Source organism: Aristolochia californica, unplaced genomic scaffold, assembly GCF_029961685.1.
Source record: "Aristolochia californica isolate CCGP_79_NKW_82.1479 unplaced genomic scaffold, dmAriCali1.0.hap1 SCAF_8, whole genome shotgun sequence".
Taxonomy (NCBI): domain Eukaryota; kingdom Viridiplantae; phylum Streptophyta; class Magnoliopsida; order Piperales; family Aristolochiaceae; genus Aristolochia; species Aristolochia californica.
The window spans coordinates 28,201,237-28,273,325 of NW_027182279.1; the positions used below are offsets into that span (position 1 = coordinate 28,201,237).

General features: G+C 36.0%; 1 protein-coding gene across 2 annotated transcripts; it reads left to right on the plus strand.

Moving 5' to 3' along the window:
• The first annotated feature begins 1,826 nt into the window (after positions 1–1,826).
• On the plus strand, positions 1,827–49,342 carry LOC137939527 (protein transport protein SEC23 D-like). Of its 2 annotated transcripts, XM_068784810.1 has the most exons (6): positions 1,827–2,405; positions 3,468–3,613; positions 3,714–3,868; positions 45,887–45,982; positions 48,481–48,540; positions 49,305–49,342. In XM_068784810.1, the coding sequence occupies exons 1-5, from the start codon at positions 2,033–2,035 to the stop codon at positions 48,485–48,487; spliced, it is 777 nt and encodes a 258-aa protein (XP_068640911.1). In that variant the 5' UTR covers positions 1,827–2,032; the 3' UTR covers positions 48,488–48,540; positions 49,305–49,342. The 2 variants fall into 2 exon arrangements, with proteins under 2 accessions (XP_068640911.1, XP_068640910.1); XM_068784809.1 differs by lacking the exons at positions 48,481–48,540; positions 49,305–49,342 and having other exon boundaries at positions 45,887–46,204.
• The last annotated feature ends 22,747 nt before the right edge of the window (positions 49,343–72,089 follow it).

The following is a 72,089-nucleotide window of genomic DNA, read 5'->3' on the forward strand; positions in this document are numbered from 1 at the left end:
TGTTTGATTTCTAAACCGTTCGGGTTTCCGAGTTGGGGTTCGGGTTCTCAAAACCCGAACCATGCTTTCCCCTCTGAATTAACCCGCTTTTTCTTTGGCCGGACCGGCTCAAACGGCGCTGGTTTAGACGAATCGAGGCGAGCAGGGTAAGAAGTCTGGGTAAGAAGTCTTGTGTGTTTTTTTTCTCCCTCATTATTTGGGTTTTTATCGACCTCGCGACTCTGCAACTCTGCTGCTGTCTTCTCGTCGATGGCGGTTAGGGCGACAGTATCTCGTTTCCCGACCGATCCCGATGCACAGGAAGCCTCCGGCCTTCCTTGGGGAGTCACCGTTTCCCCATTTTCTCCAGTTGACGAGCTTGGTAACCCCCCTGTTTCCGGGTCCAACGGTAACCTTGTTCCTCGCTGCGATTAGGGCGACAGTATCTCGTTTCCCGACCGATCCCGATGCACAGGAAGCCTCTGGCCTTCCTTGGGGAGTCACCGTTTCCCCATTTTCTCCGGTTGACGAGCTTGGTAACCCCCCTGTTTCTGGGTCCAACGGTAACTTGTTCCTCGCTGCGATAATTGCTGGGCTTATTTCAATTCCTACTGCGAGCTTGAACAATGGGCTGGGACTTGTTCTCTCTATGGCACTCTTAATGGGTTAACGTCAGAAACAATCGCTCGTTACTCTCAACCGGAGTTATGTGCAGAGATGTGCTCTTCCTTCATAGATCTCGAGCTACCTGGTAGAGTTCCGTTTTATTATAATTGAACCCGAGTTTTACTAGATCATTTAGCTGTGAGAATTTAAGTCTAATAGCGTTTGATCTTACCAGATGACGACGAGGAAGCTGTGAAGGCTCGGCCGGTTTATGTTGCAGCAGTGGATCTTGCATGTAAGATCCGATAGTCTTTGTGATGATACCCTTCATTTCATATGCGAACTTTGCTACATTTTATCTTTATCGATGTTACTACTGCATTTTGTTTTTTTTTTGAAAGTGTTTATTAGTACCTTATATAGAGTTTGTATTTCGTAGATCGAGGTGTAAGTGTTGTAGGGGTGTCTTCTTTTGTTACTGTTAAATGTTTAACCATGGTTTACTGATAAGATGGCTCATGTATTGAGGTGATTATGTTGCTATGTTTGTATGTTTACGTTACCTGTTAGGAGCCAAATGTTGCCTGAAGATTTATTGGGAGAAAAGATAATTGGCATTCTTCTTTTTTCATTTTTGGTGTCATCAAGCATTAACAAATGGCTACTTCATTAAAGATACTGTTCATGTTTCAGGAACATTGTATAGTTCAATCACTTGAATGCTCATCCACTAAATATTTATGACCCTACATCCATTATGGTATTGCATTACAGTTCTTCTAGCCTTTTTTATTTTTTCTAAATGGATCATAGTAAGCAAAACTTTCTCAAAGATGTCTCAAAAGCCCATCTAAAAGTTGTTTGCGGCTGTGATGCAAAAGCAAGATGATGAGGGTAATCTTGTGTTCATGGTTATCATTCATGGATATTACATGGAGGCGGAATTATAATCATAAATCTTGTCTTCTACAAGTTCAACATGATGAGTTGGCATGAGGCTCAAAACTGTATTAATTATTTTGCACATTTATTAGTGATATAAAAATTTCTCAACATGCTCTATCCCTTACATTGTGCTAGAATTCACTTACTAGTTTTTTGTTGTACTTCTGAACATAAATGCAGCATCTGAGGAGTTTTTGGAGTTGATCAAAAGTTGCGCTACTGGCTGCTTTAGAAGGTGGGCAATTGTTTATCTCAGTATTGGCCTTCATAAGGTGATCAATATTTTAGAAGATCACCCTCAGCTTTTCACACATTTGTGGTTGCATTGGTAATTATTTTTCTTGTTTATGATAATGTTTTAATACCAATTACCTTTTACATTTGCAGCACTTGGGCCGGGTTCTCTGTTTGGGCTTGTTACATTCAGTCATAAGATAGGCTTATACGATGTGCAAGGACCCATACCAGTTGTCAAAAATGTCTTTATTCCCCCCAGATACAGATGCTTCATTGCCCTTTGAGCTTGAAGATGCCATGCCATTGTTTTCTTTCTTGGCTCCTGTATGTTTATGATGGACAATGTCATCATACCCTTGACTTCAAATTGTTAAAAAAAAAAGAATCTCTACCAACACTACAATCAATTGGAAAATGGATTTTAGTGAAGGTTTGGTTCATTCTCCAAGGACTGAAGCCTTGGAAAGACCGAATAGCTGCAGCCTTGGAAACACTGAAACCTACAACTTCATGGGAAAAAACTATAGCTGCTGGACAAGGACTTGATGGTATATTATTAGGTGGCAGAGGTTTTGGTGCTGCAATGGAGGCTCTAATTAACTACCTTGGATCAGAATACGGAAATACATTTGCACTGGGTATGGTAAAGTCCAATTCTTACTTCCCTGTGCTTCTTTTACATTATCATGGACCAAAATAAATTAACATATGTTTCTTTTATAGTCATCTTTGTTCTAACTATTTAGTGATGTTTGTTGAAAATCAAGTAAATGCATATTACCTGTAAATGGATTTACAGAATGACATTTTGTTTCTTAGGAAGTGGTCTTGAATTGCAAAGCCTCCATCCTTGGATGAGAAAAGGCTATGAGGAAATTTCTGTTAATCTTTCAACTTATTGACATCTGGTGGCACCAGATTTAGATCATCAAACATTCTTGCAGTTACTGCCACCAAAGTGTGTCATCCATGTTTGATGTCTTCCTCTTTTCCATGCACAAGATATATCTGGTTCTATTTTCCTTATGGGTAGACTTATTCTTTCAACTAAAATCTATCATTAATTTTTTTCTAATAAAATCTTTTTCATTATTGAAAAAATGGCCTGTACCCCTTATTGCTGGATGCTCTCTCTTTAAAAAAGTTGAGTGTTTTCATTGTTCTTTTCCCATTGATGTTCATTAGTCATATGCATGCAACTTATTGTGAGGGATAAATCTGGAGAGTCATTCCTTGTTTTTCTATTCGTATTTTTGAAGATTTCTGCTTTGAATCTAGGATTGTCTTTATCCCTCACTATGAAAAGTATATGTTCATTCTATTAATTATGTCTTGTGAAACCATAATGGCTGGAAATGAGCTAAATGTTGCCAATTGAAAGAATTGGTTTTTCAATGGTTGATTATCGGTTTCCTGGAAAAGCACTGGTCACAATTTTTTTGGATACTTCCTCTTACCAGGTAATAACATGTTCTTTTCCTTGGGTGAAGTGTTTCCTCTCAAGGGCGACAATAGGGACCTGGAAGAATATCTTGTCTCAATTTACCTTTCTGAATTTTGTTTTCTTAAAATTGATTGTACTAATTGTATTAGTATTTATAAACATTCGTTTATTGGTTATGTGGCTCCAAAATCGACTGCATTAGTGACTATCAGCATTTGTTTATTAGATATTTATGTGGGTCAAAAATTGATTGCAGCTAGGGTTTTTACATTTTTGTCTGGTCCTCCTGATTATGGAGCTAGTCAATTAGATACAAGGCGTTATGGTGAGCAATATGCCAGTAAAGGAGAGGATGCAGACTGTACACTGCTTCCTGAGCAGACACCCTTCTACAAAGAACTGGTAAATTGCCTTATGCCTATATACACCCAAGTGCTGAAATGGTTGAGTTTTGTAGAATCTACAGATCTTTTGAAAAATAACCCATGATGACTTTGCACAGGCAGCTGTTGCTGTTCAATCGGGGGTTTGTGTGGACATATTTGCTGTTACCAATGAATATACAGACTTAGCTTCATTAAAATTCCTTAGCATCGAGAGTGGCGGTTCACTGTTTCTGTACTCTAATACTGATGACTCTACACTTCCTCAGGACATGTAAGTTGATTTGCTTATATCCATCATTTTGAGAAATCATACTTTTTTTTTTTTTTTTGTGAATGAACGTGGAATCACTTTTTTTGAATGATTAAAGAATAATTTTTTTTTGAAATGATGTAGAATGACATTAACTGTTCATCTGCATTCAAGAGTAAAATTCACTCTTAATTACTCAGAAAATATTTTTTTCATAGGGATCATTTTTTTTTAAATCGATTTTGGTGAGACGATTTGGCTTGCTCATTCATTCATGGGGTGCCATACTGTGAAAAGATCATGCTTGTAATGTTAGAGCTTAGGTGTTCCATGGGTTCAGTTATGCAGTGGAAAGTTGAATTTACTTTTACCTGTGTCAGCCTAGTTGCGTCCTTGGGATAACCCACACTAGTCAGCCTCCCTTGTATACAAATAGTTGGCACACAATAAACCTTTTCTCATATACACAAATCTGTCTACATACAAGATATTCGAGCGCTCCTTTAAGTCTCTATGTCAATGTCTGATTGATTGGTACTCATCCAGCCCCCCTAAATATAATTGGGGAAATTGCTGGACACATGCCCCTTCGAATGGTCATGTGCTTCTTGGCCCATGCCTCCTCATGTACAACCGCCCCAGCTAACACCCCATGGCCCACGTGACTAGAAACCGTTTAGGAACCATTATAAGCTGAATTTTGATGGTAGCGCCTTTGGGAACCCGGGTTTGGATGATTTTGGAGGGGTGATTTTTTATCCGGGCGGCATTGCCATACTCTCTTACTGTGGCCCTCTCGGAATTGCTGACTCGACCATTGCTGAGCTCTCTGGTCTCCTTCACGGCTTGTGTATTTTTAATGATAGCTTTAGTGGTCTCCTTATCATGGAGGGAGACTCCAAGGTCGTCATCGGATGGTGCTCCACCTCATCCTTCCCCCCGTGGCGTCACTGGCAGATTTTTCTTGATATTTTGGATATTGTATCCACCATTTCTTGTACTTCGTCTCATATACATAGATCAGCCATTTTGGTTGCTGATTTGTGTGCCTAGGTCCCCCCTTCAATCTCTTATTGTTAGGGGAGGTCTCCCTTGATGTATCTTCCCTTTCTTTGAAATAAGTTTATCATCATTAAAAAAAAAGTTGGCTGCCACTAATCTGACTTGCCTCCATGCCTTGGTGTTCAGGCACTAGCCTGTATGTGCCCAGCCTATACGTGCAGTGCCTAGGGGTGGCATCAAGTCGAGTCGAGCTGAGTTTGAATCTGCATATGTTCAAGCTGGGCTAGCGGAACTCCAACTCTCGTGATGGCCTACCTTCAATTTGTCAAAGGGAGTACAGCCTCTCACCCCTTAGATCAACGTTGCAAACTCCTTCCTCTCAAATGAAGCACTAGGAATGAAAAGATAGAAAGACAATGGAATAGGAAGAGAAAGTAACCTTGTATTAATACTAGAGAAGATTACAAGGAGTGGCCGTCCAAGGTGGAAGGCCAGCACTCTACAAAAACTGTCTTTCTCGTCTATGCTGAATGAATCTACAAGGGTTGAATGCCTTGGTATTTATAGGCTTCAACCCCTCCCTTCTCTCATGCTTCCGTCCAGTGAGAGCAGAGATCCTCCCTTATCAAATCTCCTTAATTTGATCCTCCATTCAAATCCCTTGATTTGCTCCTTTTTCTTAAAATTCGTTTTACCATTGTTATTTTCCTTAGACACTTTGTTAGCCGAATCATTCTTTCTCTCATATTCGGTTAACTTTTTAATAGTAGATAAAGCTGAAGCTAATGTCTTTACATCCCGTCTTCTCAATTCTTGCTCAGCCCACGGGAAGTAAAGACATTAGCTTCAGCTTTATCTACTTCTGAAAAGTTAACCCAATATGAGAGAAAGAATTATTCGGTTAACAAAGTGCCTAAGAAAAATAACAATGGTATAACGAAGTTTAAGAAGAAGGAGAAAGGGGAAAAGAAGTCACGGGCAAAGGATGCCAAGGCTAGGCCGGAAGAGAAGAAACGAGGGGACAAACAGAAAAAGAAGTCCATTGTTTCGTATGCGAGGGATTGTCTTAGAAAGAGGTATAGAATACTAAATTGGAAATTATGGCCAGAAAAATAAAAAACTGTCAGGCAGAAATAACTCTTCTCAAACATAGATTAGATACAATAGAAAGAGATTCTTATGATGGTATCACTGTAGGATTAGAAGAACCAGAAACTTCCTACGTATGTAACCAAGATAAATCTTTTTCAAGTATCCTTGTTAGAACAAAGATTATTTTCCCTAACAAACAATCCCTCGTGTTAGATGCTTTAGTAGATTTCGGTTGTACCAAATGTATTATCCATAGAAGATTAGTTCCTCCTCAGTTCCTTAAGAAAACCAATAAATAAGTGTTTAGCCAACAGGTAGATGGTACCTATAACCCATATACAACCTATTTTGATGAAGGCAAAATCCAGTTCTTTACCAACTGCTCAACTTTTTCTGGATCTTATCCTTTACCCTTAACATGGGTTAGAGATCTCAAACTAAAAGTAGACTTTATTTTAGGTCTTAATTTTATTCTTCATAACAATGGTTCTCTTTACTCCTTTTTTGCAATGTCCTTTTTACAACTATCTTTAGAATTAATGTTCTGTCTTTTAGGGCAAGTGTTGGCTAAGTGTTCTGTCTGACAGAACATTAAAAGATAGAAGTGTTTTAGGAACTACCTTCTGGAAGTTTTTACAACTATATTTTCCTTCTCTTACGATTGCTTTCATGCTTATACTTTTCATAATATTAGGCATCGTTCTTGTTACCTTAATACTTACTGCTTTTATTGTGTGTTGAGTATTTTCGTTTTTGTTCATATTTACTACTTTATTTTAAGACGTTATTACAGAAAGGTATATAAGGCTGGAAACTACTGGGTGAGGGCTAAGCCCTGACAAACGCCTTTGCCTCAGTTGAGCCAAGCATTGCTCTCGGTTTTCACAACGCCGTTGTACCTTTTTATGTATATTTGGTTAATTAATAAGATAATAAAACAGTTTTTGAGATTTGTTTTGCGAATATTACCTATATATTACTTATACTTAGGATTATTATATAATACCTTAAGAGATTATTGTGCAATATCATAGGAACTTATAGCTACATATTGTTCTTGGTAATAATTGCATTAGAATTATTTGGATATTTTATATTTCTCCCAGAACAAGTAGATAATCTTTTAGCCTCTGATATATTTTTATTCCTTAATATTTTAGCCAGAATCATAGATAGATCCTTAGATACATGATTTTTATCTTTATTGCTTTAATTTAGTTATATTTAGTTTTGTCTGTTTTACCTTATCTTTATATTTATACAGAAGATTTGTAGGTACTCCAAGGCTAATATTTATACCTAGAAGACAAGTAATTAGAAGAACCCCAAATAATTCACCTCTACATACTCCAGATTAAAGTAGTACCCCTTGGGAGGGAGGGAGGGAGGCTAAGTGTTCTGTCTGACAGAACATTTAAAGACAGAAGTGTTTTAGGAACTACCTTCTGGAAGTTTTTACAACTATCTTTTCCTTCTCTTACGATTGCTTTCATGCTTATACTTTTGATAATATTAGGCATTGTTTTTGTTACCTTAATAGTTACTGCTTTTATTGTGTATTGAGTATTTTCGTTTTTGTTCATATTTACTACTATATTTTAAGACACAGACAGGTATATAAGGCTGGAAATTACTGGGTGAGGGCTAAGCCCTGACAAACGCCTCTGCCTCAGTTGAGCCAAGCATTGCTCTCGGTTGTCACAACGCCGCTGTACCTTTTTATGTATATTTGGTTAATTAATAAGATAATAAAATAGTTTTTGAGATTTGTTTTGCGAATATTACCTATATATTACTTTTACTTAGGATTATTATGTAATACCTTAAGAGATTATTGTGCAATATCATAGGAACTTATAGCTACAAATTGTTCTTGGTAATAATAGCATTAGAATTATTTGGATATTTTATATTTCTCCCAGAACAAGTAGATAATCTTTTAGCCTCTGATATATTCTTATTCCTTAATATTTTAGCCAGAATCATAGATAGATCCTTAGATACATGATTTTTATCTTTATAGCTTGAACAATAGTCTTCTGTAATTTAGTTATCTTTAGTTTTGTCTGTTTTACCTTATCTTGATATTCATACAGAAGATTTGTAGAGACTGCTAAGCAAATATTTATACCTAGAAGACAAGTAGTTAGAAGAACCCCAAATAATTCACCTCTAAATACTCCATATTAAAGCAGATTAAAGTAGTACCCCTCCGAATTGGTATCTAGAGGGAGGGAGGGAGGGAGGCTAAGTGTTCTGACAGAACATTAAAAGACAGAAGCGTTTTAGGAACTTCCTTCTGGCTAAGTGTTATGACAGAACAATAAAAGACATAAACGTTTTAGGAACTACCTTCTGGAAGTTTTTACAACTATCTTTTCCTTCTCTTACGATTGCTTTCATGCTTGTACTTTTCATAATATTAGGCATCGTTCTTGTTACCTTAATACTTACTGCTTTTATTGTGTGTTGAGAATTTTTCGTTTTTGTTCATATTTACTACTTTATTTTAAGACGTTATTACAGAAAAAGGATTAGATACAAGGTGAAGGATTTACCTCGGAAATAGGAAGTTCTTCTAAAAACCTTAATATAATAGACAGAATAACAGGAAGGAGAAGTGTAGACCAAAGAGATATACAATTAGACGAAATAATAGATATAGATCAAGACATTACAAATTTGGCAATAACCAATTAAACCTTCTTAACCCCAGACAATTATATAGAACAGGACCATTAAACTTTAATACCGGATTATTTAGATATTACCGAGAAATCCAGATTAGTTGTGTAGGACAAGATTCTGTTAACATTAACTTAATAGCAGATCAAGCCTTTAAAGAAATAGGGGTAAAAGGATTCATTTAGGTCTGATTGTAATAGGGGTAAAAGGATTAGGACGAAAACATCTAGGAACTAAAACCTTACTTAGTATCTACGATGATAGATGGGCAGACCCTAAAAAGGCAATGTTAGGAATCACTGAGGTAGATATGAATCAAAATGGAGGAATATTTTATTGCTCCCCAGACTTCCTTATTGGACTACAAGATTTTAGAAAATATATCAAAATAGGTATTCAGACAAAAGGATATGAATCCTTTGTAGGAAACAATCTTTTATTGTGTATTGAATTCTTAGGAAGGTGTACTTGTTCTAGCACTACTAGGTTCAAAGTTAAAATAGATGACGTAGTTAGCTTAATAGGAAACAATGGAATAAAATTAATTAAGCCTATTAAATATTCTCCAGACATTTTAGCAGGATTAGAATGGAACCTTAAATTTAGAGAATAAAAAATAATCAGTCATGAAGAAAGTATCATGTACACAGATACTAAAGGTAACATAAATATTAGATTTAATAGCTATGAACAAAAGAATATAGAAGATACGGAATCAATCTCTAGTGAAAATTATCACCTAGTCAATATAGAATTAGAAACAGATGAGATAATATACCCTTAAGAATTATATATATATAAGTATATATATATATATATATATATATATAGAGAGAGAGAGAGAGAGAGAGTCTGGTCTGCAGCTTCTATACCTAGGGCTTTTCGACAAGGGATGCAAGCTTCTAGGGAACACTGATTGCATTTTAGCTCTTTGTTTTTTGCTAGGATACCGAGCACATTAAAAAGAGGATTACTATCTAACCCTGTATTCCATGACCACGCATGTACACATTCTGAAGTAGTGTCCACTCTTAAGGTTCTTAATTACTCAGAAAATATTTTTTTAATAGGGATCATTTTGTTTTAAATCGATTTTGGTGAGACGATTTGGCCTGCTCATTCATTCATGGGGTGCCATACTGTGAAAAGATCATGCTTGTAATGTTAGAGCTTAGGTGTTGCATGGGTTCAGTTATGCAGTGGAAAGTTGAATTTACTTTTACCTGTGTCGGCCTAGTTGCGTCCTTGGGATAACCCACACTAGTCAGCCTCCCTTGCATACAAATAGTTGGCACACAATAAACCTTTTCTCATATACACAAATCTGTCTACATACAAGATATTCGAGCGCTCCTTTGAGTCTCTATGTCAATGTCTGATTGATTGGCACTCATCCAGCCCCCCTATATATAGTTGGGGAAATTGCTGGCCACATGCCCCTTCGAATGGTCATGTGCTTCTTGGCGCATGCCTCCTCATGTACAACCGCCCCAGCTAACACCCCATGGCCCACGTGACTAGAAACCGTTTAGGAACCATTATAAGCTGAATTTTGATGGTAGCGCCTTTGGGAACCCGGGTTTGGATGATTTTGGCGGGGTGATTTTTGATCTGGGCGGCATTGCCATACTCTCTTACTATGGCCCCCTCGGAATTGCTGACTCGACCATTGCTGAGCTCTCTGGTCTCCTTCACGGCTTGTGTATTTTTAAGGATCGCTTTAGTGGTCTCTTTATCATGGAGGGAGACTCCAAAGTCGTCATCGGATGGTGCTCCACCTCATCCTTCCCCCCGTGGCGTCACTGGCAGATTTTTCTTGATATTTTGGATATTGTATCCACCATTTCTTATACTTCGTCTCATATACTTAGATCAGCCATTTCGGTTGCTGATTTGTGTGCCTAGGTCCCCCCCTTCAATCTCTTATTATTAGGGGAGGTCTCCCTTGATGTATCTTCCCTTTCTTTGAAATAAGTTTATCATCATTAAAAAAAAGTTGACTGCCACTAACTCCATGCCTTGGTGTTCAGGCACTAGTCCGTATGTGCCCAGCCTATACGTGCAGTGCGTAGGGGTGGCATCGAGTCGAGCCGAGTTTGAATCTGCATATGTTCAAGCTGGGCTTGATTTCAATACTTCGAACTCAAGCTAGAGCCGAGCCCAGCCTTAAGCTTAAAATTTGAATTGAGCTTGAGCAGGGTTCAAGCTCCAACCTACATTTAAAACTTTGTATAAAATACAAGTCAAATAAATTGTGCATAAAATTTTGCATAAATTTTACTTAAAATTGGGCATGACCTTTGTACATAAACTCTGCATAAAATTGTCTATAAACTCTGCATAAAATTGTTTATAAACACTGCATAATATTATGCCAATGTGACTTATATAAAAACATGACCTATATACAAAATGTGACTTTTATATACATTTCCCACTCTCTTGAGCCTAGCCAAACTCGAACTTGTATATGTTCGAGCTTTGCTTGATTTGAATACTTTGAACTTGAGTTCGAGCTCAAGCTTAGCTTTGAGACTAAAATTGGAATCGAGCTCTAGCCCAAGAATTTTAACCAAATTTGAGCTCAAGCTCGAGTCGGGTTTGAACTTTAACCTACATTTAAAACTTTCCATAAAATACATGTTTAATATTAAGTTCAAAGAATCCTAAAAGTATGGAAAACAAATAGAGATAATCTTGCATATCAGAGTTATTAAGAAACGACTAGATCTATAACTCATAAAGGATCTCAAAATAATTTGTATTGCATAAATTCTGTACTACATTGCATGGAGAGAATAAGGATGAAGGAGATCAAATGGGAGAAATGAGCTTACCTGTGGCCGACATATATTCTGTGACTTTCGTCTGCAATGCCCAGGTCAGCAATGTCTAAATGCGGTTGTGCGATGAAGAGATTTAAAGCGCTGAAGATGGAACATGGCGGAAATAGGTTGAGGAAGGACTGAAATAAGAAACTTCCGTAAAATTCTGAGCATGCATATTACTAGTGGTTGGTAATATGCATGCTCTCTTTTCTTTTCTTTTCCATTTTCCTTGTGCATCCAAACAAGAGAAACCACATTTCTCTTTTTTTTCTCTCTTATTTTTCATGGGCATCGAAACAAGAGAATCGATCTTTTAGTCCCATTCCTCTTCTTGGATAAATCTTCCTCTTCCTCAACGTCCGTCATTTTTGAATAACTGGTGCGCCCAACACTGTCAATAATACCATACGGTTTGACATTGTGCACAGCCCCTTTAGGGAAAAACTTCGCGGAAGGGAGCCAGTCTTGGTTATGAAAAAGCTGAGTCTCATCCCGCTCCGACCACAGATCGTAGCCTCCAGAAAATTGAGACCTGTTAGCCAAAGCCTTCAACTGCTCGTCGGCTTTGATGGAAAAGAGAGTTGGGGCTCACTCAACAACCTCCCACGGTCGCTCAAGCTCAGAAACTGCGGCTCTAAGTTCCGCCCTCTGCCTCATTTCGTAAATCTGGCACTCACGGCAAAGACAGGCCTTTAGGAGCTGTTTGGCTTTTTTGGCCTGCATCCGTTTCCACTGCCATTTCGAGACTCCGTCGAGGTTGGTACAAGGCCCCCCACCCAGTTTGTCACGAGGTCAGATGAGCCTAAACTCACTTGGGCTAGCGGAACTCCAACTCCTGTGATGGCCTACCTTCAATTCGTCAAAGGTAGTACAGCCTCTCACCCCTTAGATCAACGTTGCAAACTCCTTCCTCTCAAATGAAGCACGAGCAATGAAAGATAGAAAGACAATGGAATAGGAAGAGAAAGTAACCTTGTATTAATACTAGAGAAGATTACAAGGAGTGACCATCCATGGTGGAAGCCCAGCACTCTACAAAAACTCTCCCTCTCGTCTATGCTGAATGAATCTACAAGGGTTGAATGCCTTGGTATTTATAGGCTTCAACCTCTCCCTTCTCTCATGCTTCCGTCCAATGAGAGCAGAGATCCTCCCTTATAAAATCTCCTTGATTTGATCCTCCATTCAAATCCCTTGATTTGCTCATTTTTTTCAAAATTCGTTTTACCATTGTTATTTTCCTTATACACTTTGTTAGCCGAATCATTCTTTCTCTCATATTCGGTTAATTTTTCAGTAGTAAATAAAGATGAAGCTAATGTTTTTACTTCCCGTGGGCTTAGCAAGAATTGAGAAGACGGGAAGTAAAGACATTAGCTTCAGCTTTATCTACTACTGAAAAGTTAATCGAATATGAGAGAGAATTATTCGGCTAATAAAGTGCCTAAGGAAAATAACAATGGTATAACGAATTTTAAGAAGAAGGAGAAAGGGGAGTACGGATATGGCCTAACCAATGCACCTACAACATTTTTCACTCTCATGAGCGAGGTATTTCCCGAAAACTTGGACAAGTTTGTCGTTGTTTATTTGCATGACATTGTGGTGTACAACAAGAGTTTGGACGAGCACAAGAAACACCTTCGAAACGTTGAGAAATAATCAGCTGTATGTCAAGGAGGAGAAGTGCTCCTTTGGGTTGCAAGAGGTGTCCTTTCTTGGACATTGGATAGGGGGAGGACGGATATGGATGGACAGCAAGAAGGTGGAGGTTGTGCATGACTAGTCGATCCCTTCCAAGGTGATTGAGCTTAGGAGTTACCATGGTCTTGCAAATTATTACAGGAGGTTTATCAAGGGCTTCTCAGCTATAGCAGCCCCCTTGACCGACCTTCTCAAGAAAGACCAAAAGTGGCAATGGACGGACTCATGCCAAAGAGCATTCCAACGGCTAAAGGACACCATGGTGGCTGAACCAGTGCTGCACCTTGCTGATTTCAGCAAGCCGTTTGAGGTAAATACAGATGCCTCCAAACAAAAGGATATGAATCCTTTGTAGGAAATAATCTATTATTATGTATTGGATTCTTAGGAAGATGGACTAGTTCTAGTACCACCAGGTTTAAAGTTAAGGTAGATGATGTAGTAAATGTAATAGGTAATAAAGGAATCAAATTACTTAAACCTATTAAATATTCTCCAAATATTTTGGTAGGACTAGAATGGAATCTTAAATTTAGAGAAAAAAAAATAATTAGTCCCGAAGAAAGTATCATGTATACAGACACAAAGGGTAACATAAACATTAGATTTAATAGCTACGAACAAAAAAATACAGAGGACACTGATTTAGTTTATATTGAATTAGAAACAGATGAAATAATATATCCTAAGGAACTAGAATTAAAATTGGTAGAAAGAGAACTTCTTCACCTGGAAGAAGATCTGATAAAAAACAAGAGGATAAAAGAAGAAGAATACTTGTATTACGACAGTGAAATGAAGATTAGAATAGGAAAAATGCCTTTAGAACCAAAAGAAGATGAAACCGTTAGTATCAAAGAATATATGGATGAAGAAAGTTCTACTAATATTCCTGGAAGTAGTTACACTACGTATCCAAGACCTCCACCTAGAGAAGTATATTATTCAGGAAACATACCTAGGATTCCTTATAGTGAACCCATAAGTTTGGATAGAAAAATACATTCAAAGGGAAAACAGAAAAGAAATAGAAAGACCTATAACTTTTCAGGAAAAGGGCAAAGGAAAAATTCTTAATCTTTCAGCCCATGATCCTCAAGAATGGACAACTGTATTAGACCTTTGGAAAAACCAAGTAGTATCAGATTATATCCAGAACATTTCATCCCAAGATGTAGAAGAAATTTATAGGTACTTAGAAACACTACTAGGAGAAAGCGTTAAAGCTTTATGGGAAAGCTACAAAAGAAGTAATCCAGAAGAATTTGGTCATTTAATGGGCCTAGGATCCAACCCTTATAATTTTGTTAACAAAGTTTACCAGTTAGTAACAGGAGATGACCCTAATTTAGGTTCTATAACACTACAGAAAGATGTTGTAGTTTACTTGGAACAACTTAGTTTACATAATTATAAATATGTTAAAAAATTCCTACAAGACTACTTTTATTATACCTGCATTTCAGGTAATGCCTTTAACAAAGACTTAGGAATCAAATTATTTAGAAAACTACTTGGAGCTTTAGGAAACGAAATTTATAACAATGGCAAAACATAGAATCAACAAACCCTACATCGGTATACTCTATCGGACAGAGAACAAAATTCATTATGACAATTCTCCAAGAAAAATGTACAGATATCTAGATACAAAGACAGCTTAAGGGAAATGACTTTGGCTTCTGCAAACAGATATATACTACTCAAGCTTATGGTCTAAAAGATTAAAGACAAAAACCTAGAAATAAAAGATATTTTAAGAAAGGATATTTTATCCGAAGATCTAAGAGTAGAAAGCCTTACCTGAACAAAGATAGACATGTCAGAAGATACAACCCAAAAAGAACTTATAAAAATAAATTATCATGTTATATTTGTGGTCAGACAGAACACTTAGCCAACACTTGCCCTAAAAGACAGAACATTAATTCTAGAAGATCCACCCTTGTAGAAAACGTACAACAAGATCTTATAGAAGTAGATGAATATATGTCAGACACAGAATCCATCTATAGTATTGTAAGCATACCCAATGCTCCTTTAGATACATCAAACTCTGATGAAGATCTTGTCCTAGACCTTAATATTGAAGAAAACCTTGACCTTATGGATACAGTAATAGAATGTACCCATACCTGGTCCTGGAATACTGGTTTAGACAGTAACCCCTGCTTTAAATGCTCCTGGTATCCTAGTAAGAAACAAAGAGCAATATGCACTCAATGTTTCCTAAAAGCTTGTATTCCTTGCTTAAAACTCTTAGGTATTGAACATATAGAATCCCCTAATCATAATAAGGTATACAATACTAAATTGGAAATTATGGCCAGAAAAATAGAAAATTGTGAGGCAGAAATAACTCTTCTCAAACATAGATTAGATACAGTAGAAAAATATTCTTATGATGGTATCACTGTAGGATTAGAAGAACCAGAAACTTCCTACGTATGTAACCAAGATAAATCTTTTTCCAGTATCCTTGTTAGAGCAAAGATTATTTTCCCCAACAAACAATCCCTCGTGTTAGATGCTTTAGTAAATTCCGGCTGTACCAAATGTATTATCCATAGAAGATTAGTTCCTCCTCAGTTCCTTAAGAAAACCAATAAACAAGTGTTTAGCTAACAGGTAGATGGTACCTATAACCCATATACAACCTCTTATGATGAAGGGCAAATCCAGTTCTTTATAACCTGTTCAACTTTTTCTGGATCTTATCCTTTACCTTTAACATGGGTTAGAGATCTCAAACTCAAAGTAGACTTTATTTTAGGTCTTAATTTTATTCTTCATAACAAAGGTTCTCTTTACTCCTTGTTTGCAATGTCCTTTTTACAACTATCTTAAGAATTAATGTTCTGTCTTTTAGGGCAAGTGTTGGCTAAGTGTTCTGTCTGACAGAACATTAAAAGACAGAAGTGTTTTAGGAACTACCTTCTGGAAGTTTTTACCACTATCTTTTCCTTCTCTTACGATTGCTTTCATGCTTATACTTTTCATAATATTAGGCATCGTTCTTGTTACCTTAATACTTACTGTTTTTATTGTGTTTTGAGTATTTTCGTTTTCGTTCATATTTACTACTTTATTTTAAGACGTTATTACAGAAAGGTATATAAGGTTGGAAACTACTGGGTGAGGGCTAAGCCCTGACAAACGCCTCTGCCTCAGTTGAGCCAAGCGTTGCTCTCAGTTGTCACAACGCCGCTGTACCTTTTTATGTATATTTGGTTAATTAATAAGATAATAAAACAGTTTTTGAGATTTGTTTTACGAATATTACCTATATATTACTTTTACTTAGGATTATTATGTAATACCTTAAGAGATTATTGTGCAATATGATAGGAACTTATAGCTACATATTGTTCTTGGTAATAATAGCATTAGAATTATTAGGATATTTTATATTTCTCCTAGAACAAGTAAATAATCTTTTACCCTCTGATATATTCTTATTCCTTAATATTTTAGCCAGAATCATAGATAGAACCTTAGATACATGATTTTTATGTTTATTGCTTTAACAATAGTCTTCTGTAATTTAGTTTTCTTTAGTTTTGTCTGTTTTACCTTATCTTATATTCATACAAAACATTTGTAGAGACTCCTAGGCAAATATTTATACCTAGAAGACAAGTAATTAGAAGAACCCCAAATAATTCACCTCTAAATACTCCAGATTAAAGCAGATTAAAGTAGTACCCCTTCAAATTAGTATCTAGAGGGAGAGAGGGAGGCTAAGTGTTCTGACAGAACATTAAAAACAGGAGCGTTTTAGGAACTACCTTCTGGCTAAGTGTTATGACAGAACATTAAAAGACAAAAACGTTTTAGGATCTACCTTCTGGAAGTTTTTACAATTATCTTTTCCTTCTCTTACAATTGCTTTCATGCTTATACTTTTCATAATATTAGGCATCGTTCTTGTTACCTTAATACTTACTGCTTTTATTGTGTGTTGAGTATTTTCGTTTTTGTTCATATTTACTACTTTATTTTAAGACGTTATTACAGAAAGGTATATAAGGCTGGAAACTACTGGGTAAGGGCTAAGCCCTGACAAACGCCTCTGCCTCAGTTGAGCCAAGCGTTGCTCTCGGTTGTCACAACACCGCTGTACCTTTTATGTATATTTGGTTAATTAATAAGATAATAAAACAGTTGTTGAGATTTGTTTTGCGAATATTACCTATATATTACTTATACTTAGGATTATTATATAATACCTTAAAGAGATTATTGTGCAATATCATAGGAACTTATAGCTACATATTGTTCTTTGTAATAATAGCATTAGAATTATTTGGATATTGTATATTTCTCCCAGAACAAGTAGATAATCTTTTAGCCTCTGATATATTCTTATTCCTTAATATTTTAGCCAGAATCATAGATAGAACCTTAGATACATGATTTTTATCTTTAATGCTTTAACAATAGTCTTCTGTAATTTATTTATTTTTAGTTTTGTCTGTTTTACCTTATATTTATATTCATTTAGAAGATTTGTAGGGACTCCTAGGCCAATATTTATACCTAGAAGACAAGTAATTAGAAGAACCCCAAACAATTCACCTCTAAATACTCTAGATTAAAGCAGATTAAAGTAGTACCCCTCCGAATTGGTATCTAGAGGGAGGGAGGGAGGGAGCTAAATGTTCTGACTGAACATGAAAAGACAGAAGCGTTTTAGGAACTACCTTCTGGCTAACTGTTCTGACAGAACATTAAAAGACAGAAGCGTTTTAGGAACTACCTTCTGGAAGTTTTTACAACTATCTTTTCCTTCTCTTACGATTGCTTTCATGCTTATACTTTTCATAGTATTAGGCATCGTTTTTGTTACCTTAATACTTATTGCTTTTATTGCGTGTTGAGTATTTTCGTTTTTGTTCAAATTTACTACTTTATTTTGAGACTTTATTACAGAAAGGTATATAAGGCTTGAAACTACTGGGTGAGGGTTAAGCCCTGACAAACGCCTCTGCCTCAGTTGAGCCAAGCGTTGCTCTCGGTTATCACAACGCCGCTGTACCTTTTTATGTATATTTGGTTAATTAATAAGATAATAAAACAGTTTTTGAGATTTGTTTTGCGAATATTACTTATACTTAGGATTATTATATAATACCTTAAGAGATTATTGTGCAATATCATAGGAACTTATAGCTACATATTGTTCTTGGTAATAATAGCATTAGAATTATTTGGATATTTTATAATTCTCCCAGAACAAATAGATAATCTTTTAGCCTCTGATATATTCTTATTCCTTAATATTTTAGCTTGAATCATAGATAGAACCTTAGATACATGATTTTCATGTTTATAGCTTTAACAATAGTCTTCTGTAATTTAGTTATCTTTAGTTTTGTCTGTTTGACTTTATCTTTTTATTCATATAGATGATTTGTAGAGACTCCTAGTCAAATATTTATACCTAGAAGACTAGTATTTAGAAGAACCCCAAATAATTCACCTCTAAATACTCCAGATTAAAGCAGATTAAAGTAGTAGCCCTCCGAATTGGTATCGAGAGGGAGGGTGAGCGGGCGGGAGGGAGGCGAGGGAGGGAGGGAGGGAAGCTAAGTGTTCTGACAGAACATTAAAAGACAGAAGCGTTTTAGGAACTACCTTCTGGCTAAATGTTTTGACAGAACATTAAAAGACAGAAGCGGTTTAGGAACTACCTTCTGGAAGTTTTTACAACTATCTTTTCCTTCTCTTATGATTGCTTTCATGCTTATACTTTTCATAGTATTAGGCATCGTTTTTGTTACCTTAATACTTACTACTTTTATTGTGTGTTGAGTATTTTCGTTTTAGTTCAAATTTACTACTTTATTTTGAGACGTTATTACAGAAAGGTATATAAGGCTGGAAACTACTGGGAGACGGCTAAGCCCTGACAAACGCCTCTGCCTCAGTTGAGCCAAGCGTTGCTCTCGGTTATCACAACGCCGCTGTACCTTTTTATGTATATTTGGTTAATTAATAAGATAATCAAACAGTTTTTGAGATTTGTTTTGCGAATATTACTTATACTTAGGATTATTATATAATACCTTAAGCGATTATTGTGCAATATCATAGGAACTTATAGCTACATATTGTTTTTGGTAATAATAGCATTAGAATTATTTGGATATTTTATATTTCTCCCAGAACAAGTAGATAATCTTTTAGCCTCTGATATATTTTTATTCCTTAATATTTTAGCTAGAATCATAGATAGATCCTTAGATACATGATTTTTATCTTTATAGCTTTAACAATAGACTTCTGTAATTTACTTATCTTTAGTTTTGTCTATTTTACCTTATCTTTATATTCATACGGAAGATTTGTAGAGACTCCTAGGCAAATATTTATACCTAGAAGACAAGTAATTAGAAGTACCCCAAATAATTCACCTCTAAATACTCATTAAAGCAGATTAACGTAGTACCCCTCCGAATTGGTATCTAGAGGGAGGGAGGGAGGGAGGCTAAGTGTTCTGACAGAACATTAAAAGACAGAGGCGTTTTAGGAACTACCTTTTGGCTAAGTGTTCTGACAGAACATTAAAAGACAGAAGCGTTTTAGGTACTACCTTCTGGAAGTTTTTACAACCATCTTTTCCTTCTCTTCCGATTGCTTTCATGCTTATACTTTTCATAATATTAGGCATCGTTCTTGTTACCTTAATAACTACTGCTCTTATTGTGTGTTGAGTATTTTCGTTTTTGTTCATATTTACTAGTTTATTTTAAGATGTTATTACAGAAAGGTATATAAGGCTGGAAACTACTGGGTGAGGGCTAATCCCTGACAAACGCCTCTGCCTCAGTTGAGCCAAGCGTTTCTCTGGGTTGTCACAACGCCGCTGTACCTTTTTATGTATAGTTTGTTAATTAATAAGATAATAAAACAGTTTTTGAGATTTGTTTTGCGAATATTTCCTATATATTACTTTTACTTAGGATTATTATATAATTCCTTAAGAGATTATTGTGGAATATCATAGGAACTTATAGCTACATATTGTTCTAGGTAATAATAGCATTAGAATTATTTGGATATTTTATATTTCTCCCAGAACAAGTAGATAATCTTTTAGCCTCTGATATATTCTTATTCCTTAATATTTTAGCCAGAATCATAGATAGATCCTTAGATACATGATTTTTATCTTTATAGCTTTAACAACAGTCTTCTGTAATTTAGTTATCTTTAGTTTTGTCTGTTTTACCTTATCTTTATATTCATACAGAAGATTTGTAGAGACTCCTAGGCAAATATTTATACCTAGAAGACAAGTAATTAGAAGAACCCCAAATAATTCACCTCTAAATACTCCATATTAAAGCAGATTAAAGTAGTACCCCTCCGAATTGGTATCTACAGGGAGGGAGGGAGGGAGGGAGGCTATGTGTTCTGACAGAACATTAAAAGACAGAGGCGTTTTAGGAACTACCTTCTGGCTAAGTGTTCTGACAGAACATTAAAAGACAGAAGCGTTTTAGGAACTACCTTCTGGAAGTTTTTACAACCATCTTTTCCTTCTCTTCCGATTGCTTTAATGCTTATACTTTTCATAACATTAGGCATCGTTCTTGTTACCTTAATACTTACTGCTTTTATTGTGTGTTGAGTATTTTCGTTTTTTTTCATATTTACTATTTTTTTAAGACGTTATTACAAAAAGGTATATAAGTCTGGAAACTACTAGGTGAGGGCTAAACCCTGACCAACGCTTCTACCTCAGTTGAGCCAAGCGTTGCTCTAGGTTGTCACAACGCCGCTGTACCTTTTTATGTATATATGGTTAATTAATAAGATAATAAAACAGTTTTTGAGATTTGCTTTGCGAATATGACCTATATATTACTTATACATAGGATTATTATATAATACCTTAAGAGATTATTGTGCAATATCATAGGAACTTATAGCTACATATTGTTTTTAGTAATAATAGCATTAGAATTATTTGGATATTTTATATTTCTCCCAGAACAAGTAGATAATCTTTTAGCCTCTGATATATTCTTATTCCTTAATATTTTAGCCAGAATCATAGATAGATCCTTAGATACATGATTTTTATATTTATAGCTTTAATTTAGTTATATTTAGTTTTGTCTGTTTTACTTTATCTTTATTTTCATACAGAAGATTTGTAGAGACTCCAAGGCAAATATTTATACGTAGAAGACAAGTAATTAGAAGAACCCCAAATAATTCACCTCTACATACTCCAGATTAAAGTAGTACCCCTCGGGAGGGAGGGAGGGAGGGAGGGAGGGAGGGAGGCTAAGTGTTCTGTTCCCAGAACAAGTAGATAATCTTTTAGCCTCTGATATATTCTTATTCCTTAATATTTTAGCCAGAATCATAGATAGATCCATAGATACATGATTTTTATATTTATAGCTTTAATTTAGTTATATTTAGTTTTGTCTGTTTTACCTTAACAGAAGATTTGTAGAGACTCCAAGGCAAATATTTATACCTAGAAGACAAGTAATTAGAAGAACCCCAAATAATTCACCTCTATATACTCCAGATTAAAGTAGTACCCCTTGGGAGGGAGGGAGGGAGGCTAAGTGTTCTGTCTGACAGAACATTTAGAGACAGAAGCGTTTTAGGAACTACCTTCTGGAAGTTTTTACAACTATCTTTTCCTTCTCTTACGATTGCTTTCATGCTTATACTTTTGATAATATTAGGCATCGTTCTTGTTACCTTAATACTTACTGCTTTTATTGTGTATTGAGTATTTTCGTTTTTGTTCATATTTACTACTTTATTTTAAGACGTCATTACAGAAAGGTATATCAGGCTGGAAACTACTGGGTGAGGGCTAAGCCCTGACAAACGCCTCTGCCTCAGTTGAGCCAAGCGTTGCTCTCCGTTGTCACAACGCCGCTGTACCTTTTTATGTATATTTGGTTAATTATTAAGATAATAAAATAGTTTTTGAGTTTTGTTTTGCGAATATTACCTATATATTACTTTTACTTAGGATTATTATGTAATACCTTAAGAGATTATTGTGCAATATCATAGGAACTTATAACTACATATTGTTCTTGGTAATAATAGCATTAGAATTATTTGGATATTTTATATTTCTCCCAGAACAAGTATATAATCTTTTAGCCTCTGATAAATTCTTATTCCTTAATATTTTAGCCAGAATCATAGATAGATCCTTAGATACATGATTTTTATCTTTATAGCTTGAACAATAGTCTTCTGTAATTTAGTTATCTTTAGTTTTGTCTGTTTTACCTTATCTTTATATTCATACAGAAGATTTGTAGAGACTGTTAAGCAAATATTTATACCTAGAAGACAAGTAGTTAGAAGAACCCCAAATAATTCACCTCTAAGTACTCCATATTAAAGCAGATTAAAGTAGTACCCCTCCGAATTGGTATCTAGAGGGAGGGAGGGAGGGAGGCTAAGTGTTCTGACAGAACATTAAAAGACAGAATCGTTTTAGGAACTTCCTTCTGGCTAAGTGTTATGACAGAACATTAAAAGACATAAGCGTTTTAAGGACTACCTTCTGGAAGTTTTTACAACTATCTTTTCCTTCTCTTACTATTGCTTTCCTGCTTATACTTTTCATAATATTAGGCATCGTTCTTGTTACCTTAATACTTACTGCTTTTATTGTGTGTTGAGAATTTTTCGTTTTTGTTCATATTTACTACTTTATTTTAAGAAGTTATTATAGAAATAGGATTAGATACAAGGTGAAGGATTTACCTCGGAAATAGGAAGTTCTTCTAAAAACCTTAATATAATAGATAGAATAACAGGAAGGAGAAGTGTAGACCAAAGAGAAATACAATTAGACGAAATAATAGATATAGATCAAGACATTACAAATTTGGCAATAACCAATTAAACCTTCTTAACCCCAGACAATTATATAGAACAGGACCATTAAACTTTAATACCAGATTATTTAGATATTACCGAGAAATCCAGATAAGTTGTGTAGGACAAGATTCTGTTAACATTAACTTAATAGCAGAACAAGCCTTTAAAGAAATAGGGGTAAAAGGATTCATTTAGGTCTGATTGTAATAGGGGTAAAAGGATTAGGACGAAAACATCTAGGAACTAAAACCTTACTTAGTATCTACGATGATAGATGGGCAGACCCTAAAAAGGCAATGTTAGGAATCACTGAGGTAGATATGAATCAAAATGGAGGAATATTTTATTGCTCCCCAGACTTCCTTATTGGAATACAAGATTTTAGAAAATATATCAAAATAGGTATTCAGACAAAAGGATATGAATCCTTTGTAGGAAACAATCTTTTATTGTGTATTGAATTCTTAGGAAGGTGTACTTGTTCTAGCACTACTAGGTTCAAAGTTAAAATAGATGATGTAGTTAGTTTAATAGGAAACAATGGAATAAAATTAATTAAGCCTATTAAATATTCTCCAGACATTTTAGCAGGATTAGAATGGAACCTTAAATTTAGAGAAGAAAAAATAATCAGTCCTGAAGAAAGTATCATGTACACAGATACTAAAGGTAACATAAATATAAGATTTAATAGCTATGAACAAAAGAATATAGAAGATACATAATCAATCTCTAGTGAAAATTATCACCTAGTCAATATAGAATTAGAAACAGATGAGATAATATACCCTAAAGAATTATATATATATAATTATATATATATATATATAAATATATATATATATATAGAGAGAGAGAGAGAGAGAGAGTCTGGTCTGCTATACCTAGGGCTTTTAGACAAGGGATGCAAGCTTCTAGGGAACACTGATTGCATTTTAGCTCTTTGTTTTTTGCTAGGATACCAAGCACATTAAAAAGAGGATTACTATCTAACCCTGTATTCCATGACCACGCATGTACACATTCTGAAGTAGTGTCCACTCTTAAGGTTCTTAATTACTCAGAAAATATTTTTTTAATAGGGATCATTTTGTTTTAAATCGATTTTGGTGAGACGATTTGGCCTGCTCATTCATTCATGGGGTGCCATACTGTGAAAAGATCATGCTTGTAATGTTAGAGCTTAGGTGTTGCATGGGTTCAGTTATGCAGTGGAAAGTTGAATTTACTTTTACCTGTGTCGGCCTAGTTGCGTCCTTGGGATAACCCACACTAGTCAGCCTCCCTTTCATACAAATAGTTGGCACACAATAAACCTTTTTCTCATATACACAAATCTGTCTACATACAAGATATTCGAGCGCTCCTTTGAGTCTCTATGTCAATGTCTGATTGATTGGCACTCATCCAGCCCCCCTATATATAGTTGGGGAAATTGCTGGCCACATGCCCCTTCGAATGGTCATGTGCTTCTTGGCGCATGCCTCCTCATGTACAACCGCCCCAGCTAACACCCCATGGCCCACGTGACTAGAAACCGTTTAGGAACCATTATAAGCTGAATTTTGATGGTAGCGCCTTTGGGAACCCGGGTTTGGATGATTTTGGCGGGGTGATTTTTTATCCGGGCGGCACTGCCATACTCTCTTACTATGGCCCCCTCGGAATTGCTGACTCGACCATTGCTGAGCTCTCTGGTCTCCTTCACGGCTTGTGTATTTTTAAGGATCGCTTTAGTGGTCTCTTTATCATGGAGGGAGACTCCGAGGTCGTCATCGGATGGTGCTCCACCTCATCCTTCCCCCCGTGGCGTCACTGGCAGATTTTTCTTGATATTTTGGATATTGTATCCACCATTTCTTGTACTTCGTCTCATATACTTACATCAGCCATTTCGATTGCTGATTTGTGTGCCTAGGTCCCCCCTTCAATCTCTTATTGTTAGGGGAGGTCTCCCTTGATGTATCTTCCCTTTCTTTGAAATAAGTTTATCATCATTAAAAAAAAAGTTGGCTGCCACTAATCTGACTTGCCTCCATGCCTTGGTGTTCAGGCACTAGTCCGTATGTGCCCAGCCTATACGTGCGGTGCCTAGGGGTGGCATCGAGTCGAGCCGAGTTTGAATCTACATATGTTCAAGCTGGGCTTGATTTAAATACTTCGAACTCAAGCTAGAGCCGAGCCCAGCCTTAAGCTTAAAATTGGAATTGAGCTTGACCAGGGTTCAAGCTCCAACCTACATTTAAAACTTTGTATAAAATACAAGTCAAATAAACTATGCATAAAATTTTGCATAAATTTTACTTAAAATTGGGCATGACCTTTGTACATAAACTCTGCATAAAATTGTCTATAAACTCTGCATAAAATTGTTTATAAACACTACATAATATTATGCCAATGTCACTTATATAAAAACATGACCTATATACAAAATGTGACTTTTATATACATTTCCCACTCTCTTGAGCCTAGCCAAACTCGAACTTGTATATGTTCGAGCTTCGCTTGATTTGAATACTTTGAACTTGAGTTCGAGCTCAAGCTTAACTTTGAGACTAAAATTGGAATCGAGCTCTAGCCCAAGAATTTTAACCAAATTTGAGCTCAAGCTCGAGTCGGGTTTGAACTTTAACCTACATTTAAAACTTTCCATAAAATACATGTTTAATATTAAGTTCAAATAATCCTAAAAGTATGAAAAACAAATAGAGATAATCTTGCATATCAGAGTTATTAAGAAACGACTAGATCTATAACTCATAAAGGATCTCAAAATAATTTGTATTGCATAAATTCTGTACTACATTGCATGGATTGAATAAGGATGAAGGAGATCAAATGGGAGAAACGAGCTTACCTGTGGCTGACATATATTCCGTGACTTTCGTCTACAACGCGTAGGTCAGCAATGTCTAAATGCGGTTGTGCGATGAAGAGATTGAAAGCGCTGAAGATGGAACATGGCGGAAATAGGTTGAGGAAGGACTGAAATACGAAACTTTCGTAAAAATCTGAGCATGCATATTACTAGTGGTTGGTAATATGCATGCTCTCTTTTCTTTTCTTTTCCATTTTCCTTGTGCATCCAAACAAGAGAAACCACATTTCTCTTTTTTTTCTCTCTTATTTTTCATGGGCATCGAAACAAGAGAATCGATCTTTTAGTCTCATTCCTCTTCTTGGGTAAATCTTCCTCAACGTTCGTCATTTCTGAATAACTGGTGCGCCCAACACTATCAATAATACCATACGGTTTGACATTGTGCACAGCCCCTTTAGGGAAAAACCTCGCGGAAGGGAGCCAGTCCTGGTTATGAAAAAACTGAGTCTCATCCCGCTCCGACCACAGATCGTAGCCTCCAGAAAATTGAGACCTGTTGGCCAAAGCCTTCAACTGCTCGTCTGCTTTGATGGAAAAGAGAGTTGGGGCTCGCTCAAGCTCAGAAACTGCGGCTCTAAGTTCCGCCCTCCGCCTCATTTCGTAAATCTGGCACTCACGGCAAAGACGGGCCTTTAGGAGCTGTTTGGCTTTTTTGGCCTGCATCCGTTTCCACTGCCATTTCGAGTCTCCGCCGAGGTAGGTACAAGGCCCCCCACCCAGTTTGTCACGAGGTCAGATGAGCCTAAACTCACTTGGGCTAGCGGAACTCCAACTCCTGTGATGGCCTACCTTCAATTCGTCAAAGGTAGTACAGCCTCTCACCCCTTAGATCAACGTTGCAAACTCCTTCCTCTCAAATGAAGCACGAGCATTGAAAGATAGAAAGACAATGGAATAGGAAGAGAAAGTAACCTTGTATTAATACTAGAGAAGATTACAAGGAGTGACCGCCCAAGGTGGAAGGCCAGCACTCCACAAAATCTCTTCCTCTCGTCTATGCTGAATGAATCTACAAGGGTTGAATGCCTTGGTATTTATAGGCTTCAACCCCTCCCTTCTCTCATGCTTCCGTCCAATGAGAGCAGAGATCCTCCCTTATAAATTCTCCTTGATTTGATCCTCCATTCAAATCCCTTTATTTGCTCCTTTTTTTTAAAATTCGTTTTACCATTGTTATTTTCCTTAGACACTTTGTTAGCCGAATCATTCTTTCTCTCATATTCGGTTAACTTTTCAGCAGAAGATAAAGCTGAAGCTAATGTTTTTACCTCCCGTGGGCTTAGCAAGAATTGAGAAGATGGGAAGTAAAGACATTAGCTTCAGCTTTATCTACTGCTGAAAAGTTAACCGAATATGAGAGAAAGAATTATTCGGCTAACAAAGTGCCTAAGGAAAATAACAATGGTATAACGAATTTTAAGAAGAAGGAGAAAGGGGAGAAGAAGTCGTGGGCAAAGGATGCCAAGGCTAGGCCGGAAGAGAAGAAACGAGGGGACAAACAGAAAAAGAAGGTCCGTTGTTTCATATGCGAGGGATTGTCTTAGAAAGAGGTTCCTCAATGCTGCTCAAACTGAGGTGAACAATGAAGGGATTGAGCCTAGGTATGGCTCCTTAACACTTCTCCATGCTGTTGTCCGTTCAAAGGAGGAAGGCTGCTCCACTTCTGGTAAGACCCTTAAGAGAACTTATTTTTATCTGTCTAACACTTGTTGGACGTATTGTTAGAGTAGTGGTGGACACTGGCGCCACCCACAACTTCCTTTCGCCGGTGGAGGCTAGGCGCCTAAATAAACGAGGAGAGAAAGATGGGAGCAAAATGAAAGCTGTAAATTCTGCTGCTCGTGAAGTCCAAGGCATTGCCAAGAACGTCCCGGAGGAGATAGGCAAGTGGGTTGGATTTCTGAATTTTACTATTGTTGTCATGGATGATTTCAATGTGATTTTGGGAATGGAGTTTTTCACGGTTTGTAAGGCATTTGTAATGCCGCATGTTGGGGTAGTGGGGATTATGGACGAGCAAAGTCCTTGTACTATTTCTGAACTTGACAACAATGATGTAACAAAAAAGGACTTAATGCTATCAGCCCTCCAGCTTAAGAAAGGTCTTAAGCAGGGCCGCTCTACTTACATTGCTTTTATTTGTGCTGGTAGAGGTCATGCCTACCCCTAAAGAGATACAAGCCGTACTGCATGAATATAGAGATGTCATGCCTGAACAACTTCCAGCGAGGTTGCCACCTAGGAGAGGGGTGGACCATCGCATAGAGCTTGAGCTCGGAGCAAGAAATCCAGCACAAGCACCATACCGAATGGCGCCCAAAGAGTTGGACGAACTGCGAAGACAACTCAGTGAGCTGTTGGACGTTGGGTTCATAAGGCCAAGCAAAGCACCTTATGGGGCCCCTATACTGTTTCAGACTAAGAAGGATGGAAGTATGAGACTATGCATCGATTGTAGGGTGCTCAACAAGGTAACTATAAAGAATAAGTACCCTATTCCTCTTATTGCAGATCTCTTTGATCAGTTGAAAGAGGCGCAAGTTTTCTCCAAATTGGATTTTCGAAGTGGTTATTACCAAGTCCGTATTGCTGAAGGAGACGTGGGGAAGACTGCTTGTGTAACCAGATATGGGGCTTACGAATTCATGGTAATGTTCGTTGGCCTAACCAATGCACCTGCAACATTTTTCACTCTCATGAGCGAGGTATTTTCCGAATACTTGGACAAGTTTGTTGTTGTTTATTTTGATGACATCATGGTGTACAACAAGAGTTTGGACGAGCACAAGAAACACCTTCGAAACAATGAGAAATAATCAGCTGTATGTCAAGGAGGAGAAGTGCTCCTTTGGGTTGCAAGAGGTGTCCTTTCTTGGACATTGGATAGGGGGAGGACGGATATGGATGGACAGCAAGAAGGTGGAGGCTGTGCATGACTGGTCGATCCCTTCCAAGGTGATTGAGCTTAGGAGTTTCCATGGTCTTGCAAATTATTACAGGAGGTTTATCAAGGGCTTCTCAGCTATAGCAGCCCCCTTGACCGACCTTCTCAAGAAAGACCAAAAGTGGCAATGGACGGACTCATGCCAAAGAGCATTCCAACGGCTAAAGGACACCATGGTGGCTGAACCAGTGCTGCACCTTGCTGATTTCAACAAGCCGTTTGAGGTAAATACAGATGCCTCCAAACAAAAGGATATGAATCCTTTGTAGGAAATAATCTATTATTATGTATTGGATTCTTAGGAAGATGGACTAGTTCTAGTACCACCAGGTTTAAAGTTAAGGTAGATGATGTAGTAAATGTAATAGGTAATAAAGGAATCAAATTACTTAAACCTATTAAATATTCTCCAGATATTTTGGTAGGACTAGAATGGAATCTTAAATTTAGAGAAAAAAAAAATAATTAGTCCCGAAGAAAGTATCATGTATACAGACACAAAGGGTAACATAAACATTAGATTTAATAGCTACGAACAGAAAAATACAGAGGACACTGAATCAGCCTCCAGTGAGAACTATGATATAGTTAATATTGAATTAGAAACAGATGAAATAATATATCCTAAGGAACTAGAATTAAAACTGGTAGAAAGAGAACTTCTTCACCTGGAAGAAGATCTGATAAAAAACAAGAGGATAAAAGAAGAAGAATACTTGTATTACGACAGTGAAATGAACATTAGAATAGGAAAAATGCCTTTAGAACCAAAAGAAGATGAAACCTTTAGTATCAAAGAATATATGGATGAAGAAAGTTCTACTAATATTCCTGGAAGTAGTTACACTACGTATCCAAGACCTCCACCTAGAGAAGTATATTATTCAGGCAACATGCCTAGGATTCCTTATAGTGAACCCATAAATTTGGATAGAAAAATAAATCCAAAGGGAAAACAGAAAAGAAATAGAAAGACCTATAACTTTTCAGGAAAAGGGCAAAGGAAAAATTCTTAATCTTTCAGCCCATGATCCTCAAGAATGGACAACTGTATTAGACCTTTGGAAAAACCAAGTAGTATCAGATTATGTCTAGAACTTTTCATCCCAAGATGTAGAAGAAATGTATAGGTACTTAGATACACTCCTAGGAGAAAGCGTTAAAGCTTTATGGGAAAGCTACAAAAGAAGTAATCCAGAAGAATTTGGTCATTTAATGGGCCTAGGATCCAACCCTTATAATTTTGTTAACAAAGTTTACCAGTTAGTAACAGGAGATGACCCTAATTTAGGTTCTATAACACTACAGAAAGATGTTGTAGTTTACTTAGAACAACTTAGTTTACATAATTATAAATATGTTAAAACATATCTACAAAACTACTTTTATTATACCTGCATTTCAGGTAATGCCTTTAACAAAGACTTAGGAATCAAATTATTTAGAAAACTACCTGGAGCGTTAGGAAAAGAAATTTATGACAATGGCAAAACATAGAATCAGCAAACCCTACATCGGTATACTCCATCGGACAGAGAACAAAATTCATTATGACAGTTCTCCAAGAAAAATGTACAGATATCTAGATACAAAGACAGCTTAAGGGAAATGGCTTTGGCTTCTGCAAACAGATATATACTACTCAAGCTTATGGTCTAAAAGATTAAAGACAAAAACCTAGAAATAAAAGATATTTTAAGAAAGGATATTTTATCCGAAGATCTAAGAGTAGAAAGCCTTACCTGAACAAAGACAGACATGTCAGAAGATACAACCCAAAAAGAACTTATAAAAATAAATTATCATGTTATATTTGTGGTCAGACAGAACACTTAGCCAACACTTGCCCTAAAAGACAGAACATTAATTCTAGAAGATCCACCCTTGTAGAAAACGTACAACAAGATCTTATAGAAGTAGATGAATATATGTCAAACACAGAATCCATCTATAGTATTGTAAGCATACCCAATGCTCCTTTAGATACATCAAACTCTGATGAAGATCTTGTCCTAGACCTTAATATTGAAGAAAACCTTGACCTTATGGATACAGTAATAGAATGTACCCATACCTGGTCCTGGAATACTGGTTTAGACAGTAACCCCTGCTTTAAATGCTCCTGGTATCCTAGTAAGAAACAAAGAGCAATATGCACTCAATGTTTCCTAGAAGCTTGTATTCCTTGCTTAAAACTCTTAGGTATTGAACATGTAGAATCCCTAATCATAATAAGGTATACAATACTAAATTGTAAATTATGGCCAGAAAAATAGAAAACTGTGAGGCAGAAATAACTCTTCTCAAACATAGATTAGATACAATAGAAAAGGATTCTTATGATGGTATCACTGTAGGATTAGAAGAACCAGAAACTTCCTACGTATGTAACCAAGATAAATCTTTTTTCCAGTATCCTTGTTAGAGCAAAGATTATTTTCCCTAACAAACAATCCCTCGTGTTAGATGCTTTAGTAGATTCCGGCTGTACCAAATGTATTATCCATAGAAGATTAGTTCCTCTTCAGTTCCTTAAGAAAACCAATAAACAAGTGTTTAGCCAACATGTAGATGGTACCTATAACCCGTATACAACTTATTTTGATGAAGGCAAAATCCAGTTCTTTACCAACTGTTCAACTTTTTCTGGATCTTTTCCTTTACCTTAAACATGGGTTAGAGATCTCAAACTCAACGTAGACTTTATTTTAGGTCTTAATTTTATTCTTCATAACAATGGTTCTCTTTACTCCTTGTTTGCAATGTCCTTTTTACAACTATCTTTAGAATTAATGTTCTGTCTTTGAGGGCAAGTGTAGGCTAAGTGTTCTGTCTAACAAAACATTAAAAGATAGAAGCGTTTTAGGAACTACCTTCTGGACGTTTTTACAACTATCTTTTCCTTCTCTTACGATTGCTTTCATGCTTATACTTTTCATAATATTAGGCATCATTCTTGTTACCTTAATACTTACTGCTTTCATTGTGTGTTGAGTATTTTCGTTTTCGTTCATATTTACTACTTTATTTTAAGACGTTATTGCAGAAAGGTATATAAGGCTGGAAACTACTGGGTGAGGGCTAAGCCCTGACAAACGCCTCTGCCTCAGTTGAGCCAAGCATTGCTCTCGGTTGTCACAAGGCCACTGTACCTTTTTATATATATTTGGTTAATTAATAAGATAATAAAACGGTTTTTGAGATTTGTTTTGCGAATATTACCTATATATTACTTATACTTAGGATTATTATATAATGGCTTAAGAGATTATTGTGCAATATCATAGGAACTTATAGCTACATATTGTTCTTGGTAATAATAGCATTACCATTATTTGGATATTTTATATTTCTCCCAAAACAATTAGATAATCTTTTAGCCTCTGATATATTCTTATTCCTGTATATTTTAGCCAGAATCATAGATAGAACCTTAGATACATCATTTTTATCTTTATAGCTTTAACAATAGTCTTCTGTAATTTAGTTATCTTTAGTTTTGTCTGTTTTACCTTATCTTTATTTTCATACAGAAGATTTGTAGAGACTCCTAGGCAAATATTTATACGTAGAGGACAAGTAATTAGAAGAACCCCAAATAATTCACCTCTAAATACTCCAGATTAAAGCAGATTAAAGTAGTACCGCTCCGAATTGGTATCTAGAGGGAAGGGAGAGAGGGAGGGAGGGAGGCTAAGTGTTCTGACAGAACATTAAAAGACAGAAGCGTTTTAGGAACTACCTTCTGGCTAAGTGTTCTGACAGAACATTAAAAGACATAAGCATTTTAGGAACTACGTTCTGGAAGTTTTTACAATTATCTTTTCCTTCCCTTACGATTGCTTTCATGCTTATACTTTTCATAATATTAGGTATCGTTCTTGTTACGTTAATACTTACTGCTTTTATTGTGTGTTGAGTATTTTCGTTTTTGTTCATATTTACTACTTTATTTTAAGACGCTATTATAGAAAGGTCTAGAAGGTTGGAAACTACTGGGTGAGGGCTAAGCCCTGACAAACACCTCTGCCTTAGTTGAGCCTAGCGTTGCTCTCGGTTGTCACAACGCCGGTGTACCTTTTTATGTGTATTTGGTTAATTAATAAGATAATAAAACATTTTTTGAGATTTTTTTTGCGAATATTACCTATATATTACTTATACTTAGGATTATTATAAAATACCTTAAGAGATTGTTGTGCAATATTATAGGAACTTATAGCTACATATTGTTCTTGGTAATAATAGCATTAGAATTATTTGGATGTTTTATATTTCTCCCAGAACAAGTAGATAATCTTTTAGCCTCTGATATATTCTTATTCCTTAATATTTTAGCCAGAATCATAGATAGAACCTTAGATACATCATTTTTATCTTTATTGCTTAGCAATAGTCTACTGTAATTTTGTTATCTTTAGTTTTGTCTGTTTTACCTTATCTTTATATTCATACAGAAGATTTGTAGAGACTCCTAGGCAAATATTTATACCTAGAAGACAAGTAATTAGAAGAACCCCAAATAATTCACCTTTAAATACTCCAGATTAACGTAGATTAATGTAGTACCCCTCCGAATTGGTATCTAGAGGGAGGGAGGGAGGGAGGGAGGGAGGCTTAGTGTTCTGACAGAACATTAAAGACAGAAGCGTTTTAGGAACTACCTTCTGGAAGTTTTTACAACTATCTTTTCCTTCTCTTACGATTGCTTTCATGCTTATACTTTTCATAATATTAGGCATCGTTCTTGTTACCTTAATACTTACTGCCTTTATTGTGTGTTGAGTATTTTCGTTTTTGTTCATATTTACTACTTTATTTTAAGACGTTATTACAGAAAGGTATATAAGGCTGGAAACTACTGGGTAAGGGCTAAGCCCTGACAAACGCCTCTGTCTCAGTTGAGCCAAGCGTTGCTCTCGGTTGTCACAACACCGCTGTACCTTTTTATGTATATTTGGGTAATTAATAAGATAATAAAACAGTTTTTGATATTTGTTTTGCGAATATTACCTATATATTTCTTATACTTAGGATTATTATATAATACCTTAAGAGATTATTGTGCAATATCATAGGAACTTATAGCTACATGTTGTTCTTGGTCATAATAGCATTAGAATTATTTATATATTTTATATTTCTCCCAGAACAAGTAGATAATCTTTTAGCCTCTGATATATTCTTATTCCTTAATATTTTAGCCAGAATCATAGATAGAACCTTAGATACATGATTTTTATCTTTATAGCTTTAACAATATTCTTCTGGAATTTAGTTATCTTTAGTTTTGTCTGTTTTACCTTATCTTTATATTCGTACATAAGATTTGTAGAGACTCCTAGGCAAATTATTATACCTAGAAGACAAGTAATTAGAAGAACCCTAAATAATTCACCTCTTAATACTCCAGATTAAAGCAGATTAAAGTAGTACCCCTCCGAATTGGTATCTAGAGGGAGGGAGGGAGGGAGGCTAAGTGTTCTGACAGAATATTAAGGACAGAAGTGTTTTAGGAACTACCTTCTGGCTAAGTGTTCTGACAGAAAATTAAAAGACAAAAACGTTTTAGGAACTACCTTCTGAAAGTTTTTACAACTATCTTTTCGTTCTCTTACGATTGCTTTCATGCTTATACTTTTCATAATACTAGGCATCGTTCTTGTTACCTTAATACTTACTGCTTTTATTGTGTGTTGAGTATTTTCGTTTTTGTTCATATTTACTACTTTATTTTAAGACGTTATTATAGAAAGGTATATAAGGCTGGAAACTACTGGGTGAGGGCTAAGCCCTGACAAACGCCTTTGCCTCAGTTGAGCCAAGCATTGCTCTTGGTTGTCACAACGCCGTTGTACCTTTTTATGTATATTTAGTTAATTAATAAGATAATAAAACAGTTTTTGAGATTTGTTTTGCGAATATTACCTATATATTACTTATACTTAGGATTATTATATAATACCTTAAGAGATTATTGTGCAATATGATTGGAACTTATAGGTACATATTGTTCTTGGTAATAATAGCATTAGAATTATTTGGATATTTTATATTTCTCCCAGAACAAGTTTATAATCTTTTAGCCTCTGATATATTCTTATTCCTTAATATTTTAGCCAGAATCATAGATAGAACCTTAGATACATGATTTTTATCTTTATAGCTTTAACAATAGTGTTCTGTAATTTAGTTATCTTTAGTTTTGTCTGTTTTCCTTATCTTTATATTCATACAGAAGATTTGTAGAGACTCCTAGGCAAATATTTATACCTAGAAGACAAGTAATTAGAAGAACCCCAAATAATTCACCTCTAAATACTCCAGATTAAAGCAGATTAAAGTAGTACCCCTCCGAATTGGTATCTAGAGGGAGAGAGAGAGAGAGGGAGGGAGGGAGAGAGAGAGAGAGTGAGATGGAGAGAGAGAGAGAGCAGCCTATCCATAATAGGATACATAACACTAAGTTAGAAATTATGGCCAGAAAAATAGAAAACTGTGAATTACTCTCCTCAAATATAGATTAGATACAATCGAAAAAGACTCCTTTGATGGGATTACTGTTGGCATAGAAGACCCAGAAACTTTCTACGTCCGCAACCAAGACATATCTTTTTCTAGCATACTTGTCAGGGCCAAGATTGTTTTCCCTAATAAACAATCCTTAATATTAGATGCCTTAGTAGACTCTGGCTGTACAAAATGTATCATCCATAGAAGACTCGTTCCCCCTCGATGAAGGAAAGATCCAATTCTTTACCAACTGCTCCAGTTTTTCTGGATCTTATTCTTTACCTTTGACATGGGTTAGAGCATTGCTAATATACTTTTATGTATTATGTATTAAACACACACCATCTATAAAACTTAGGAAACAATAAACGCAGTAAGTACTAAAGCGATAAGAACAATTCCTAAGGTTATGAAAAGCACAAGCATAGAGATTTTTTTAGGTTCCTATATATTCTTAATTATTAATATTATAGTTAGAATCGTAGATACATGATCTTTGTCTTTATAGCCTTAGTAATAGTTTTCTGTAATTTGGTTATTTTTAGTTTTATCTGTTTTACTTTGTCTTTATATTCTTATAGAAGATTCGTAGAAACCCCTAGGCAAATCTTTATACCTAGAAGACAAATAGTAAGGAGACCTGCAAATCATTCAGCTTTAAATACTCCAGATTAATCAGTACCCCCTCCAAATTGGTATCAGAGCCCTAAGACCTGGAACCCTCCAAAAAACTAGATTATTTAGACCTTAGACTTCCATCATGATTTGAGATAAAATATATAGGACCTAATTCCCTTAGGTGTCATTTCAACAGTGAAGAACATATTTTACACGGGAATAATCCCCAATTAATACTATCACAGATCTTATTATAAGTCTAGGTAATAATCTTCAAACAAAGTAACCGAAAAAGAATTCACTTTAACTAAGATACAAGACGAAATTAAGACTTTAAAATTAAAAACAGAAAAACTCTCTGAGAATTTAGACTATCTAAAAAGTAGTAAAGGATCGCAACAAAATATTGATAAAGAAATAGATTTAATATCCCAGAAATTGAAAGGCATCACAATAGAACCCAAAACCTCCTCAGCTAAAAAACCATGGCACTTTCACAGCAAGGTGAAGGATTTACCTCGGAAATAGAAAGTTCTTCTAGAAACCTTAATATAAAAGACAGAATAACAGGAAGGAGAAGTGTAGACCAAAGAGATATACAATTAGACGAAATAATAGATATAGATCAAGACATTACTATATTTAGCAATAACCAATTAAACCTTCTTAACCCCAGACAATTATATAGAACATGACCATTAAACTTTCATACCGGATTATTTAGACATTACCGAGAAATCCAGATTAGTTGTGTAGGACAAGATTCTATTAACATTAACTTAATAGCAGAACAAGCCTTTAAAGAAATAGGGGTAAAAGGATTCATTTAGGTCTGATTGTAATAGGGGTAAAAGGATTAGGAAGAAATCATCTAGGAACTAAAACCTTACTTAGTATCTACGATGATAGATGGGCAGACCCTAAAAAGGCAATGTTAGGAATCACTGAGGTAGATATGAATCAAAATGGAGGAATATTTTATTGCTCCCCAGACTTCCTTATTGGAATACAAGATTTTAGAAAATATATCAAAATAGGTATTCAGACAAAAGGATATGAATCCTTTGTAGGAAACAATCTTTTATTGTGTATTGAATTCTTAAGAAGGTGTACTTGTTCTGGCACTACTAGGTTCAAGGTTAAAATAGATGATGTAGTTAATTTAATAGGAAACAAAGGAATAAAATTAATTAAGCCTATTAAATATTCTCCAGACATTTTAGTAGAATTAGAATGGAACCTTAAATTTATAGAAGAAAAAATAATCAGTCCTGAAGAAAGTATCATGTACACAGATACTAAAGGTAAATCATGGGCATCCAAACAAGAGAATCGATCTTTTAGTCCCATTCCACTTCTTGGGTAAATCTTCCTCAACGTCCGTCATTTCTGAATAACTGGTGCGCCCAACACTGTCAATAATACCATACGGTTTGACATTGTGCACAGCCCCTTTAGGGAAAAACCTCACGGAAGGGAGCCAGTCCTGGTTATGAAAAAGCTGAGTCTCATCCCGCTTCAACCACAGATCGTAGCCTCCAGAAAATTGAGACCTGTTAGCCAAAGCCTTCAATTGCTCGTCGGCTTTGCTGGAAAAGAGAGTTGGGGCTCACTCAACAGCCTCCCACGGTCGCTGAAGCTCAGAAACTGCGGCTCTAAGTTCCGCCCTCTGCCTCATTTCGTAAATCTGGCACTCACGGCAAAGACAGGCCTTTAGGAGCTGTTTGGCTTTTTGGGCCTGCTTCCGCTTCCACTGCCATTTCGAGACTCTGCAGAGGTAGGTACAAGGCCCCCCACCCAGTTTGTCACGAGGTCAGATGAGCCCAAACTCACTTGGGCTAGCGGAACTCCAACTCCCGTGATGGCCTACCTTCAATTCGTCAAAGGTAGTACAACCTCTCACCCCTTAGATCAACGTTGCAAACTCCTTCCTCTCAAATGAAGCATGAGCAATGAAAAGATAGAAAGACAATGGAATAGGAAGAGAAAGTAACCTTGTATTAATACTAGAGAAGATTACAAGGAGTGACCGTCCAAGGTGGAAGGCCAGCACTCTACAAAAACTCTCCCTCTCGTCTATGCTGAATGAATCTACAAGGGTTGAATGCCTTGGTATTTATAGGCTTCAACCCCTCCCTTCTCTCATGCTTCCGTCCAATGAGAGCAGAGATCCTCCCTTATAAAATCTCCTTGATTTGATCCTCCATTCAAATCCCTTGATTTGCTCCTTTTTCTTAAAATTCGTTTTACCATTGTTATTTTCCTTAGTCACTTTGTTAGCCGAATCATTCTTTCTCTCATATTCGGTTAACTTTTCAGCATTTGATAAAGCTGAAGCTAATGTCTTTACTTCCAGTGGGCTGAGCAAGAATTGAGAAGACGGGAAGTAAAGACATTAGCTTCAGCTTTATCTACTGCTGAAAAGTTAACCGAATATGAGAGAAAGAATTATTCGGCTAACAAAGTGCCTAAGTAAAATAACAATGGTAAAACAAATTTTAAGAAGAAGGAGAAAGGGGAGAAGAAGTCATGGGCAAAGGACGCCAAGGCTAGGCCGGAAGAGAAGAAACAAGGGGACAAACAAAAAAAGGTCCATTGTTTCATATGCGAGGGATTGTCTTAGAAAGAGGTTCCTCAATGCTGCTCAAACTGAGGTGAACAATGGAAGGATTGAGCCTAGGTTGGGCTCCTTAACACTTCTCCATGCTGTTGTCCGTTCAAAGGAGGAGAAGGCTGCTCCACTTCTGGTAAGTCCCTTAAGAGAACATCTTTTTATCTCTCTAACACTTGCTGGACGTATTGTTAGAGCAGTGGTGGACACTGGCGCCACCCACAACTTCCTTTCGTCGGAGGAGGCTAGGCGCCTAAATATACGAGGAGAGAAAGATGGGAGCAAAATGAAAGCTGTAAATTCTGCTGCTCGTGAAGTCCAAGGCATTGCCAAGAACGTCCCGGTGGAGATAGGCAAGTGGGTTGGATTTCTGAATTTTACTATTGTTGTCATGGATGATTTCAATGTGATTTAGGGAATAGAGTTTTTCACGGTTTGTAAGGCATTTGTAATGCCGCATGTTGGGGTAATGGGGATTATGGACGAGCAAAGTCCTTATACTATTTCTGAACTTGACAACAATGATGTAACAAAAAAGGACTTAATGCTATCAGCCCTCTAGCTTAAGAAAGGTCTTAAGCAAGGCTGCTCTACTTACATTGCTTTTATTTGTGCTGGTAGAGGTCATGCCTACCCCTAAAGAGATACAAGCCGTACTGCATGAATATAGAGATGTCATGCCTGAACAACTTCCAGCGAGGTTACCACCTAGGAGAGGGGTGGACCATGCATAGAGCTTGAGCCCGGAGTAAGAAAGCCAGTACAAGCTCCATACCGATTGGCGCCCAAAGAGCTGGATGAACTGCGAAGACAACTCAGTGAGCTGTTGGACGCTGGGTTCATAAGGCCAAGCAAAACACCTTATGGGGCCCCTATACTATTTCAGACTAAGAAGGATGGAAGTATGAGACTATGCATCGATTGTAGGGCGCTCAACAAGGTAACTATAAAGAATAAGTACCCTATTCCTCTTATTGCAGATCTCTATGATCAGTTGAAAGAGGCGCAAGTTTTCTCCAAATTGGATTTGCGAAGTGGTTTTTACAAAATTCGGATTGCTGAAGGAGACGATCTGAAGAATCTAAAGGTGCATTTTGGATACTTACTATGCTATAAATAGATTCCGTATCTGACATGTATTCATCTACTTCTATGAGATCTTGTTGGACATTTTCTACAAGGGTGGATCCCTTAGAGTTAATGTTTTGTCTTTTGGGACAGGTGTTGGCTAAGTGTTCTGTTTGGCCACAAATATAGCAAGAAAGTTTATTCTTTTAGGTTCTTTTTGGGTTAAATCTTCTAACATGTCTATCTTTGTTTAAATATGGTTTCCTACTTTTGAATCTACGGATAAAGTATCCTTTCTTGAAGTATTTTTTATGTTTTCTTAGTTTCTGTCCCGAGTCTTTTAGACCATAAGCTTGGGTAGTATATATCTGCTTACAGAACCCATAATCATCTCCTTTAAGTTGTCTTTGTATTTGAATGTCTGTACATTTTTCTTGAAGGATAGTCATAATAAACTTGGTTCTTTGTCCTATTGAATACACTGCTGTAGGATTTGTTGTTTCTACGTTTTGCCATTTATCATATATTTCTTTTCCTAGTGCTCCTGGTAATTTCCTAAATAACTTTGTGCCTAAGTCTTTGTTGAAAGCATTTCCTGAAACACAGGTATAATAAAAGTAATCTTGGAGAAATTTCTTAACATATTTATAATTATGTAAACTAAGTTGCTCTAAATAAACTACTGCATCTTTTTGTAATGTTACAAATCCTAGATTAGGGTCATCTCCTGTTACTAATTGATAAACATTATTAACAAAATTATAGGGATTGGATCCTAGGCTCATTAGATGGCCAAATTCTTCTGGATTCCCTCTTTTATAACTTTCCCATAAAGCTTTTACGCTTTCTCCTAAAAATGTCTCCAAGTATATGTACATTTCTTCTACATCTTGAGACTGAAAGTTTTGAATATAGTCTGACACTACCTGATTTTTCCAAAGGTCTAATACTGTTGTCCATTCTTGGGGATCATGGGCTGAAAGATTAAAAAAATTTCCTTTGCCCATTTCTTGAAACTTTATAGGTCTTTCTATTTCTTTTCTTTTTCCTTTGGGACCTATCTTGTGATCAAAAGTTACAGGGTCACTATAAGGAATCCTTGGCATATTACCAGAATAATATACTTCCCTTGGAGGTTCTGTTTGGACGGAAACTTGAACTAAGCCTGTATGTACTACTGCTTCAGGCAAAGTCTGGGAGTGTTGGATAGGAACTTCTGTTAGGGCTTCATCTATTTCTTCGTAGCATAACAATTTATTATCTAATTTGACTATGGAGTTGTCTATCTGTTGTTCAAGGGCAAGAATTGTAGAATTATTGGGTTGTTTACAGCTTCCTGGAACTTTACAGGGACAAGATGTTGATTCTGATACCAATTTAAAGGGGGTACTAATTTAATTTAATCTAGTCTGGAGTATTTAAAGGTGAATTATTACGAGATTTTCTTATTACTTGCCTTCTAGGTATAAATATTTGCCTAGGGGTTTCTACTACTCTTCTGTAGGAATAAAGGATAATATAAGACAGATAATACTAAATATGAAAATATTACAAATAACTATTGTTAATGCTATAAAAACAAAGATCATGTATCTAATATTCTACCTATAGTATTAGCAATTAAAAATATGTAAGAAACTAAAAGGTTTTCTAATTGTTATGGCAGGAAAACAAAGTAATTAAATAATTCAACCACTAATATAAATAAAAACAGGATACTAGTATAAGTTCCTATATTTTAAATCTTCTACCGTAATATATGGAGTTGTAAAAAATAGCTAGATATATATAGTATATAGGTAATATGGGTAAGATTATTCTAAAAAACTGTCTTAATATTTTATTAACTAACCAAATAAACATAAAAGTATAGCAGCGTTGTGCTTCCGGGAGCAACGCTTGGCTCCGAAGAGGCAGAGGCATTTGTCAGCCCTCACCCAGCAGTTTCCAGCCTCATATACCCTTATGTATAAACACAAAAACAAACACCAAGCCACACAATCTATAAAACTTAGCAGACAATAAAAACAGTGAGGATTAAACAGATAAGAACAATACCTAAAGTTATAAAAAGCACAAGCATGGAGATGATTACGAAAAATAAGTAAGAAGTGTAATTCCCGAGGGGTTTATCTTTAGATCAAAGTTGTTTAGATCTTTATGCTTACTCCTTCAGGTATGGGAAACCCAAGACACAGAGAGGTGTGCAATTTCCTAGCATTAAGCTTCTGCCACGGGCTCCAACATTTTGTCCCAAGAAAACAAAGCCCTGAAACCTCCTTGGGTATAAACGGGCAGAAACAAGGGACGCATGGACCGTGAAGCATCAAAGGAATACCGCAATGCTTTTACTCTGTGCTTGGGATTAACCCCAGGTTAGGGGAAGGTACAGATCTAAATAGACAGAGATATTCTTTGATTAAATATCTTTGGGTTTGAGGATCTTCCTCTTGATCAATGTTCTTAAGCACAAGTTGTTGTTCATTCGTAAGAACATTAATCTGATGCATTTGTGCCATAGATTGTAGATGAGAACAGCTACAATCTTGGTCTTCTTCTGATTGGCTGGATGAGGCAATATCATCCCCAAAATCAGAGTTTAAGAGAATTTTGGCCAACTGAATTCTTAATCCTTCATCAATCTGAAGTTTGTTAAGTTTCTCTTTAGTTTTGCATCTATTTGAATAGTGGCCTAATTTACCACATTTGTAACAGACAATTTTCTTTTTGTCTGGAGGATTTCTTCTAGGAGGTGGTCTCTGACGAGGAGGAGGTCTCCTAGATTCATGACGAGTCTTTTGATGAGACTGTCTTTTTGGATATCTCCTACTCTGGTGTGAATAGGGTTCATGTCTCTTAGAGTGAGAGACTTTACCTTTTCCCTTCCTTTGATTGGAAGGTGATGGACCTGTGTCACAAGCAAATTGTTCACATAATTCACCAAGCTCACGCTTTCCAGTAAGATTTTGTTTCTTAAGCTGAGCTTGAAGCTTTAAATCATTACATAAGGTCAGCCCTTCTTGGATGATAGCACTAGTAAGGAGACCATATGTATATTGATGGTAGTTTATAATTCCTACCTTATTACCTAACCTTTTTCTTACCTTGCTGGCAAAAAGAGTTGGTAAACCATCAATAAATTTTGCTTTCCAATATTCATTATTGGCATCTGGTCTTTGCATAACCTTAGTGAGGAAAACATCTTTATACCAGCAAAACTGGCTAAGTGTTCGACACCTAAGATTTTTCAAAACCTCTCTTCCCTTATCTGATTGGGAAGTCAGATTTCCAATGAAATGATGAACAATACAGGAAATCAAGGTATAAACTGCATCGTCCTCACCTAGGTAGGCTTGGCCAGATTCAGTTTTGATAACCTTCTTTGAATTATAAATTTCCTGATGCTGTTCAGGGGTGAGGATATTATCCCACCAACCTTTGAGAGTTCCAGAAAACCCTACAGTAAGCATTTCTGCAATTCCTTGATCGAAATTCTTATGTTACCGACAGATTGTACAATACATAAGCATTCGGTGACAATGTTCCAATATCTGATATTCAGATAATCCATCTATATTCCATTCATAAATGGATTTGCCATCATAAGATTTTTTATCTAAATAAACATTCTCTTCATACAATAGGTCTTGAGGTGTAGGCCTATGGTAATAGAGTTTGTTAGGTAGATCCCATTTCCGAGTAGACTTTTTCTCATAATCCAATTTTTGGATACTCGGATCTTGTATCATGTCTTGAAGAATTTCTTCAGTCTGATTGACATTGGTTAAACCCAAATCGTTGAGATTAGAGTTTTGACCAATATCAGAATCAGAATATGCTGAAGGAGTTAAATCCTCAGAATTTTGAGATGAAAAATCTTCATTTAGATCTTCGTGAGATTCTAATGTTTGAATACTTTTCAAAATCTTCGCAGCTTTTGCTTCTTTGGCTTGTTTTAGTTGATCTTCAGAAAGATTCAATCTTCCAAGCTGAGATAATAATTCATCAACAACTTTAGAATTATTATCCCATTTAAAGTTCCTAATAGGAACGGGTGGTTTGATGAGCGGTTTATTGTTCATCAACAAAGGTAATTTTCGAGAAGATAAGTCATAAGGATTTTGACAATATTTCTCTGGATTTTACCTTTATCCAAAAAATCTTCAATACGAATTAGCTGTTGGCCAATTGTTTTGAGATTTAAATTGGTAAAATTGTTTTGTCTCCTGATTTGACCCATAGGATTAAGAGTGGAGAGAGAGAGAGAGATGCTCGTGCTTGTCAGCCAACCAGATGATTATTATCGGAGAGTAGACAGTTAATGACCCTATGTGCTGTCTTTCCAAACCATGAGGTCAACAACCTGTCCTAAGAATGTATCTGTTCTCAAGGTGGTTAAGAAGGTTTCTTGCCTCATCCATCCCAGTGTTGGTCAAAGCACGCCTCTGATTAAGGTCTCAAGGACAAAATGTACCACTGTGATGAAGGGAATTTTGGACCTTAACTTGAGCGTGTTTGGCATATGCATGTAGACCTCTGACCCAGGATCAAGCAAACATCTGGTGAAGTTATCTTTCTGGACATCAATTCGTAATCCACTAAAAAAACTGAGCTTGCAGATGGATTTCATAGCACTAAATGCAGAGTGAGGGAGGGAATGTGGAGGAAACCATGAGACTGTTCAAGCATTGTGGCCTCTGCTTCATGGTTTGAGGCTGTCTAGAGATTGCTTTTTCATCTTGCTTAGACTTGAAGGAGCCTCTTCAAATGTCACCTAGTGGGTTTAGGCTAGATCCCTCCATTTTGGAAGCTCTCACATATGTTTAAGGAGATCGATGACAAGTTTTTTTAAAAAAAAGTTCTCTTGCTGTTTCTTGGGTATGCACCCCTCGCTCAGCAATTCTCCATGATATTTCTTTCGTTGGGAGTGACTACAGCAGTCAATCCTATCATGGGTGATTGCATTCCCCTCGTATAGATGGACTGGCGATGATGGGCTCCTTGCAGTCATCTAATGTTTTTAGTAGGCTCATGTATCTATTTCTCTACTATCTAAAATAAAAATGACAGAGAGAAGGAAAAGGAAGTGCTGTGCAGTGATGGGGAAGATGCAGTCATTAGATTTTGTTGGTTCTCTTATAAATGTTTCTTGGGAAGGGGCTTAGAAACTCTGTTTGTGCACCAATTGGTGTATTGGTCTTTGTTTCACCCTTATGATGTTATTTGTGGTTGTGATTTGGAGCTTGGATGCAGGTGGTATGAAGCTGAAAGCTGCTTAGCCTTTGCATGCATCCGCTCTTTGCCCTTGATTTCTCATAGTGGAAGACATAAAGGCAGATTATGTTGTTGTTTTTTCTATTGAATTTCTTTAATATTACATAAAAAATTTATGGGAGAGGAAGGGAGGAGGGGAAATTAACAGATTAGTGGCTGGAGTGCCAAAAAATGTAAAAAAGGGCTTGTCGTCTTTGCTGCCTGCCACAATGGCAATGAGGCTCTGTGCTTTCATGGACATTTTGATTGTGTGGTCACTACCTTCTCCATTGATTACATGAAAATTTTGCGTTATCTTTATTCTTAAATAAAACATCTATGAGTAAGCTGATTGGTAGTGAGTGCTAGATTACCCTCAAACTGGTTTGTTTGACTGTTTTATTAATTCAAAGAGGGTGAAGCTTTATTCCGATATTACATGTATGACTCAACACAAGTATATGACTCATAATGGGCAAGGATAAGCTATAGTCCACTACTGTCTATATTTTGACAGTTTCATGGGTAGCTTAATCTAAGTTCATTTTTGAAGATATAATTGATGTTTCAGATACCGGATGCTTAGCCTTTCATATGCCTTTCGATGCATACTAAGATTGAGAACATCCTCTGATTTCCAGCCAGGATGCTCGGTATGGTCTTGGAGATCTTCAAAAACATTTAAGTTTTGCTTCTGATTCATATCTAACTAAGAGCTGCTCTTATGTGGTCTGATTTACTTTTTTCTTCTATAGTATGGTCATTTCTTTGTAGATCCTCAGTATGAGAACGTTCAGCACATTATATGTTGCGACTTTTATGCCACTTATGGTTATGACTTTGATTTTTCTAATTCTGTGGGATTCTCGAGGTATTCAGATCCTGTCTTGATGTCATATACTGAGAAGGATGGGTCTTTATTTTAGAAATATGAAACAATGTCTTAAATCATGTACAGACACACAGAGCCTCCTGTGATACAAATTGCTTTCCAGTATACTGTCATTGTGCCACCTGAGGAATCTTCAGTTTCAGGATCAAGTGCTGAAAACAAGTACGTATAACCAGCTGCCATGTGCTAGGAAGTCCTTGTCTTTTCATTTGTGGTCATTCTGTGTTTTAATCGACTAAAATTTATAATTGCTCTTACCTACAGTTAAAGTTGTGTAAACATCAAAGTTTTTTTAACCCAGAATCATATGTATTTTAGGTTTCTTGTACTATGTCATCACAAGGATTTCTCTGGTTTTTCATATTATATTGTAATTAGTATTATAGAAGCAATGTATGGAGATCAGAAATTGGTCTAATATTAGAGTTTCTTGGGAAGAGGAGTAATAAGCTGTTCTCTATCTCTTTTTTCGTTTTTTGTATAAAAGCGAGATAGTAATTTATTAGTAGAGAGAGGTACAAGATGTTAAAAGCAAACTTAAAAAGCATACAACTGAATAGTTATTAGAGGACATCAAAGAAAACAAATACAATAGCACAACCAATCTATTACAATGTTAAGCAATGGGAAGGGAATCTCCCACAATGAGTTGTTGTTCCAAGAAATCAGTTAGATGATTCACATCCCCATAGAGTGGCATCCAGCTCTTCCATCAAATGCCTATAAAGGTCGACAATTTTCTCAAAAATCAGAATTAAGCATCAAGGTGAGGACTTCCCTAAACATCCTGCTTGAAACAACAGCCAAATCACCTCAATGATGGCAAGATTAGAAAAAAGAGTTGGTAAACACTCTTAAGGCCTATGAGGAGGATCAAAAACTCTGCCTCAATGGGTAACACTGCATCCACCAGCTGATCAAAATTGTGCTTTTACCACCTGTTCTATGGTGGTATCTACTCCTTGATTGTCTCCATTCTAGCAGTCAAATGTGAGGCAATCAGCTTTCTGTTTCTCTCTGAATGGATCCAAGGAGATGAAAAAGGTCAGGAATTTCACTGGACCAAAATTTTATAGATTGTTTTGCTTCACCTACTAATACTAATGTTATTTGATGCAGGCCTCTTGCGAACAACAATTAACAAACTGAAACAAGACAGAAGTATCACTCCAAAGCTCACATTTATTCAAGGGGGACAGGACGATGCCACTGTGTTCGAAAACTATCTCATAGAAGAGCAGGATGTTGATGGTAATGGTTTAACAAGTGTGGTAGGCTTTGTATCCTTCTTGGATGAAGTGACTCAGCGGGTGGCGGAGTATCTTGCATAAATGAGTTAGCTAGATAAATGTTCTTGCAGTACCAAATCATGCTTTGTGTCAAAACCCATAGAGCATTGGTATTCTGCTTCCTCGTCTTTTAGTTTCTGCTCTTTCCAGAGGCGGTAGTCAGAAGGGGCGACGAACGAGTCGTCCACCCCTATAATCGCTTTCGAGTGAAGAAAGAAATAGGTCCCTCATCTGTGTCCCTTAGAGTGAGCGACAGAGAACTAATTAGAATCGAGAATACTGAAACCGAAAAGTATTTCTTCCCTTTTTAGAAGCAACTCGTTCATTTTGACGGTTACTACATCGAACTGTGGGACTCATAAAATATGGCTGGACATGGTACTACTTTCTTTCTTTCTCCTAATTATTCAATCCTATGGTTCAATTCTCTGCGAGCTGAAATGTCTTCATGTCTCTTCATTTGCAAGGGAAAAAGGTCGGCCTAGTAAGAAGCTCAGGACTTCCACTAAGGTTTTATAATTTTGAAAACCCCAACTCTCGTTATGTATTTGGTTGCTCTCCTGTTCTTCCCCTGATTGTTTTTTCTTGGCAGGAGGATTATCGAATTGCTATTGTTGATGATGATGTTGATTATGCCGAAGATTTTGGTGAGGATCGTCGTGAAGGTATTACTTTTGCTCGTTTTTTCGTTTTGTTTTAGCTTTTTGTTTTTAGTTCACTTTAGGTGCTTGAATTGTGTTTATGGGTACGGAATATGGATTATGAAGATGAAAGCGAACTGACGAAGAGGGATTTTTCTAAACTCGAATTAAAGCCTGATCATGCAAACCGCCCTTTATGGGCTTGCGCTGATGGCCGGATCTTTCGTGAGACATTCTCACCGTTGTATAAGCAAGCCTATGATTTCCTCATTGCAATTGCTGAGCCCGTTTGCCGGTATTTAAGATGTCCTTCTATTTTCTTCTACTTAAAACTCTGTGTGGTTGCTCATTTTCATTTTGTTGGAAAAATGTTGTGCAGGCCAGAGTCTATGCATGAGTATAACTTGACGCCTCATTCCTTATATGCTGTTGTTTCTGTTGGGTTCGAGACTGAAACAATAATTACTGTTTTGAACAAGCTATCAAATACTAAGCTCCCTAAAGAAATGATTGATTTCATTTATGCTTCAACTTCTAATTATGGGAAAGTAAAACTTGTACTGAAGAAGAACCGGTACTTTGTGTAGTCCCCTTTCCCAGTGGTGCGAATTTGGTCTCGTATTCTATCACAAGTGGTTTATTATTATTATTGATGTTGTTATTATCATTATTATTATTCTTATGGTGATGAGGGGAATTTGGAACTTATTGCTTTACATGATACTTGCAGGTGCTGAAGACTTTGCTGAAGGACGAGGTTATATCTAAAGCGAGAATTTATTCCAATGAGGTAATTTATTTTGCTGTTATTTTCTTCATGCATGTCCACTTTATTTTTCTGAGGTGTTATTTTGAGTTGTGCCTTTTTATATTTTGTCTTTTATCTTATCTTTTTGGCGAGTGACAGAAAATTTACATAGGAGTTTCTATGGATTCATCTATATGCCTATTCTTTACATATTTTACTATTATTCAAAATGGTTGCATTTACCATTTAAATCATGAAGTTGTTTGCTTGTTACAGTGGAAGAAAATAACTTCTGCTCTTTTTATTTTTCATAGAAGGGAAGTGGAGTTTGAACATCTCTTTTGAAAAAAAAAAACTGTGCTGTTAAATAATTTAATCATTTTTTGCCTGCATAGTGAATCAAAACTCATTTGAATTGAAATTATGAAATCATCTCCAAAGCCACTATCACACTGCAGCATGGAGAGATTATTTGTCACTATGGCTAAACCTTCAGATAAATGGTTAAATTTCTATGATAGATCATGAGAACTCTGACAAAAGTCTGATGGTGATGCAAACTCTTGATCTACTGTTTAGGGTTCACAAGGAAGTGATGTATTTACAGTTAGCAAAGCTTTGAGTGAAATGGATGGTGGTGGTCATCAGGAGTTGTTCACTTGTGCTGATGTGGCAGCAATAGCTGAAGAGAAAGAAACCCATTCTTTTGAAATAGATCCTACTCAAGTAGGGTGGTCTATGACTGATGATGTATATTTAAGTGATTAGTGGTTATAATTTTTTTGACCCAACTTAAACATTTACAGGTTGAAAGTGTCAAGCAAAGGTGCTTACCAAATGCATTAAAGTATCCCATGTTGGAGGAGTGTGACTTCAGAAATGATACAGTAAGCTTTATTTCTCACCAAATGCTTGATTTGTGGCAGTGATTGGATTCGGGTTCTTCAGAGTGTAAAGAAAAATCAAAAGGTGAATTTCTTTGATCAATTCTTTATTATGATATTTTTTAGTATATTTTTTAGTTTTATTTATTAACATTTTGTTTTATGATTATAGCCTGAGAAGAAGAGTGTAGAGATAATGCTACCAGCTACATGATTTTTCATGTTTCTCTCATCATGGTAATTTTAATATTTTTAACGACATTAAGTAACTAGTAATAGAAGAGTATTTTTTTATCTGACAATAACTAATTTTATTTTTTTGTTTTTGTCGTAGGTGGAGATTTTGCTCATGCAAGGACGTATATTATTTTCTAGCATTAAGAGAAACAATTATAGTTTGTAATTTTATAATGGATTTATAGTTTTTATTTGGGTGATTGTAAATTGATAGCGATATTTCATTTAATTTTGTTGTGTTTGATTATTGTATGAAGTTTATTTATAATATTATGCAGTGTATAAAGTGTTTAGACTATTTTATGGAGTGTTTATGGAATGTATAGATAATTTTATGGAGTGTTTATGGAGTTTTTATGGAGTGTTTATGGAGTATTTATGGAGTGTTTATACAGGTATTATGTATATTGATTATGCCGAATTTTAAGTAGAGGTCATGCCGAATTTTATACAGGTATTATATACATAAATTATTCTCAATTTTAAGAAGAGGTTATGCCTCAATCTTATACATGTATTATATATATAGGTTATGCTTAATTTTTTGTAGAGGTCATGTCCAATTTTATATAAAATGTATGTATAATTTTATATATAATTTATTTGATATATATTTTTTGAAAATTTTTAAATGTATGTGAGGCTCGAGTTCGGCTCGAAGCTCGGCTCGAGCTCGGTTAAAATTTTTGGGGTCGAGCTCGATAACAATTTTAGGCTCGAGACGAGGCTCGACTCGAAATATTTAAATCAAGTTCGACTCGAACATAGGCAGGTTCGGGATCGGCTCGGCTCAATGCCACCCCTAATTACACATTGGTTATCCATGATTTCATCCAATTTCATGTATAATCTTACTTCATCTTGGTACTGTGATTATACTGATTGTCACATAGGCTAAACATAATCATGCTTACCAGTGGACATCTCCATCATGATAGGTGCAATTTCAATTAATTTTTCTATTACCAAAAATTTAAAGAATCATGTAGTTGGAAGTAGGCTGCTCTCTTTTGTAGTGTGGAATACCAAATGTTTGACATGGTCTATTTAAAGTAACTTATCAAGAACTTTGGTGGTGATGCTATTGGATGAAAAAATTTAAATTTCAGAACTTCTGTTGTGGTTGCCAGTCATTTGGAGTTGTTGTACTGACGTAGTGCTTGGTGATATCTTATATCGCGATCTATATCATATAAGATTCTATATCAAGAATATGTTAATGAAGCATAATATTATCATATCCATTCTTGATAATCCTTTTTTACATTTGCTTTCATTTTTCTCCTATCAAATAGTCAGGCTGTTCCATGTATTTCTTAATAAATTCTTTCTTTTTTCTTGTTGTCATTGAAAAAAAATTCTTGTTGTGCCTTGGTTTTTGTGTTTTTTGCCACAAATTAGTTGAGCTGCATTTTACTGATTGGTGTTCTGCATCTTGTCCAAGCATATTGATTTGTTGTACGTTTATATTTGAACTTTTTTTCTTATATTACCTGACCTTGTAGATGCAATGTCGAGAACCTGTGTGGCTCGATTATTTGCTATTTTGAGGGTTCCAGTTTTGGATGTACCACCCAAGAGGTGGCCTAGAGTTGGTTGGTCAATGCTACCACATGCTTGCACTTGCAAAGACATCATGCTGCTGAGTTATGTAGGAGTTTGTCCTATGTAGTGGATTGAATAATGTGGCAATGATGAGGTTGTCAATTTGCTCTAACATGAGCGAGCCTCTTCATGGTATAAACCATCCATTGGTGGGTGCAAGCTGTCGATTGTCAGTCACTTGTTAGAAATAATGTTGGTTTTGAAGAAGACCACCTTGGATGTGTATACCTTGAGGATTTCATTTAAGAAATGATCTTTAAATAGGATGCTAGGTTCACACCTACATATATGAGTCCATGTTAAAAGTCAGTTTTCTACAATGACAACCATATATATGATTTTTTTTAGTATTATGTTGGTATTTATCAAATAAATATTTATTTTCTTCTATTTTAAAAGAACAAAACCCTCTTTGGATATGTGCTTAATGATGATCAGTTCTTCTCTATTAAGGGTAAAACAAAGCATCAATTATGGCTTGATAGATAGATAGATAGATAAATAAATGTTCTTGTAGTACCAAATCATGCTTTGTGTCAAAACCCATGGAGCAGCCTTTGATATCGCATTGGTATTCTGCTTCTTCGTCTTTTAGTTTCTGCTCTTTCCAGAGGCGGTGATCAGAAGGGGCGACGAACGAGTCGTCCACCCCTGTAATCACTTTCAAGTGAAGAAAGAAATAGGTCCCTCTTCTGTGTCCCTTACAGTGAGCGACAGAGAACTAATTAGAATCGAGAATACTGAAACCGAAAAGTATTTCTTCCCTTTTTAGAAGCAACTCGTTCGTTCATTGTCTAACTCCCTTCCTAATAACAAGAAGCAAATGCAAATTAGGAAATAAGGAAGAGGACTCTCCTTCGGAAGAAATGATTATAGGGAGCCTTGAAGAGGAGTATCACAATTATCAACTCTGCCTATCTTCCAATGCATTCATTGGTAGGACAATAAGTACTTCTTCATGAGAATGATCTTTGAACATGTTGGGCCGATAGTTAAGGATTATCTTAAAAGAAGGAAACATATGTCGAAACATACCAAGTTCTACTTTGAGGGTCATAACATCTATATACCATTTCTCAAATCTAGGGTAACCCATGAAAAACACTGAATGGATCAATAATACATTTTTTTTTTTTGTGGATGGACTTGAATTATTGTTAAATTCCATGGTTTAATCCATATGAACTAGGTTTTATAACTTTTATATAAAATTTGACTTTTACGATCTTCTATTTTCTCACTCCAACTCATACCATAGACCACTAGAGTGTGTAATAAACGGTATGTATCTAACAACACCAATACTTTTCTTCACTTCAATTTCCAATTTAATGCATAATTGATGGCAATTCAGCTGTTGTAAGAGATGATTTAGTTAATTTTGATAATTGCATAAGACATTAACATCAACGCTTAAGGATCATTTGTGTCGACTTAGGAAAATAAAACGGTGAGAAAATTATTTTTTCTTTTACTAATTTTCTCATTGGATGATGTTTTTATTGACAAATGTTCTTGCATTTGTGATGCCATTGAAAATAAAATAAAATAATAATTACGTAGCTGTAGTGTTTACAATTGGAACAAAATAAGAAATTAAATATAGAAAATGAGCAATCAACATAAATCTTCTTGGCTTACTTTTCCCATGATATCAGATTAAGCAATAAGAAACATACTTATTTTTTTTTAAAGACAAGAAGATAAAAAAGAAAACTTTTGCTATTCATTAAATAGTGCAAATATTAGAAAAAAATTCAAAAAAAAAAAATTCCTCTATATATTTTTCTTATATATCGGCATATACACACCCTTAAATTTTTTATGACTCGTTACATGTAATCTCCATAACATAAGTAAAATATGTGCTAGCTAGGGTATACCTTGTTATTTTTCAATCATATTTCTCATGACCTCCACAAACCTAAGGTTGCATTGCCCTCATCAAAGACTCAGGTCAAACACATAATCAAAACTAGGAGTGTGCGAAAAAAAAAAAAAACTTAAATTCACTCCATTGGGTGGAGAAATAGAAGGAAATAACCCTAAGTTCAGGTCAAGTTTGGGACTCGAGGTCCAACACATAATCAAAGTTAGGAGTGGGCGAAAAAAAAAACTTAAATTCACTCTGTTGGGAGGAGAAGGGATGGAGGGAAAGAACCCTAAGTTAGAGATAGGCTTGGGTTTTCCCAAATTTGGCCTAAACTTGATGGAAATACCTTATTGATATTTTTTAAAAATTAAAATAACATATAAATAAAACTTATCTATTTTTATTTTTTATTATTTATATTTTGACATTGTATAATAATTTTATGCATTGTATTCTTTAATTATTTTTATATTTAAAAAATATTTTAATTGGAGAATTACTAGGTTGACTTGGGAATGAGATAATGGATAATGTTTGATTTCTAAACCGTTTGGGTTTTCGAGTTGGGGTTCGGGTTCTCAAAACTAGACCCATGCTTTCCCCTCTGAATTAACCCACTTTTTCTTTGGCCGAACCAGCTCAAACAGTGTTTACTAGATCGCTGGTTTAGACGAATAGAGCCAAGCAGGGAAAGAAGTTTGTGTTTTTTTTGCTTCCTCATTATTTGGGTTTTTATCGATCTCGCGACTTTGCAACTCTGCTGTTGTCTTCTCGTCGATGGCAGTTAGGCCGACAGTATCTCATTTCCCGACCGATCCCAATGCACTGGAAGCCTCCGGCCTTCCTTGGGGAGTCACCGTTACCCCATTTTCTCCAGTTGACGAGCTTGGTAACCCCCCTGTTTCTGGGTCCAATGGTAACCTTGTTCCTCGCTGCGATAATTGCTGGGCTTATTTCAATTCCTACTGCGAGCTTGAACAATGGGCTTGGACTTCTTCTCAATTCTTACACAGCCCACGGAAAGTAAAGATGTTAGCTTCACCTTTATCTACTACTGAAAAGTTAACCGAATATGAGAGAAAGAATTATTCGGCTAACAAAGTGTCTAAGGAAAATAACAATGGTAAAACAAATTTTAAGAAGGAGAAAGGGGAGAAGAAGTCATGGGCAAAGGAAGCCAAGACTAGGCCGGAAGAGAAGAAACGAGGGGACAAACAGAAAAAGAAGGTCCATTATTTCGTATGCAAGGGATGTCTTAGAAAGAGGTTCCTCAATGCTGCTCAAACTGAGGTGAACAATGGAGGGATTGAGCCTCGGTTGGGCTCCTTAACACTTCTCCATGCTATTGTCCGTTCAAAGGAGGAGAAGGTTGCTCCACTTTCGGTAAGACCCTTAAGAGAACTTCTTTTTATCTCTCTAACACTTGCTGGACGTACTGTTAGAGCAGTGGTGGACACTGGCACCACCCACAACTTCCTTTCGTCGGAGGAGGCTAGGCGCCTAAATATACGAGGAGAGAAAGATGGGAGCAAAATGAAAGTTGTAAATTCTGCTGCTCGTGAAGTCCAAGGCATTACCAAGAACGTCCCGGTGGAGATAGGCAAGTGGGTTGGATTTCTGAATTTTACTATTATTGTTATGGATGATTTCAATGTGATTTTGGGAATGGAGTTTTTCACGGTTTGTAAGGCATTTGCAATGCCGTATGTTGGGGTAGTGGGGATTATGGACGAGTAAAGTCCTTGTACTATTTCTGAACTTGACAACAAAGATGTAACAAAAAAGGACTTAATGCTATCAGCCCTCCAGCTTAAGAAAGGTCTTAAGCAGGGTCGCTCTACTTACATTACTTCTATTTGTGTTATAGAGCAGGTAGAGGTCATGCCTACCCCTAAAGAGATAGAAGCCGTACTGCATGAATAGAGATGTCATGCCTGAACAACTTCCAGCGCGGTTACCACCTAGGAGAGGGATGGACCATCGCATAGAGCTTGAGCCCGGAGCAAGAAAGCCAGCACAAGCACCATACCGAATGGCACCCATAGAGTTGGACGAACTGCGAAGACAACTCAGTGAGCTGCTGGACGCTGGGTTCATAAGGCCAAGCGAAGCACCTTATGGGGCCCCTATACTGTTTCAGACTAAGAAGGATGGAAGTATGAGACTGTGCATCGATTGTAGGGCGCTCAACTAGGTAACTATAAAGAATAAGTACCCTATTCCTCTTATTGCAGATCTCTTTGATCAGTTGAAAGAGGCGCAAGTTTTCTCCAAATTGGATTTGCGAAGTGGTTATTACCAAGTCCGGATTGCTGAAGGAGACGAGGGGAAGACTACTTGTGTAACCAGATATGGGGCTTACGAATTCATGGTTATGCCCTTTGGCCTAACCAATGCACCTGCAATATTTTGCACTCTCATGAGCGAGGTATTTTTCGAATACTTGGACAAGTTTGTCATTGTTTATTTGGATGACATCGTGGTGTACAACAAGAGTATGGACGAGCACAAGAAACACCTTCGAAAGGTGTTCAAAACGTTGAGAAATAATCAATTGTATGTCAAGGAGGAGAAGTGCTCCTATGGGTTGCAAGAGGTGTCCTTTCTTGGACATTGGATAGGGGGATGGTGGATATGGATGGACAACAAGAAGGTGAAGGTTGTGCGTGACTGATCGATCCCTTCCAAGGTGCATGAGCTTAAGAGTTTCCTTGGTCTTGCAAATTATTACAGGAGGTTTATCAAGGGCTTCTCAGCTATAGCAGCCCCCTTGACTAACCTTTTCAAGAAAGACCAAAAGTGACGATGGACAGACTCATGCCAAAGAGCTTTCCAACTGCTAAAGGACACCATGGTGGCTGAACCAGTGTTGCACCTTGCTGATTTCAGCAAGCCGTTTGAGGTAAATATAGATGCCTCGAACTATGCCATTGGAGGTGTACTAGAACAAGACAGACACCCAATCGCTTATGAGAGTAGGAAGCTGAATGAAACTGAGCAACGCTGTATTGTACAAGAGAGAGAGATGACGACTATAGTACATCGTTTACGTCTTTGGAGGCACTATCTTTTAGGCTCCAAATTTACTGTAAAAACTGACAATGTCGTATCTAGCTACTTTCTTACGCAGAAAAAGCTCAATCCAAAGTAGGCTCGGTGGCAAGATTTATAGGAAAGGGACTTCTAACTGATCCTAACATGTTTTAAATGTGGTGGACATGCATGCCAGAAACATGTTGCAGATGCAAATGACCTAATGATCCAAAAATTTCGAGTAGAAAAACTCAAATTCTCAAGTGGTTGGATATTTACCAGAGCTAAACAACCCACTTTTTGCCTATCCTTAAAAATCACAGATACTTTTTGGAATTATCTTTCTCAGCATTTGTGCATTTTCATTTGGATGTTCAAATTTTTTTTCAGATCCAAAACTCACTCTCCTATTTTTCTCGTAAACAAAAAATATATGAGACATAACAAAATGAAAATTTTATGCAAAAAAAATTGAAAATTATAATAAATGTAAGAGAACACACTAAAAATGAACTCCAAGGTTTTGTTATCCATGTTTGGGAAATTCGACAAATACAACCCTTAATAATAAGCTTGGTGGAATTTTATAGGAAAGGACTTCCAACTGATCCAAACATGCTTTAAATGTGGTGGACATGCATGCCAGAAACATGTTGAGGATGCAAGTGACCTAATGATCCAAAAATTTCAAGGAGTAGAAAAAATCAAATTCTCAAGTGGTTGGATATTTACCAAAGCCAAACAACCCACTTTTTGCCTATCCTTAAAAATCACATATACATTTTGGGATTATCTCTCTCAGCATTTGTGCATTTCCATTTTGGATGTTCAAATTTTTTTTCAGATCCAAAACTCACTCTCCCATTTTTCTCGTAAACAAAAAAGATATGAGGCATAACAAAATGAAAATTTAAGAGTTCATGTGTGAAATTTTTTTTGAAAACTATAATAAATGTAAGTGAACGCACTAAAAATGAACTCCAATGTTTTGTTATCCATGTTTGGGAAATTCCACTAGTACAACCCCTAATAATAAGCTTGGTGGAATTTTATAGGAAAGGGACTTCTAACTGATCCTAACATGCTTCAAATGTTGTGGACATGCATGCCAGAAACATGTTGAGGATGCAAGTGACCTAATGATCCAAAATTTTCAACGAGTAGAAAAAATCAAATTCTCAAGTGGTTGGATATTTACCAGAGCCAAACAACCCACTTTTTGGAATTATCTCTCTTAGCATTTGTGCATTTCCATTTTGGATGTTCAATTTTTTTTCAGATCCAAAACTCACTCTCCCATTTTTCCGAATACTTGGACAAGTTTGTCGTTGTTTATTTGGATGACATCGTGGTGTACAACAAGAGTATAGACGAGCACAAGAAACACCTTTGAAAGGTGTTCGAAACGTTGAGAAATAATCAGCTGTATGTCAAGGAAGAGAAGTGCTCCTATGGGTTGTAAGAGGTATCCTTTCTTGGACATTGGATAGGGGGAGGACGGATATTGATGGACAACAAGAAGGTGGAGGTTGTGCATGACTGGTCGATCCCTTCTAAGGTGCGTGAGCTTAGGAGTTTCCTTGGTCTTGCAAATTATTACAGGAGGTTTATCAAGGGCTTCTCAGCTATAGCAGCCCCCTTGACTGACCTTTTCAAGAAAGACCAAAAGTGACGATGGACGGACTCATGCCAAAGAGCATTCCAACGGCTAAAGGACACCATGGTGGCTGAACCAGTGTTGCACCTTGCTGATTTCAGCAAGCCGTTTGAGGTAAATACAGATGCCTCGAACTTTGCCATTGGAGGTGTACTAGAACAAGACAGACACCCAATCACTTATGAGAGTAGGAAGCTGAATGAAACTGAGCAACGCTGTATTGTACAAGAGAGAGAGATGACGACTGTAGTACATTGTTTACGTCTTTGGAGGCACTATCTTTTAGGCTCCAAATTTACTGTAAAAACTGACAACGTCGTATCTAGCTACTTTCTTACGCAGAAAAAGCTCAATCCAAAGCAGGCTCGGTGGCAAGATTTCTTGGCTGAGTTTGACTTTCAGATGATGTATAAAGCAGGGAAGGCCAATGGTGCTACAGATGCACTGGGCAGGATGGTGGACGCACCTAACTCTTACGAGGAAGAGACTAGCATGAGCTTGGCGCACATGGTGCAACTAGCACCAGCAAGTGCAGTCTTGGCGCACGCAGCAACCCTTCCAACTTGTGCGGCAACCAGGTGCAAATGAAAAGGGCGCAGCAGCTGCTGGCAAGGGCACAGACGCACACGGTGCAACAAACTAGAGCAACATGTGTGTGCGCGACTAAGGAGGAAACGTGTGCGGCACATTGCTTTCGAGCGGCTGCAACCCCGTATACCACAGCAAGCGGCACTTGCTTCACGGGTGGTGCAGTAGCATCAGAACATGAAGAGGCGCGATGAGAAGGACCGGGGAAGCGTGGTAGTTGTCACACTCCCTGCCTTCCAAAGGTGCCTAGAGGACGGGCCAGATGCAGCAGAGCGACGACCTGGGAGCGGATTCCCCACCGGCAGTGGGACAGGAGACGGCCATCTCGAGGCACATCATGACCTACCGGCAACACCGGCGAGACCCAGTTTGGCAACCCGATTGGGAGTCAGGGGATCCATAGTACCTACTACCTCCCGAACTTCATCTTAATCATTTTGAAATGCGGGGGTATGGGAACCCGTGTTGGCTTTTATAGAGAGGCATTTGACATGTATGTCGACAAAAGAATGTTACTATCACTCTATTTGGAAAATATTTTTATATTCCAAACAACACATGAGATTTGGCCGCTTGCCGCCATAATAATGGAAGACAACTGGTTCAAAGCAATTGGCCCTCCGGTAGTACCAAAGACAGCTAGATATATAATAATGGCAAGGTCCACTTAGAGAACCTACAACCTCAATAATGGAGGCATCATGTTACATTTTTATTGGTGGACATGTGAATGTGGTCCATTCTATGCTATCTAGATGCATTTTTACCTACCAAAATTCTGATTTACAATCAAATTTACTAAATATTTTTTTATCTTGAATCCTATTAATTAATTGAGATTTATCTGGTATGTTATAACTATCTGTGACTGTATTATCATTTAGTCTTTTGTAATTAATAACCATTCTAGACTTTCCTCTTTTTTGTTCACTATGTTTTCTAACTATAAAGGTTGTTGATCTATGGGGACTTATGGATTTTCTAATAATTCCTAGGTTTAATAATTCTGTGATATGAAGTTTAAAGTCTTCTTTGTCTAAATTTGTAGCTTCTATGTTGGCTGTTTTTACTATGTAATTAGGATTTAATAATTCTAGCCTGCACTGTATATGATTATTTTCCCAATGTTTTAAGGGATTTTCTCTGAAATATTCTAATTGATCTAATTTGTCTATGATCTGTTGTAAGTGTTGTTTATCTTTATGATGGACATTAATTATTTCTAAATAAAAATTTTCTGTATCTAAAAAGGTGTAATCTAGGTCTATCATCCGTTCTATCCAATCATCAAAGTCTTCATTTTCTCCCATTATTTCTTCTGGATAATCTTGTGGACTTGGTAATGGTTGGATATAAGGTTCTGGTTGGACTGAGACTTGGACTAAGCCTGTATGTGCTACTGCTTCAGGAAAAGTCTGGGAGTGTTGTATTGGAACTTCTGTTAAGTCTTCATCTATTTCTTCATAACAGAAGAGCTTATTATCTAATTTAACAATATTATTATCTAATTGTTGTTCTAAGGCTAAAATTGTAGGATTGTTAACTTGTTTGCAGCTTCCTAAAATTTTACATTGACAACTAGTTTCTTTTGCTTTGTCAGTTTCTGTATCTAGGGGACCACCACGCTCTGCTGTAGAGGTGAGAGTTGGTGAATAAGTGGTTTGGACAGGAATAGTACTAGAGTTCTTGTGAAATTGTAAATAGTCTCGGGAAATAGTAAGGAAGCCATTATTATGTAAGATGAAATTAAGACCTAAAATAAAGTCTACTTTAAGTTTGAGGTCTCTAACCCATGTTAAGGGTAAAGAATAAGATCCAGAAAAGGTAGAGCAATTAGTAAAAAATTGGATCTTGCCTTCATCGAAATAGGTGGTGTAAGGGTTATAAGTACCATATACCTGTTGGCTACATACTTGCTTAGTTGTTTTCTTAAGAAACTGAGGGGGAACTAGTCTCCGGTGAATAATACATTTTGTGCAGCCAGAGTCTACGAGAGCATCTAATATGAGGGATTGTTTATTAGGGAAAAGGATCTTAGCCCTAACAAGTATGCTGGAAAAAGATTTATCTTTACAGACGTAAGAGGTTTCTGGGTCTTCGATGCCTATAGTAATCCCATCGCAGGAGTCTTTTTCGATTGTATCTAATCTATGTTTGAGGAGAGTAATTTCTGCTTCACAATTTTCTATTTTTCTGGCCATGATATCGAGTTTAGTGTTATGTATCCTATTATGGATAGTCTGGTTGACGGGTTCTATTCCTAAGATTTTGAGGCAAGGGATACAGGCTTCTAAGGAACATTGATTTCACTTTGCTCGTTGTTTCTTACTGGGATACCAGGCACACTTAAAACAAGGGTTGTTGTCTAACCCAGTATTCCAAGACCAGGTATGTGTGCATTCTGAAGTTGTATCCATAAGATCAAGGTTTCCTTCTATGTCTAAGACTAAGTCTTCATCGGAATCTAATAAGTCTAGAGGAGCATTTTGTATGCTTACAATGATGTAAATGGATTCTGTGTCTGACATATATTCGTCAACTTCTATAAGGTCTTATTGGACATTCACTACAAGGGTAGATCTTCTAGAGTTAATATTTTGTCTTTTAGGCAGGTGTTGGCTAAATGTTCAATTTGTCCGCAAATATAGCAAGATAATTTATTCTTATAGGTTCTTTTTGGGTTAAATCTTCTAACATGTCTATCTTTATTTAAATATGGTTTTCTACTTTTCAATCTTCGGATAAAATATCCTTTTTTGAAATATCTTTTGTTTTTTCTAGGTCTTTGTCCTGAGTCTTTTAAACCATAAGCTTGGGTGGTATATATCTGTTTACATAACCCAAAGTCATCTCCTTTGAGTTGTCTTTGTATTTGGATATCTGTACATTTTTCTTGAAGGATAGTTATTATGAATTTTGTTCTTTGTCCTATTGAATTTAGGATTTGCAATTTCTAAGTTTTGCCATTTATCATAAATTTCCTTTCCTAATGCTCCTGGTAATTTTCTAAACAGTTTAGTACCTAAATCTCTATTGAATGCATTTCCTGAAATGCAGGTATAGTTGAAGTAATCTTGGAGAAATTTCTTCACATATTTGTAATTGTGTAAACTAAGTTGTTCTAGATAAACTACCGCATCTTTTTGTAATGTAACAAATCCTAGATTAGGATCATCTCCTATTACTAATTGATAGACTTTGTTAACAAAGTTATATGGGTTAGATCCTAAACTCATTAAATGACCAAATTCTTCGGGATTACTTCTTTTATAGCCTTCCCATAAAGCTTTTACACTTTCTCCTAAAAATGTTTCTAAGTACCTATACATTTCTTCTACATCTTGGGATTGAAAGTTCTGAATGTAGTCTGAAACTACTTGGTTTTTCCAGAGGTCTAGGACTATTGTCCACTCTTGAGGGTCATGGGCTGAAAGATTAAGAATTTTTCCTTTGCCCAATTCTTGGAATTTTATAGGTCTTTCTATTTCTTTTCTTTTTCCTTTGGGATGTATCTTTTGATCATAAGTTACTGGTTCACTATAAGGAATCCTTGGCATATTACCTGAGTAATATACTTCCCTAGGAGGGGTTATTGGGTAAGTTGTATAGCTACTTCTGGGAATAGTGTTAGAATTTTCTTCAACCATATATTCTTTAATACTTAAGGTTTCTTCTCTTTCTATTTTTTCATCTTCTTTTGGTTCTAGGGGCATTTTTCCTATTCTAATATTAGCTTCATTATCATAATATAGGTATTCTTCTTCTTTTATTCTTCTATTTTTTATCAGATCTTCTTCAAGATGAAGTTCTCTTTCTGATAATTTTAATTCTAATTCTTTAGGATATATTATCTCATCTATGTCTAATTCTATATTGAGTAGAAATTGATTCAGCATCTTCTATATTCTTTTGGCCATAGCTATTAAATCTAATATTGATGTTACCCTTTGTATCAGTGTACATAATACTTTATTCAGGACTAATTATTTTTTCTTCTCTAAATTTAATATTCCATTCTAAGCCTGCTAAAATGTCTAGGGAATACTTAATAGGTTTGATTAATTTAATTCCTTTATTCCCTATTAAATTAACAACATCATCTATTTTAACTTTGAACTTAGTAGTACTAGAACAAGTACTTCTCCCTAAGAATCCAATACATAGTAAAAGATTATTTCCTACAAAGGATTCGTATCCTTTTGTCTGAATGCCTATTTTTATATATTTTCTAAAATCTTGTAATCCAATAAGGAAGTCTGGGGAGCAATAAAATATTCCTCCATTCTAATTCATATCTACTTCAGTAATTCCTAACATTGCTTTTTTAGGATCTGCGCATCTATCATCGTAAATGCTAAGTAAATTTTTGGTTCCTAGATGTTTTCGTCCTAATCCTTTTACGCCTATTACAATTAAACCTAAATGAATTAAAGTATTTAATTTTTTAATTCCTCTAAAAGCTTGTTTTGCTAGTAGGTTAATGTTAACAGAATCTTGTCCTACACAACTAATCTGGATTTCTTTGTAATGTCTGAATAATCCTGTATTAAAGTTTAATGGTCCTGTTCGATATAATTGTCTAGGGTTAAGGAGGTTTAATTGATTATTGTCGAATAAGGTAATGTCTTGGTCTATCTATGATTTCATCTAATTGTATATCTCTTTGGTGTATACTTCTTCTTCCTGTTATTCTATCTATAATATTTAAGTTTCTAGAGGAACTCCCTATTTCCGAGGTGCATCCTTCACCTCGTTGTGAAAGTGCCATGATTTTTTAGGCCGGGTTGTTCTAGGTTGTTCTATTTTAACAGCTTTTAATTTTTGAGTTATTAAATCTATTTCCTTATCAATGTTCTGTTGGGATCCTTTACTAGTTTTTAGATAGTCTAAATTTTCGGCTAATTTGTCTGTTTTTATTCTTAAGTTTCTTATTTCTTCTTGTGTTTTGCTTATACTAACTTCTATTTCTGTTATTTTACTCTGCAGATTATTTCCTAAACTTATAATAAGATCGATAATACTCTTGAGTTGAGGGTTATTTCCGTGTAGACTATGTTCTTCACTATTAAAGTGACACCTAAGAGTATTAGGTCCTATGTATTTTGTGTCAAATCTTGTCAGAAGTCTAAAGTCTAAATAATCTATTTTTCTAAAGGGTTCCGGGTCTTATGGCTTTGATACCAAAATGAGAGGGGTACTAATTAAGGTTCTAATTAATCTAGAGTATTTAAAGATGAATTATTTGCAGGTCTCCTTACTATTTGTCTTTTGGGTATAAAGATTTGCCTAGGAGTCTCGACAAATCTTCTATAAGAATATAAAGACAAAGTGAAACAGATAAAACTAAAAATAACCAGATTACAGAAAACTATTATTAAGGCTATAAAGACAAAGATCATGTATCTATAATTCTGACTAAAATATTAATAATTAAGAATATATAGGAAACTAAAAGATTCTCTAGTTGTTCTGGGAGGAATACAAAATAGCTGAATAATTCTACTGCTATTACTAATAAAAACAGAATGTAAGTATATGTTCCTATAGCTTTAATCTTAAGGTGTTGTAAAATAGACCTAGATTTAATTAATATATGGGTAATATGCGTAGGATAATTCTAAAAAACTGTCTTAATATTCTATTTACTAACCAAATAAACATAAAAGTATTGCGGCATCGTGGCTTCCGGGAGCAACAATTGGCTCCGAAGAGGTAGAGGCGTTTGTCAGGGCTTAGCCCTCACCCAGCAGTTTCCAGCCTAATATACTTTTATGTATAAACACAAGCACACACAATCTATATAATCTTAGTAGACTATAAAGGCGGTAAGAATCAAACAGGTAAGAACGATGCCTAAAGTTATGAAAAGAACAAGCATGAGATTAATACGGAAAAGAGATAAGAAGTGTAATTCCCGAGGAGTTTTACTTTAGATCAAAGTTGTTTAGATCTTTATGCTTCCTCCTTCAGGTATGGAGAACCCAAGACACAGAGAGGTGTGCAGTTTCCTAGCATTAAGCTTCTGCCACGGGCTCCAGCATTTAGTCCCAAGAAAAAACAAAGCCCTGAAACCTCCTTGGGTATAAACGGGCAGAAACAAGGGATGCATGGACCGTGAAGCATCAGAGGAATACCACAATGCTTTTACTTTTTGCTTGGGATTAACCCCGGGTTAGAGGAAGAAGGTACAGATCTAAACAGACCGAGATCTAAAGCTTCCCCTTAGGGAAGTCCCGAAAACTGAACGAAAAAGGCGGAGAGTAACACTTACTTTAAAAACAGGGGTGTTCGTGAGGAAGATGTAGGTTGAGAAGAAGATGGAATTCATGGGTTGAAACAAGATAATGCCCTGAAACACTCTTTCATTCATGTCCTTTGTAATGTACAAGGGGGGCTATTTATAAGCAAACTCTACCGACACACTTGGAAAAAGAGGTGTTTATCCCGGTGCTCATTGGGCCCCATCGACAATAAACTTTCCCCAGAATCTTCCAAGTGGACGGTGAGAGTTATTCCAAGCCAAAAAAATGAAAAAGTACACTTTTTACAAGTCAAAAACAAGGTGCCCAAAACAGCGGGGGAAATTAAAAACCACTATCTTTTACAAAACCATGGGTTATAAACCATGGGCTTAAACTATGTGTCTGCAAACCGGAGATCTGGCAAATAGTAGATTTCAAAAACCATGTGCTTTTGTAAATCAGTGTACTGGAGAGTACCGGGTTGCTTTTTGGAGAGCCTTCTAGTGTTCTGAGTTCTTGAGTTCTTGAGAGCTCTTCTTTTTTTTTTTTTCTTGAGAGAGAGAGAGAGAGAGAGAGAGAGAGCTACCTATCCATAATAGGATACATAACACTAACTTAGAAATTATGGCCAGAAAAATAGAAAACTGTGAATTACTCTCCTCAAACATAGATTAGATACAATCGAAAAAGACTCCTATGAGGGGATTACAGTAGGCATAGAAGACCCAGAAACTTCCTACGTCTGCAACCAAGACAAATCTTTTTCTAGCATACTTGTCAGGGCCAAGATTATTTTCCCTAATAAACAATCTTTAATATTAGATGCCTTAGTAGACTCTGGCTGTACAAAATGTATCATCCATAGAAGAATCGTTCCCCCTAAGTTTTTGAAGAAAACAACTAAACAAGTTTTTAGCCAACAAGTAGATGGTACTTATAACTCATATACCACCTATTTCGATGAAGGAAAAATCCAATTCTTTACCAACTGCTCCACCTTTTCTGGATCTTATTCTTTACCTTTGACATGGGTTAGAGCGTTGCTAATATATTTTTTTGTATTATGTATTAAACACGCACAATCTATAAAACTTAGCAAACAATAAACGCAGTAAGTACTAAAGCGATAAGAACAATTCCTAAGGTTATGAAAAGCACAAGCATAGAGAATCTTTTAGGTTCCTATATATTTTTAATTATTAATATTATAGTTAGAATCGTAGATACATGATCTTTGTCTTTATAGCCTTAGTAATAGTTTTCTGTATTTTAGTTATTTTTAGTTTTATCTGTTTTACTGTCTTTATATTCTTATAGAAGATTCGTAGAAACCCCTAGGCAAATCTTTATACCTAGAAGACAAATAGTAAGGAGACATGCAAATCATTCAGCTTTAAATACTCCAGATTAATCAGTACCCCCTCCAAATTGGTATCAGAGCCCTAAGACCTGGAACCCTCCAAAAAACTAGATTATTTAGACCTTAGACTTCCATCAAGATTTGAGATAAAATATATAGGACCTAATTCCCTTAGGTGTCATTTCAACAGTGAAGAACATATTTTACACGGGAATAATCCCCAATTAAATACTATCACAGATCTTATTATAAGTCTAGGTAATAATTTTCAAACAAAGTAACCGAAATAGAATTCACTTTAACTAAGATACAAGACGAAATTAAGACTTTAAAAATAAAAACAGAAAAACTCTCTGAGAATTTAGACTATCTAAAAAGTAGTAAAGGATCGCAACAAAATATTGATAAAGAAATAGATTTAATATCCCAAAAATTGAAAGGTATCACAATAGAACCCAAAACCTCCTTAGCTAAAAAACCATGGCACTTTCACAGCGAGGTGAAGGATTTACCTCGGAAATAGGAAGTTTTTCTAGAAACCTTAATATAATAGACAGAATAAGAGGAAGGAGAAGTGTAGACCAAAGAGATATACAATTAGACGAAATAATAGATATAGATCAAGACATTACTATATTTAGCAATAACCCAATTAAACCTTCTTAACCCTAGACAATTATATAGAACAGGACCATTAAACTTTAATACCGGATTATTTCGACATTACCGAGAAATCCAGATTAGTTGTGTAGGACAAGATTCTGTTAACATTAACTTAATAGCAGAACAAGCCTTTAAAGAAATAGGGGTAAAAGGATTAGGACGAAAACATCTAGGAACTAAAACCTTAGTATCTACAATGATAGATGGGTAGACCCTCAAAAGGCAATGTTAGGAATCACTGAGGTAGATATGAATCAAAATGGAGAAATATTTTATTGTTCCCCAGACTTCCTTATTGGACTACAAGATTTTAAAAAATATATCAAAATAGGTATTCAGACAAAAGGATATGAATCCTTTGTAGGAAACAATCTTTTATTGTGTACTGGATTCTTAGGAAGATGTACTTGTTCTAGCACTACTAGGTTCAAGGTTAAAATAGATGATGTAGTTAATTTAATAGGAAACAAAGGAATAAAATTAATTAAGCCTATTAAATATTCTCCAGACATTTTAGCAGGATTAGAATGGAACCTTAAATTAGAGAAGAAAAAATAATCAGTCCTGAAGAAAGTATCATGTACACAGATACTAAAGGTAACATAAATATTAGATTTAATAGCTATGAACAAAAGAATACAGAAGATACAGAATCAATCTCTAGTGAAAATTATGACCTAGTCAATATAGAATTAGAAACAGATGAGATAATATACCCTATATATATATATATATATATAGAGAGAGAGAGAGAGAGAGAGAGAGAGAGTCTGGTCTGCAGGTTCTATACCTAGGGCTTTTAGACAAGGGATGCAAGCTTCTAGGGAACACTGATTGCATTTAGCTCTTTGTTTTTTGCTAGGATACCAAGCACACTTAAAACAAGGATTACTATCTAACCCTGTATTCCATGACCACGTATGTATACATTCTGAAGTAGTGTCCATAAGGTCAAGGTTTTCTTCTAGGCTTATGACTAAATCTTCATCTGAATCTAAAGGTGCATTTTGGATACTTACTATGCTATAAATAGATTCCGTATCTGACATGTATTCATCTACTTCTATGAGATCTTGTTGGACATTTTCTACAAGGGTGGATCTCTTAGAGTTAATGTTTTGTCTTTTGGTACAGGTGTTGGCTAAGTGTTTTGTTTGGCCGCAAATATAGCAAGAAAGTTTATTCTTATAGGTTCATTTTGGGTTAAATCTTCTAATATGTCTATCTTTGTTTAAATATGGTTTCCTACTTTTGGATCTACGAATAAAGTATCCTTTCTTGAAGTATTATTTATGTTTTCTTACTTTTTGTCCTGAGTCTTTTAGACCATAAGCTTGGGTAGTATATATCTGCTTACAGAACCCATAATCATCTCCTTTAAGTTGTCTTTGTATTTGAATGTCTGTACATTTTTCTTGAAGGATAGTCATAATAAACTTGGTTCTTTGTCCTATTGAATACACTCCTGTAGGATTTGTTGTTTCTACATTTTGCCATTTATCATATATTTCTTTTCCTAGAGCTCCTGGTAATTTCCTAAATAACTTTGTGCCTAAGTCTTTGTTGAAAGCATTTCCTGAAATACAGGTATAATAAAAGTAATTTTTTAGAAATTTCTTAACATATTTATAATTATGTAAACTAAGTTGCTCTAAATAAACTACTGCGTCTTTTTGTAATGTTACAAATCCTTGATTTGGGTCATCTCTTGTTACTAATTGATAAACTTTATTAACAAAATTATAGGGATTTGATCCTAGGCTAATTAGATGGCCAAATTCTTCTGGATTCCCTCTTTTATAACTTTCCCATAAAGCTTTTACGCTTTCTCCTAAAAATGTCTCTAAGTATCTGCACATTTCTTCTACATCTTGAGACTGAAAGTTCTGAATATAGTCTGACACTACCTGATTTTTCCAAAAGTCTAATATTGTTGTCCATTCTTGGGGATCATGGGCTGAAAGATTAAAAAAATTTCCTTTGCCCATTTATTGAAACTTTATAGGTCTTTCTATTTCTTTTCTTTTTCCTTTGGGACGTATCTTGTGATCAAAAGTTACTGGGTCACTATAAAGAATCCTTGGCATATTACCAGAATAATATACTTCCCTAGGAGGAGTTCGTGGATAAGTGGTATAACTATTTCGGGGAATAGTATTAGAGCTTTTTTCATCCATGTATTCTTTGATACTTATAGTTTCTTCATCTTTTGTTGGCTCTAGAGGCATTTTTCCTATCTGATGTTAGTTTCTTAGTCATAGTACATATATTCTTCCTCTTGGATTTTTTCATTTTTAATTAAGTGTTCTTCTAAATGAAAAAGTTCTTTTTCTGTTAATTTTAATTCTAGTTCTTTAGGGTATATTATTTCATCTGTCTCTGATTCTCCTTCTATGTGAACTAAATCGTAATTTTTGCTAGAAATTGATTTTGTGTCCTCTGTATTCTTTTGTTTATAACTATTAAATCTAATATTTATATTACCTTTTGTATCTGTATACATAATACTTTCTTCAGCACTAATTATTTTTTCTTCTTTGAATTTAAGGTTCCATTCTAATCCTGCTAAGATATCTGGGGAATATTTGATAGGCTTAATTAATTTAATTCCCTTGTTACCTATTAAATTAACTACATCATCTATTTTAACTTTAAACCTAGTAGTACTGGAGCTAGTACATCTTCCTAAAAATCCAATACATAATAAAATATTGTTTCCTACAAAGGATTCATATCCTTTTGTCTAAATACCTATGTTAATATATTTTCTAAAATCTTGTAGTCCTATGAGGAAATCAGGGGAGCAATAAAATATTCCTCCGTTCTGATTCATATCTACTTCGGTGATTCCTAACATAGCTATTTTAGGATCGGCCCATCTATCATCATAGATGTTGAGCAGAGTTTTGGTTCCTAGATGTTTTCGTCCTAATCCTTTTACCCCTATGACAATTAAACCTAAATGAATTAAAGTATATAATTTCTTAATTTCTTTGAAAGCTTGTTCTGCTATTAAGTTTATGTTGACGGAATCATGTCCTACACAACTAACTTGAATTTCCCTATAGTGTCTGAATAATCCAGTATTAAAATTCAAAGGTCCTGTTCTATATAACTGTCTAGGATTAAGGAGAATTAATTGATTATTACTGAAGAAAGTAATATCTTGGTCTAAGTCGATTATTTCGTCTAACAGAATATCTCTTTGGTCTACACTTCTTCTTCCTGTTATTCTATCTATTATATTAAGATTTCTAGAAGAACTTCCTTTTTCCGAGGTAAATCCTTCACCTCGCTGTGAAAGTGCCATGGTTTTGTTGATGATGAAGTTCTAGGTTCTATTTTGACAGCTTTTAATTTTTGAGTTGTTAAATTTATCTCTTTATCAATATTTTGTTGCGATCCTTTACTAGTTTTTAGATAATCTAAATTTCCAGAGAGTTTTTTTGTTTTTACTCTTAAGGTTCTTAATTCGTCTTGTAGTTTGTTCAAAGTAAATTCTATTTCTGTTACTTTGCTTTGTAGATTATTGCCTAAACTTGCGCTAGTATTTAATTGTGAATTATTTCCGTGTAATATGTGTTCTTCACTATTAAAATGACACCTAAGACAATTAGGTCCTAAGTATTTTATATCAAATCTTGATGGAATTCTTATGTCTAAATAATCTACTTTTTTAAAAGGTTCCAGGTCTTAAGGCTCTGATACCAAATTTAGGGGGTACTAATTTAATTTATTCTTAAGTATTTAAAGGAGAATTATTAGGAGATCTTCTTATTACTTGCCTTCTGGGAATAAAAACTTGCCTAGGGGTTTCTACTATTCTCCTACGGGAATAGAGGGATAAAGTGAAACAGATAATACTAAATATGAAAAAGTTACAAATAACTATTGTTAATGCTATAAAAACAAAGATCATGTATCTAGGATTCTCCAGCCAAATAAACATAAAAGTACGGCGGCGTTGTGGCTTCCGGGAGCAACGCTTGGCTCCGAAAAGGCAAAGGCGTTTGTCAGGGCTTAGCCATCACCCAGCATTTTCCAGCCTAATATACCTTTATGTATAAGCACAAAAAACAAACACAAGCACACAATCTATAAAACTTAGCAAACAATAAAAGCGGTAAGTATTAAACAGATAAGAACAATACCTAAAGTTATAAAGAGCACAAGCATGGAGAGGATTTCAGAAAATAAGTAAGAAATATAATTCCCGAGGGGTTTGACTTTAGATCAAAGCTGTTTAGATCTTTATGCTTACTCCTTCAGGTATGGGGAACCCAAGACATAGTGAGGTGTGCAGTTTCCTAGCATTAAGCTTCTGCCACGAGCTCCAGCATTTAGTCCCAAGAAAAATAAAGCCATGAAACCTCCTTGGGTATAAACAGGTAGAAACGAGGGACGCATGGACCGTGAAGCATCAGAGGAATACCACAATGCTTTTACTCTGGGCTTGGGATTAACCCCGGGTTAGAGGAGGAAGGTACAGATCTAAACAGACATAGATCTAAAGCTTCCCCTTAGGGAAGTCCCGAAAACTAAACGAAAATGGTAGAGAGTAACACTTATTGTTTAAAACAGGGGTGTTAGTGAGGAACGCTTAGGTTAGAAGAAGATGGAACTCATGGGTGGAAGACGAAGGATGCTCTGAAAGACACTCTTTCATTCATATGGTTTAAATGTACACAAGGCTATTTATAGCCAAGAGCTGCTGACACTAGGAGACAATGAGAATCACCTGGGTGCTCATTGGGCCCCATCGTCAGTGATGTGTCTCATGATGCTTTCCAAGTGTGCGGTTTACAAAATAATCTTTACAAAAGAGGTACAAAAAGTCAAAAAGTACAAGATATTATCTTGAAAAACCATGTGTTGTCTTGAAAACTGTGTGCCAAAACTGGGTGTTGGAGAAACTGCTTCTGGAAACCTATGTGCCGAAACTGGGTGCTGGAAAAACTGCTTCTGGATACCGTGTGGTTAGTGGTCTTTTGAATAATCTTTTGTGTTGTTTTTTTTTTATTATCTTGTCTCTTTTCTAAGTTTTTCTTGTTAGTCTTGTCTATCCTGTCTCTTTTTTATAGTACAGTCTTACTGTTTATCTATCCTGTCTGATAGTACAGTCTTACTGCTTTATAGTACAGTCTTACTGCTTTATAGTACAGTCTTACTGCTTTAGTCTTTTCTATCCTGTCTCTTTTTTATAGTACAGTCTTACTGCTTTATCTATTTGCCATCAAGTGTTATTAAATTATGGATGGCCTCTGAGTCATAATCAAAGTCTTCGTCTTCTTCTTGGGAATAACATTGGAGAGTCTGAGTATCAGTTCCGGTGGAGCCGGTTTTACTGGAAGTGTCTGAATTATTCTTCTCATAACCTTGTTCTTTCAGATATTCCTGAAAATAGTCTTACATCATCTTCTTGATTTCTTCTGGGTCTGTGTATGTTTTT

What these genes read in the sequence shown, in the direction of transcription:
- LOC137939527 (XM_068784809.1), top strand. Translation starts at nt 2,033, where the DNA reads ATGCTTCATTGCCCTTTGAGCTTGAAGATGCCATGCCATTGTTTTCTT. An exon ending in CGGAAATACATTTGCACTGG is followed by an intron (nt 2,406 to 3,467) that starts GTATGGTAAAGT and finishes AATTGATTGCAG; the next exon opens with CTAGGGTTTTTACATTTTTG. An exon ending in TCTACACTTCCTCAGGACAT is followed by an intron (nt 3,869 to 45,886) that starts GTAAGTTGATTT and finishes AATCATGTACAG; the next exon opens with ACACACAGAGCCTCCTGTGA.